The 60948-nt window shown below is 43.5% G+C and overlaps 2 protein-coding genes across 2 annotated transcripts; both read right to left on the reverse strand.

The window, feature by feature from the left end:
- Positions 1-15204: 15204 nt before the first annotated feature.
- Positions 15205-30364, reverse strand: LOC115132084 (uncharacterized). The gene is made up of 5 exons (XM_029664323.2): positions 29999-30364; positions 27570-27885; positions 23110-23239; positions 19173-19314; positions 15205-16437 (listed from the first exon to the last, which is right to left on the reverse strand). The coding sequence occupies exons 2-5, from the start codon at positions 27874-27876 to the stop codon at positions 16324-16326; spliced, it is 693 nt and encodes a 230-aa protein (XP_029520183.1). The 5' UTR covers positions 27877-27885; positions 29999-30364; the 3' UTR covers positions 15205-16323.
- A 72-nt stretch (positions 30365-30436) lies between these two features.
- Positions 30437-60394, reverse strand: efhd2 (EF-hand domain family, member D2). The gene is made up of 4 exons (XM_029664321.2): positions 59818-60394; positions 34243-34390; positions 33806-33940; positions 30437-33522 (listed from the first exon to the last, which is right to left on the reverse strand). Exons 1-4 carry the CDS (start codon positions 60111-60113, stop codon positions 33391-33393), a joined length of 711 nt encoding a protein of 236 aa, XP_029520181.1. The 5' UTR covers positions 60114-60394; the 3' UTR covers positions 30437-33390.
- Between the last annotated feature and the right edge of the window lie 554 nt (positions 60395-60948).

The following is a 60948-nucleotide window of genomic DNA, read 5'->3' on the forward strand; positions in this document are numbered from 1 at the left end:
GCTGGGACCCCTGTCACCATCTGATCCTTCTAAAACATGATGATAGTATAGTATAGGTGTTGGGTACTGACTGCACTAGAGGGCTGCATTCCCGTGGGATGCCTGCGACCTGCGGGTCCCGACAGAGATCATTTTTCATGATGCTGGAGTGGGATGTCAGACAGATGACTTTGGGTTGAAAATATTTTTGTTGTCCCACAGACTATTTGGAAACGGTCCTCTTTCTGCTTTGTATGCGTTAGCCTACCTATTGTATTAAAAACACATATTTTTCGCATTATACACACACAGAATTCGCTGCTTCAACTACAGTAGCCTACCTCTCCTAGTTGGGCGTTATCAGCTCTCTAAAGCAGATGACAGCTACCAAGAAACCACAGAGAACAATGACTGCAGTCCAAACAATTAAAAGACACACCCTATCCCCTCAGCCCTCAAATTAAGTGGATACTTCTGGTGACGTATCATTACGTCTGACGAGTATACACTTGTAGGGCAAGGGGCGAGGGAGGGAGGAGGGAGGACAAGGTCCCTGTAACACCTAAAGATTTTGCAATTGTTTCAGATGCCATTCCCTCAGGTGTTGCTTTATTATTCAGGAACGTGTCAAGACCTGACCCTCAGAGCCTACCTTCCGTTGACCCTGTTGACTCATCAGTAGGAAAGATTTTTTTCTCTTTTGGTCCAGTCAACAACATAGAGATACGAACCTTGTTTCAGCAGGATGTTTCATCTTTACCTTATGTCATGCCTTATTGGAATGGATTTATTGATCATATTTATTGGAAAAAAGTTTGGATGTTGCCACACACATACCTACTTGTTAACAAAATTAAGGAAGTTTCCTTTAAAATTATTCATAAATATTATCCTGCCAACCACTATATGAAGAAGTTTAAGGAAAACATCAACTCAAATTGCTCCTTTTGTAATGACCACCCGGAAACAGTGTTGCATCTTTTTTTGGTATTGCATTCATGTAAGAAAACTGTGGCAAGACATCAGTAGATTTATAATTGAACACATTTATGAAGATCTTACACTATTGTGGAGAGATGTACTGCTTGGATTCTTTACCTACGATAGAAATAAGCTGAAACATTATGTAATTAATTTCCTTATTCTTTTGGCCAAATTTCATATTCACAATGTAAATTTACAAACAAAAAAAACACATTTTCTTACCTTACAAAAATAAATTGAGCTGTATTTTAAGACAATTAAATACCCTACTAACAAAAAAGCTGTTAGAATTATAAGTGTATGTGTAAGTGCTGTGTAACTGGCAGCAGGGAAGTCAGGCGCAGGAGAGCAGAAATGGGTAACAGCCGGAGCATTTTAATGATGCAAAAAACAAACGGCACCCAAAACAGCAAAATACGGGTTGGAACAACCCGTCGCCAACCAGACAGAAATGCACAAAACACTTACAACAAAAAATTCCACACACAGACATGGGGGGAACAGAGGGTTATATACACATCAAATAATGACGGAATGTAAACCAGGTGTGTGGGAAAACAAGACAAAACAAAAAGAAAATGAAAGGTGGATCGGCGATGGCTAGAAGATCAGTGATGTCGACCGCCGAACGCCGCCCGAACAAGGAGAGGAGACAGTACCACCCCCCCCTTGACGTGCGGCTCCAGCAGCGCGCCGACCCCGGCCTCGGGGACGACCCGGAGGGCAAGGCGCAGGATGATCCGGACAGAGACGGTGGAACTCCCGCAGCATTGAAGGGTCCAACACGTCCTCCACCGGAACCCAGCATCTCTCCTCCGGACCGTACCCCTCCCACTCCACGAGGTACTGAAGGCACCTCGCCCGATGCTTGGGAAACCAGTATGGAGCGATTTGCGTATGCCGGGACCCCCTCGAAAGGGGGCGGAGGAACCTCCCGCACCTCAGACTCCTGGAGCGGACCAGCCACCACCAGCCTGAGGAAAGACACATGAAACGAGGGGTTAATAGAGTAATTGGGGGGGGGTAGCTGTAACCTGTCACACACCTCAGTCTCCTTAGGACTTTGAACGACACCACAAACTGTGGGCCCAGCTTCCGGCAGGGCAGGCGAAGGGGCAGGTTTCGGGCCGATAGCCAGACCCGGTCCCCCAGTGCGAACACCGGTGCCTCACTATGGTGACGGTCTGCGCTGACTTTCTGGCGCAGCGCGGCACGCTGAAGGTGAATATGGGCGGCGTCCCATGTCTCTTCCACGCGCCGGAACCAGTTGTCCACCGCAGGATCCTCGGTCTGACGCCAAGGAGCCAGAACCGACTGATTCCCCAGTACGCACTGGAAGGGGGAGAGGTTAGCAGAGGAGTGGCGAAGCGAGTTCTGGGCCATCTCTGCCCAGGGCATGAACACCGCCCACTCTCCCAGCCGGTCCTGGTAATAAGACCACAGAAACCTACCCACATCCTGGTTAACTCTCTCCACCTGCCCTTACTCTCGGGGTGATCGAGACCCCCAGACGTTCCATGAACGCTCTCCAGACCCTCGACGTGAACTGGGGACCTCGGTCAAACACTATATCCTCAGGCACCCAGTAGTGCCGGAAGACGTGAGTGAACAAGGCCTCCTTTGTAGGGCCGTAGGGAGACTGGGCAGAGGAAGGAGACGGTAGGACTTGGAGAAACGGCCCACACCGACCAGGATCGTGGTGTTCGCCTGTGAGGGAGGGAGATCTGTGAGAAAATCTATCGACAGGTGAGACCATGGCCATTGTGGAACAGGTAAGGGGTGTAACTTACCTCTGGGCAGGTGCCTAGGAGCCTTACACTGGGCGCACACCGAGCAGGAGGAAACATAAACCCTCACGTCCTTGGCCAAGGTGGGCCACCAGTACTTCCCACTCAAACAGCGCACTATCAGACCGATACCTGGATGACCAGAGGAGGATGACGTGTGAGCCCAATAGATCAGCCGGTCACGGACAGCAGACAGAACGTACAGACGCCCAGAGGGACACTGGAGGGGAGCGGGCTCTACACGTAACGCCTGCTCAATGTTTGCGTCCAGCTCCCATACTACCGGCGCCACCAGGCAGGAGGCCGGGAGTATGGGAGTGGGATCCATGGGCCGCTCCTCTGTGTCGTACAGCCGGGACAGTGCGTCTGCCTTGACATTCTGGGAACCTGGTCTGTACGAAAGGGTGAAAACAAAACGGGTAAAAAACATGGCCCACCTTGCCTGGCAAGGATTCAGTCTCCTTGCTGCCTGGATGTACTCCAGATTGCGGTGGTCAGTCCAGATGAGAAAGGGTGTTTAGCCACCTCAAGCCAATGTCTCCACGCCTTCAAAGCCTTGACGACAGCCAACAGCTCCCGGTCCCCCACGTCATAGTTTCGCTCCAGCGGCGGAGCTTTGGTGGCGTACCCGAGCGCTGAGAGAGCATGGCTCCTATCCCAGCCTCGGACGCGTCCACCTCCACTATGAACACCAAAGAGGGATCCAGCCAACTTGACACAATTGACACAAACTTGACACAATTTCTATCACCCATTGCTCTTATCGACGCCATTTTCGGTCACAACTTGCAGACTTGTTTACGTGTTGCTGTGCGTTTTGTTGCCAACCTTACTTTGCTACCTGACAACTGTACGGTTTTTACTTTTTAATTACCTTTTATATTTTTGGTTTTTCCCTCAACTTTTTCACTCCGGACGCTTTATCTGGACATGGTTCGTCAGGACCTCCAACAGCCAAAGCTAAGTAGTAACATTAACATGATGCCTTCTAATTGCAGTCGCTGTACTCATAATATACAGGAGAACGATCGCCTTACGGCGAGGATAGCTGTGCTACAAGCCCAGCTTCAGACGCAATCGTTAGGCAAGGGTCATTTCAGTGTAGGAAAGGATGAAACAGCGTCTGTGCCACCAGTAAGTACAGATAGTAACGTTAGTATAAATCCCCTCGCACGGTAACAGCAGCCGGACAACTTTCTCACGGTTTCTGGAGGGAAATGCTGTAGGAATGCTCAACCGGTGTCGCTCATTCAGCCGACAGAATCTTTCAACCGGTTTTCCCCAAGGAGTCGGAGTCAGAGGCCGAGCCTTCTCTTGTCTCTACTCCTCCCGTTATGGGGTCTGAGATGCCGAAGCTTCCCATCATTAGCTCTGACAAATTGAAAACTCTAGTCATTAGCGACTCCATTACCCGCAGTATTAGACTTAAAACGAATCATCCAGCGATCATACACTGTTTACCAGGGGGCAGGGCTACCGACGTTAAGGCTAATCTGAAGATGGTGCTGGCTAAAGCTAAAACTGGCGAGTGTAGAGGGTATAGAGACATTGTTATCCACGTCGGCACCAACGATGTTAGGATGAAACAGTCAGAGATCACCAAGCGCAACATAGCTTCAGCGTGTAAATCAGCTAGAAAGATGTGTCAGCATCGAGTAATTGTCTCTGGCCCCCTCCCAGTTAGGGGGAGTGATGAGCTCTACAACAGAGTCTCACAACTCAATCGCTGGTTGAAAACTGTTTTCTGCCCCTCCCAAAAGATAGAATTTGTAGATAATTGGGTCTCTTTCGGGGACTCACCCACAAACAGGACCAAGCCTGACCTGCTGAGGAGTGACAGGCTCCATGCTAGCTGGAGGGGTGCTCTCATCTTATCTACCAACATAGACAGGGCTCTAACTCCTCTAGCTCCACAATGAAATAGGGTGCAGTCCAGGCAGCAGGCTGTTAGCCAGCCTGCCAGCATAGTGGAGTCTGCCACCAGCACAGTCAGCGTAGTCAGCTCAGCTATCCCCATTGAGACCATGTCTGTGCCTCGACCTAGGTTGGGCAAAACTAAACATGGCGGTGTTCGCCTTAGCAATCTCACTAGGATAAAGACCTCCTCCAGTCGGCTCCTGGCTGACTGGCCGCTCAGGACAGACGGGGGACTCTGGCCGCTCAGGACAGACGGGGGACTCTGGCCGCTCAGGACAGACGGGGGACTCTGGCCGCTCAGGACAGACGGGGGACTCTGGCCGCTCAGGACAGACGGGGGACTCTGGCCGCTCAGGACAGACGGGGGACTCTGGCCGCTCAGGACAGACGGGGGACTCTGGCCGCTCAGGACAGACGGGGGACTCTGGCCGCTCAGGACAGACGGGGGACTCTGGCCGCTCAGGACAGACGGGGACTCTGGCCGCTCAGGACAGACGGGGACTCTGGCCGCTCAGGACAGACGGGGGACTCTGGCCGCTCAGGACAGACGGGGGACTCTGGCCGCTCAGGACAGACGGGGACTCTGGCCGCTCAGGACAGACGGGGGACTCTGGCGGCTCAGGACAGACGGGGACTCTGGCGGCTCAGGACAGACGGGGACTCTGGCGGCTCAGGACAGACGGGGGACTCTGGCGGCTCAGGACAGACGGGGGACTCTGGCGGCTCAGGACAGACGGGGGACTCTGGCGGCTCAGGACAGACAGGGGACTCTGGCGGCTCAGGACAGACGGGGGACTCTGGCGGCTCAGGACAGATGGGGGACTCTGGCGGCGCTGGGCAGGAGGAAGGCTCTGGCGGCGCTGGACAGGCGGGAGCATCTGTAGGGATGAGACGGAGCGACAGCCTGGTGCGGGGGGCTACCACCTGAGGGCCGGTGCGTGGAGGTGGCACTGGATAGACCAGACCGTGGAGGTGGCACTGGATAGACCGGACCGTGCAGGCGCACTGGAGCTCTTGAGCACCGAGCCTGCCCAACCTTACCTGGTTGAATGCTCCCGGTAGCCACTGGAGACCAGATGCGTAAAGCCGGCTTCATGACACCTGGCTCGATGCCCACTCTAGCCCAGCCGATACGAGGAGCTGGAATGTACCGCACCGGGCTATGCACACGCATTGGGGAGACTGTGCGCTCCACCGCATAACACGGTGCCGGCCCGGTCCCTCTCTCTCTCCGGTAAGCACGGGAACCACACTCCCTGTATGCCCCCCCCCCCACCCCCAAGACATTTTTGGGGCTGCCTCTCGGGCTTCCAGCCACGCTGCCGTGCTGCCTCCTCATTCCGGCGCCTCTCTGCTTTTGCTGCCTCCAGCTCTGCTTTAGGGCGGCGATATTCCCCTGGGCACAGGGTTCTTTGCCGTCCAGAATCTCCTCCCAAGTCCATGAGTCCTGCGTTCTTTGCCGCTGCTGCTGGCCGTTACCACACTGCTTGGTCCATTGTTGGTGGGTTATTCTGTCACGACCGTCGTCGTGATGAGACCAAAGACGAAAAAACACGAAGTACACTAAACAAACAAAATAACAAGACGACCGTGACTGCTATCAAAACTGAGTACAAACATACATCACATAGACAATAATCCACAAACCACAATACAAAACAGGCTACCTAAATATGGTTCCCAATCAGAGACGAAACGACAAACACCTGCCACTGATTGAGAACCATATCAGGCCAAAACACATAGAAACAGACTAATTAGACATGCAACATAGAATGCCCACTCATATCACACCCAAACAAAACATAGAAACAAACAACTCAAATAATGGTCAGTGTGACACGCAAATTAAATTATGGGGAGTTTTAGGCCCCAGAGTGAACTGGGGCTGTGGTTCAAACTCATAAAAGACACACCCTTGTCCACTTACCCTCACCTTCTGCCCTTGGGGGAAATCTCCATCGTCATCTTGGAGGGCGGTCTAAATGATTAGCCAAGCAAGGGAATTTTGCATCAGCCCTCGTTTTTAGTCAAGTTTGCGAGTGTACAATTATGTTCACTCCGGGGCCTGAAACTCCCCCATAATTCAATTTACGATGATTGTACATCCGCAAAGAAAAGTCTGCGACAACTTAAAAACAACATCAATGGAGAAGTCAACATAGAAGTGTAAGTAAAAACGAATGCAATTAAATTAGAAAATGCGCTACTAATGCACATGACAGCACAAACATAAATCATAAAAAGTAAATATGTTTTTGTTTGGTTAGCTTTTGGAAATTGTAGAAATAAAACATGAACCTTCTTCAGAAGTTCCAACTAGGCAGACTAATGTTAGTTAGCTAATTAATTTACTAGCTATTATACAGTAGGCATGTATTATTAATGATATATTTCATATGAGTAGACACTCATAATTGACTATAGCGCATATAAAGCACTCACAAGCGTGACTGAAAACACAATCATCGCGGAATGAGCTAGTGACGAATTTCTGGCCAAGGTCCATTTAAAAATAATTCCTTCCTCCCTCACCCCTTGCCCTGCAAGTGTATACTCGTCAGACGTCACGATACGTTAATTTGAGGGCTGAGGGTATAGGGTGTGTCTTTTAAGTGTTTGACTGCCGCCATAATTGTACACTCACAAACTCGACTAAAAATGAGGGCTGAGGAGCTTACGTTGCAAACTTCCCTTGCTTGGCTAATCATTTGGACCGCCCACCAAGATGGCGACGGGGATTCCCCCAAGGGCATAAGGCGAGGGTAAGTGGACGAGGGTGTGTCTTTTAAGTGTTTGGCCTGTAACCAATGAGCCAGATATTTCACCGGATGTGAATCATTCGTTTGGCTTTTCCACTAACCAGGGATGCCATGTCTGTTTTTTTCTGGACAAATTGGGCAACATTAAAAACGATGTCGCGGGTGAAAATGTATTAGTCGCATGTTGCTGTTTTTTGGGCAACTTCTAAATTTCACCGTGGCCGCCATGACATTTCTCAACAACAAAATATATATTTCACTGTGACCTGCTGCTGACTATCAGGCGGTTAACAGATTGTTACTGAGTGAGTGAGAGTGGTGGGGTAGGCAGCTGAGTCATGGAGACAGAGCAGCATGCGAGCACATCTTGACAACTTTTTACCAGTTGTAGGCTATTTAGAAAGGCTAGGTGTCTCCATAATGGCCTATTTCCAACCCATTTTCCATAAAACACATGAGAACTGATATAACGGCAACAAAGCAGAGGAAACGGACTTCAGGCACACAAGAGGCTTTAGATAAATTCGCTCAGAGGTGGTTTAAAGTAAACTGCATTCTAATGTCAACCTTTTTCTCCCCAATTTTGGTATCCAATTGTTTTTAGTAGCTACTATCTTGTCTCATCGCTACAACTCCCGTACGGGCTCGGGAGAGACGAAGGTTGAAAGTCATGCGTCCTCCGATACACAACCCAACCACACTGCTTCAGAGCAGCGCCATCCAACCCGGAAGCCAGCAGCACCAATGTGTCGGAGGAAACACTGTCACCTGGCAACCTTGGTTAGCTCGCACTGCGCCCGGCCCGCCACAGGAGTCGCTGGTGCGCATTGAGACAAGGATATCCCTACCGGCCAAGCCCTCCCTAACGATGCTAGGCCAATTGTGCGTCGCCCCACGGACCTCCCGGTCGCGGCCGGTTATGACAGAGCCTGGGCGCGAACCCAGAGTCTCTGGTGGCACAGCTGGCGCTGCAGTACAGCGCCCTTAACCACTGCACCACCCGGGAGGCTAATGTCAACTTTTCTTATGGAAAACCGTATCAAGGGAAGGTTTTTAAGCATGCTCAGTTCTTGGGTCTCCAGCACTGCTGCTGTGCGAGTGGACATTTGAAATGGACGTTAAGGAACTCCCTCATGTGCTTCTCTTATGGGAGAAAGTCTACAATGAAACTGACATTAAATGTGGAGAATGATACATTTGCATCTGTTGGCCATCAAGTAGGCTATTACATTCTATGCCATTGTAGGCTACCATGTGATACAATACATATGTAAAAATTATACCACTGGAGTCATTGCAAATCAATTTGTGCCACTTGTGTAGCCTACCTGGAGCTGGCAAACGGATTTAATAAATAGCCTAGAACTTCAGTTTGTTGTAGTTTGCCATTATTAAGTTATCAATTGTGATCAAGATCACCGCTGTATCGGAAATGTAACATTCTCCACATTTAATGTCAGTTTCATTGTGTACTTTTCCCTGAAATTAGATGTTGGCCTATCAGGGTCTATAGGCTACCTGCATCTATACTAGAGGTCGACGATTATGATTTTTCAACGCCGATACCGATACCGATTATTGGAGGACCAAAAAAGCCGATTCGATTAATCGGCCGATTTTTATTTATTTATTCATGTAACGGCGTTCTTCTATCTAACAAGGATCGGACCAAAATGCAGCGTGATGATTCATGATATAATTTTAATGAAGGAAAAAACAATACAAGCGGAAACTACAAAATAATGAAAAGTGAAAACCGAAACAGCCCATTCTGGTGCAAACACAAAGACAGGAACAATCACCCACAAAATACACAGTGAAACCCAGGCTACCTAAATATGGTTCCCAATCAGAGACAACGAAAATCACCTGACTCTGATCGAGAACCGCCTCAGGCAGCCACGCCTATGCTAGACACACCCCTAATCAGCCACAATCCCAATGCCTACAAAAACCCCAATACGACAACACAATAAACCCATGTCACACCCTGGCCTGAACAAATAATTAAAGAAAACACAAAATACTAAGACCAAGGCGTGACAATTCATTTGTAATAATGACAATTACAACAATACTGTATGAACACTTATTTTAACTTAATATAATACATCAATAAAATAAATTTAGCCTCAAGTAAATAATGAAACATATTCAATTTGGTTTAAATAATGCAAAAACAAAGTGTTGTAGAAGAAAGTAAAAGTGCAATATGTGCAAAGTCATGCATTGAAAGGCATGTGGCACTTAACATCCTTCCTCTTGGCAGATCTCTATAGGTGACCAGCAGTGGTGGTCGGTGTCATTTAAGATGAGGGAGGGCAATTATTGTTATTATGAGCACAAACTTATTTCTATTATAGCATATTGGATGGCTGTCATTCATATTCCATTCACCTGGTTCAATGTAACATCGATAGGTTTAGGCTACTACATGATATTCAAATTTTCCCTATACCCATCATGAGGTTGCTACAACCTAGCCTATGAATGAAAGGCTACTGTAGACCTTCATTGCAAAACAGTGTGTTTTAATCAATTATTTGGTGACGTGAATATATATGTATTTAACTTTTTAAATGTTCCACAATTTTTATGAAAATCACTGAGGATGGGACCCACTTCCTCCTCTGAGGAGCTAGTTGATAGGCGAAAAAACTTGACAGGTGAAAAGCAACATGGTGAAAACCTACCCAGGCCCTGTCACTAATGTGATCAACCAGGCCAGGAGAAGGGCTGGGTGTATTCAGTCGGAAGCAAACGGAAGCCAACGAAACGGGAAAGGTCCTACGAGAAATGATTGTTTCCGTTGTAAAAAGTTACAGGTTTTGCTATGGTGTGCTAGAGAGGAAGGGAGCTGGGAGACATTAAAGTGAGAAGACAACACTAACAAGATGCACAAAGCTAGTTGGACACAAAGCAAGACAAGGAACACACACAGGTAGTGAAAAAGAAGACACAATGTCATCAGTTGAAGATGTATTTACTAAAATGAAAAGGAAACATCCTATTTTCCTGGAATAATGCTGGTGACACACACAGCTAACATGAAAAGCTAACATCAATGCTAAGCCTGCAAGACAAAAGTGTCGTCATAGAGCAGGGTTCCCCAACTGGAGGCGCGTGTGTGATTTTATTTGGGCACCCCAAGTTTTCTGAGCAAAAAAAAAACACACACCCATTTATTTTATTTTATTATTGGACATAAAAGACTGTTAAAACACCAAGAAATCAGCTCCAAGTGATTTTCATTCAGGAAATCTGTTCCCAAGTATTCCCACTCATAATAGACACATCTGACCATATACAAATGTAAGCAAGGTTTGAAATGATTATGTTTTAGTCAAATATTTTATCTGTTTGGGCTTCTTGTGGTTATTTTGCAGTCTACAAATTATTTGCAATTCTGTTCTGGCCCCCCGACCATCCGCTCAAGAAAATATCTGCATGCGGTTTAGTCTAGTTGATGATCCCTGTCAGAGAATAGTGGACATGTGTGTAGACATACCACAGTGTGTATGTGTCGTCATTTGCACTCCTTCAGGAAAAGTATGGTGTAGGACTAGTTAAACAAAACATCTGATTGTCCCCTCTCTCTCTCTTTCTCTCTCACACACACACACACACACACACACACACACACACACACACACAGAAATAGAAAAGATATTACTGAGGTGAGATGTTCCAATTCTATCCTGCAACATTCCATTTTTCAGGCCCTTTTTTTCCCAGTTAACCCCCACACACACTATTTGTTTAGTGGTTGCTGTATATTATCTTTATGTTTTATCAAATCAAATGTATTTATAAAGCCCTCCTTACATCAGCTGATATCAGAAACCCAGTCTTCTTCTGGCTGTGCCGGGAGGAGATTATAACAGAACATGGCCAAGATGTTCAAATGTTCATAGATGACCAGCAGGGTCAAATAATAATCACAGTGTATGTTGAGGGTGCAACAGGTCAGCACCTCAGGAGTAAATGTCAGTTGGCTTTTCATAGCCGATCATTCAGAGTATCTATAAAGCTCCTGCTGTCTCTAGAGAGTTGAAAACAGCAGATATGGGATAGGTAGCACGTCCAGTGAACAGGTCAGGGTTCCATAGCCGCAGGCCCTGACCCTAGCCCCCCGACACATAAACTACTGCAGCATAAATACTGGAGGCTGAGACAGGAGGGGTCGGGAGACCTCCTGTGTTTAGGTCTGATTGCTTTAGTAAACTGCTAAACATTTTAGCAAGCACACTCATTATGAAAAATGTAGGCTGATCTATGCCTATGACAAATAAACCGTGCCTCAAACTCAGCCAGGACATACTTTCAATGGTGCTATCCCAATTCTGATACTGTTGTAATTCATTCAGGTGCAATGCCGACCGGGACTCAAACCCTGGTCCCTGTGTCTGCCATTCCAAAACCTTAGCTATTATACCAGGAGTTAAGCCAACCTTATTAAGAGACTAAAATCTCATTGGGGGGGGTCAATTTTTTCCCCTGCTCGCTTGCCTCAATTTTCAGTTAGTAAATCAACTTTGTATTGCTTTAGTGTATATAACAAGTTGGTTACGGTGGTAACATTTACTGTATATAACATGTTTTTGACATGGTGGTAACATGTACATAACACCTTGGTCACAGTTGAGACGCGTAGACCAGTGGCCGTCAGTGCCATTTAAGATGAGGAAGGACGATTTATGACCAGTCAAAAAAAACATAGTTGTCACCGTATTAGCTAAAGTAACGTCATAATAAGAATAGCTAATAGAATTAATGTGTTAGTAAACCCACTACAATCATGGAGTAAAGTTACAGTGTAGTCAGTAAGCAGTTACATGGGTGGGCCCTGGTGGCAACAAATTATTAAAACCAAAAGCTTACATTAACTTGGAAGAGTTCCAGTGTTGTGTTGGAAAGTCATAGTCAGCTAGCTAATATAACATCCCTCTGTTTGAGCAGGGTGTTTCAGTAGGCTAAACTAACTAGCTGCATTTGCTAGCTAAGTAAGTGAAACTGAAAGGGAGAAAACAATGACAATCTCTCTCTTCTTCTCTCTTGCTTCTCCTTCATTTTGGAAGAAATTAGTTTGTTAAACTGTTCAACTACTGTCTTTCTCTCTCTTTGAGTCAACTATTCACCACATTTTATGCACTGCAGTGCTAGCTAGCTGTAGCTTATTCGTTCAGTGCTACATACATTTTCTGATCCTTAGATTGAGTGGACAAAATGTCAGTTTAGGCTGCAAGAGCTCTGATAGGTTGGAGGACTTCCTCCGGAAGTTGTCATAATTTCTGTGTAACTCTATGGAAGGGGATGAGAACCATGAGCCTTCCAGGTTTTGTATTGAAGTCAATGTGCCCAGAGGACGGAAGCTAGCTGTCCTCCAGCTACACCATGGTGCTACCCTACCGAGTGCTGTAGATGCTACTGTAGACCTTCTTTGCAAAATAGTATGTTTTAATCAATTATTTGGTGACGTGATTATATTTAGTATACTTTTATATAAAAAGGGCAAGTTTTTAAAAATGTTTTACAATTTCAATTTTTATGAAATTCATTGAGGAGGATGGTCCTCCCCTATCTCCTCTGAGGAGCCTCCGCTGAGTGAGAGAGACTACATAACTTCCAGATTATCTCCTTGCTGAGGGTGGCGATAATGCACTGCGTCTCGTGGGGTGTCGAAAACATCGGGAAAAGGGGACATAAAGAAAAAATGTCAATGCAGCTACAAATTCAATGTTTTACACTGTATTGTATCATATTTGATGAGTTACTAACCTGTCAGTCCACAGACTGTAGTCTCCACAACTGGATGCTCATATCACACTGGTACAGGATGTCCATGCACCTGATGGCCTGAGGGATGCCCTCCTGCGAGACATTTGGTCAGTGGTAGGTATTTTTCAATGCTGTATCACCATCTTTATCTGGACAGAAAACACCTTGGACAATGTGACAAGTGGTCCCTCAACACCCAATCCTCATGCCTCATTGTGTGTTCTTGTTTCCCAATCAACAATCTCTTTCCCACCGGAAAATGGCAGCTGCAGAGCCGAGTGTCGTCACTGGGTTTCAGGTCTGCCCATCTGAAAGACAAAAAAAAAGATTTGGGGCACTGGCCAGCAGACCAGGATTTCTACTAGCCCGGGTAACATTCAGGTCCTAAATCAGCGGCATACAATGTTTGTAAAGGCAAAATGTCACTGCTGTGTCAGGCTAGTTTGGCACATTTTCTTCTAGGCATTTCCCAGCTGTGTCAGGCTAGTTCGGGCTAGCTTAATGTCCATCCCTGGGGACATCGACAGTATGTATAGGTGTACGGTCACAAGGTGTCAGTATGTATGATAAACAGAGTAGCAGCACCGTAAATTAAGATTGTGTGTGTGTGAGTGTATATAGACTCAGTATAAATGTGTGTTCATGTTATGTGTGTGTTGGAGTGTCAGTGAGTGTGTAGAGTCCTGTGTGTGTGCATAAAAAAAAGGGTCAGCTCAGTCCATGTAGCCGTTTTGTTAGCTATTTAGCAGTCTTATGGCTTCAGGATAGAAACGATTCAGGAGGCTGCTGATGACAGATTTTATGCACCGGTACAGCTTGCCGTGCAGAGGCAGAGGGAGCGGTCTATGGCGTAGATGGCTGGAGTCTTTAATGATTTACCAGGGTTACAACACTGCCTGATATAAAGATACTGGATGTCAGGGCGCTCGGCACCTAGTAATGTACTGAAATGTCCGCACCACCCTCTGTAGCGCCATGCGATAGAGGGCAGTGCTGTTGCCATACCAAGCAGTGATGCAGCCCGTCAAGATGCTCTCAATAGCGCAGCTGTAGAACCTTTGAGGATTTGAGGGCGCATGCCAAACTTTTTCAACTATTTTAAGTCCATAGTGATATTGACCCCGAGGAAGCTTTCGACCCCCTCCACTGCAGCCCCGTCGATGTGGACGTGCCTGCGCCCTGGAATACCGTCCGGCCCCGTGGCCTTGCGAGTGTTGATCTGATTAAATCCCTTACTTACGTTGGCCTTGGAGAGGGAGATTGATCACCCAGTCCTCTAGTTCAGTGGGGGCCCTCACGCATGGTATGATGTTGTTATTGTCGAAACGTGCATAAAATGCATTGAGTTCGTCTGACAGAGGCATCATTAGGCAGATCACGGCTGTGTCTTCCTTTGTAATCCGTAATAGACTGTAGCCCCTGCCACATGCAACGGGCATTGGAGCCTGTTTAATAGGATTCCACTTTATTTCTATTGTCCGTTTGTTTGATGACTCTGCTGAGGCCGTAGGGCGACTTCTTGTACTTGTTCCTGTCCTCAGCCGTAGCCTCAGGGTTGTCTACCCTATAATAACATGTTCAGGTACTGTAGACATTGGATCGAACCCAGGTTGTGCCTTTAGCTTTCGAGAAAATGAAAGCTGCAATATGTAAATTTTTCGGCGCTCAACCAAATTCACATAGAAATGTGAGTTATAGATCTGTCATTCGCCTTGAAAGAAACTCCAAGAAGCGGTAGATATGTTCTATGTCTGTTTTTTCAATTCTTCCCATTCTTAAGTTTAATTTGTGTGTTTTTTTACTTTCGGTACACCAGCTTCAGCTGAAAATACAATATTTTTTGTTATGGAAGAGATATATCACAAAGTGTTAGATGGTACAATGATTATTTAAGCTATACTTGCTTGTTTTGTCACATAAGTTAAAATTAGTCGAACTACTAGAATTGCATCTTTAAGGAAGAATTTTTCACCTCTCTCCTTGGGTGCGTTCAAACAGATCACTTTTGTCAAGGTGGTCATCATTGGCCACTTAAAACTGCAATATTTAAAGTTTTGGGCGACCCAACAAAATTTACATAGATAGGCTACTCAATGCATCAAGGAGCTTAGTTCCTATAGGCTATATTTCAATGACTTCTAACTAATACAAACGTGTATCTTTATTTATTTAGCTTACAAGGTATGTCTATTGTCTACAGTATCAAATGCCTACACACTGTATACTGTAAGTGCAATGATTTAGAAACATCATCTGCATAACTACAGGGCCTTTCAAAAGCATTAAAAATACCGTTAGGTACTGTAGAATAAGTGAACACAGTAAATTATTAATGGGAATAAAGAAACACAAAATATACCATTATTTAGAGTTAGATGAAACATTTTAGGAACATAAGTTACTTCATTAATTGACATGCATGATATAGCACCGGCCGTGCTTTACAACAATATGTTAAAAATTATTATTTAATTTGTCAAGTTTTTCAAACCCAATATTTTCATTTGTCTGACATAGGAAAAAGTAACAACCCAAGTTTTTCCCCTATCTGACTGAAAGAGACTGATAGAGACGCATGCCTAAACTCACAATACTGACATTGGCTAATTTGAGCTCCACAGCAAAAAGGCAAGAAAATGGTACTGTATACATGATCAAACTCAAAGGACAACATCTACAAGTGTCTTTTTTATACTGCATTTTTCTCCATTCTAAAGTACAGTTTTATATTCGCAATTGACTGAATACTGTCTTGAGTCCTAACATCCCAACCATAGATCCACACCCTTTCGACTGATCCATTGAACAGCAATATTGTTTTTTTTATTCCCCCACAACTAGTTCAAATGAGAACATTTGTCGATGTTTCTCCTTGGCTTAAAATATTTCCATGTTCAAGGTATCCTTATGCCTTCAAATCGAACCAGTGATATTGTTTGAGTTTCTGACTCTGCACACAAACGCAGTATTGTCAATGTGCGGGACAGTGTAAGGAAGCCATTTTGGAGAAGTTGGGAGAGAGTCAATGCTGATTTATGTCCTTTCCCAGGCAACATACAGTACAACAGTCTACTCCGTGTCAGTCAGTCTTTTCCAAGCCCATCCACGCAACTAACTCAAGAGTTTGTGGCCTTGTGGAAAGCCTGGATCTTTTTCAGGTTCTGTCGGACTCGGACAAACTCCAACAGCTGGGCCTCCTCCTGTACTTTCTCCCCTTCGTGCTTCTCCCTCTGTCAGACAGGAGAAATGGAAACAACACCGCTATAGCATATCAATTCAAACTTTAAAGTTGTCCATAGCATTTTACTGAACGATAGAGACAATATGCATTTTGTGTCGGTTTTGTTGAATGAAATATGTTAGACATGAGTTGGGAGCTGTGTCAGGGTCGTGTTCATCAGGGCACACAACGGAAAACATTTTACAAACCAATAACCAACAACTAGCCTACTGATTTAGCTGCACTAGTTATGTCTAGGGGTCTTAGGCATGGTCTGCATGGTCTGTAACCTGATTTGATGTGTGCATAAAGGTGAGAAGTAAGCATATGCTACCAGGTGTAGTGCAGTGGAGGCTGCTGAGGGAAGGACGGCTCATAAGAATGCCTGGAACGCAAATGGAATGGCATTAAACAACATGGAAACGTATTTAGCTCCAGACATTACCATGTGCCTGTCCTCCCCAATTAAGGTGCCACCAATCTCCTGTGGCTGAATGCATGTACCCGGTTGACAACAACCTTACCTTAGGTCCAGGGCCAGCTCAGTCATGACTCCCATGGTCGGCCAGTCCAAGAGGAGTATTATGTGTTACCCTGTGCTCTGACCTCTTTCTCCCCTCTCTCTCCAGATGAAATCTCGCGTCTTGTGACGGCCGGCCGCCCTACAACCTGCCCGCTTGACCCTATCCCCTCCTCTCTTCTCCAGACCATTTCCGGAGACCTCCTCCCTTACCTCACCTCGCTCATCAACTCATCCCTGACCGCTGGCTACGTCCCTTCCGTCTTCAAGAGAGCGAGAGTTGCACCCCTTCTGAAAAAACCTACACTCGATCCCTCCGATGTCAACAACTACAGACCAGTATCCCTTCTTTCTTTTCTCTCCAAAACTCTTGAACGTGCCGTCCTTGGCCAGCTCTCCCGCTATCTCTCTCAGAATGACCTTCTTGATCCAAATCAGTCAGGTTTCAAGACTAGTCATTCAACTGAGACTGCTCTTCTCTGTATCACGGAGGCGCTCCGCACTGCTAAAGCTAACTCTCTCTCCTCTGCTCTCATCCTTCTAGACCTATCGGCTGCCTTCGATACTGTGAACCATCAGATCCTCCTCTCCACCCTCTCCGAGTTGGGCATCTCCCGGCGCGGCCCACGCTTGGATTGCGTCCTACCTGACAGGTCGCTCCTACCAGGTGGTGTGGCGAGAATCCGTCTCCACACCACGTGCTCTCACCACTGGTGTCCCCCAGGGCTCTGTTCTAGGCCCTCTCCTATTCTCGCTATACACCAAGTCACTTGGCTCTGTCATAACCTCACATGGTCTCTCCTATCATTGCTATGCAGACGACACACAATTAATCTTCTCCTTTCCCCCTTCTGATGACCAGGTGGCGAATCGCATCTCTGCATGTCTGGCAGACATATCCGTGTGGATGACGGATCACCACCTCAAGCTGAACCTCGGCAAGACGGAGCTGCTCTTCCTCCCGGGAAGGACTGCCCGTTCCATGATCTCGCCATCACGGTTGACAACTCCATTGTGTCCTCCTCCCAGAGCGCTAAGAACCTTGGCGTGATCCTGGACAACACCCTGTCGTTCTCAACTAACATCAAGGCGGTGGCCCGTTCCTGTAGGTTCATGCTCTACAACATCCGCAGAGTACGACCCTGCCTCACACAGGAAGCGGCGCAGGTCCTAATCCAGGCACTTGTCATCTCCCGTCTGGATTACTGCAACTCGCTGTTGGCTGGGCTCCCTGCCTGTGCCATTAAACCCCTACAACTCATCCAGAACGCCGCAGCCCGTCTGGTGTTCAACCTTCCCAAGTTCTCTCACGTCACCCCGCTCCTCCGCTCCCTCCACTGGCTTCCAGTTGAAGCTCGCATCCGCTACAAGACCATGGTGCTTGCCTACGGAGCTGTGAGGGGAACGGCACCTCAGTACCTCCAGGCTCTGATCAGGCCCTACACCCAAACAAGGGCACTGCGTTCATCCACCTCTGGCCTGCTCGCCTCCCTACCACTGAGGAAGTACAGTTCCCGCTCAGCCCAGTCAAAACTGTTCGCTGCTCTGGCCCCCCAATGGTGGAACAAACTCCCTCACGACGCCAGGACAGCGGAGTCAATCACCACCTTCCGGAGACACCTGAAACCCCACCTCTTTAAGGAATACCTAGGATAGGATAAAGTAATCCCTCTCACCCCCCCTCCCCCTGAAAAGATTTAGATGCACTACTGTTCCACTGGAGGTCATAAGGTGAATGCACCAATTTGTAAGTCGCTCTGGATAAGAGCGTCTGCTAAATGACTTAAATGTAAATGTAAATGTATAAAAAGTAAAAAATACTAGAGGCATGCCGAAAATGAAAGGTAATGGAAAACAAATAGAGAAAGGCTGAGAGGCATCCTGCCACCTCTCTTACACTGAATCACAATCACCTTGATTGGCCCAACCTGTTGTGTTTATGAAGGCTTCCTGGCAGAGCACAGCCCTTGACCTGGTTGGTGCTCGGATGGAGTGTGGCAGTGTATACTGGTAGTGCATTGCCTGCCTGTGTGCTAACACTAAACTACCCCCCGCCCATACCATAACAAATGGAACATTTGTGTTTCTTATTGGACAAGTACACATATAAGTACACATAGTCCCTCCCTGTTTCAGTCTGCTTTCTTCCGTCTGTTGCTCAATGAACATTACCCAGGTGTGGGCTGTGTGAGATGAGATAGGCTACCGTAGTGTTCCCCACTCACCTCAGTGTTTTTCTGCTGCCGTTTCAGAAGCACCTCCTCCAGGGGAGTCCTGGCCTGGTCTCCCTCCTCTTTCTGAGTCTGCTCCTTCTTACGCCTCTCAAGCACCTGCTGCAGCTCAGGCTTACTGCACAGGGCCTTACCCCTGGGCCCATAGACGGAGAGAGGGGGAGGGAGAGAGGAGGAGGGGGAGAGGGAGTGAAGGAGGTGGGGAGAGGGAAAAGGAGAGCATGAAGGACATGCTGTAGCTACAGTAGGACATAGAGTACCACAGGAAGAGTCATAATACCCATAAAACCTAGCGATCAAACAAGGAAATGGTGCCAATCGTTTTTCCACCATTATTTTTTCCCCATAGGGGATATTAGAAACACTTAAAATAAGGGTTGTGTTTTCTGTAGGCTTACCCTGAGTGACTTTTTAATAACCGTGTAAATCGCTCTAGGACAAGGTGACTTTTAGCAAAATATTTGCCTGTATTTACCCCCCAAAACTGAAATGCTAATTAGATGCTAATGTGGCTATCATACTGTAAATAACTGAAAATGCCATGATGATCTGGATGAGATTTCTGAATCGAGGCAAAGTTATTAAAAAAAACAACTCTGGATTAACTATCTAATTTAGCTAAATTTACAAATTAATAAATTGAAAAGATTTATTTAAATGGGCAATTCTGTGAACTGTCTTGTGCAAGTTTTGAAATGACACAATACCTCTTAGCAAAGGTGTCAGCTAGAGTTGATGTGCAGGAGCTTGCAGGGATTTGTAGTCTTGCATGATATCTACTTCGATGCTAATTAGCATTTTCGAATCTGAGAGTATATAGAGTCAAACATATTGATAAAGTCACCTTGTCCAAACGAGATTTAGATGGTTATCAAAACACCATGCCAGGGTAAGCTTACATGAAACAAAGCCCTTATTTTAAGTGTTTCTAAAACTCCCTATGGAAAAAATGAATCACAACTCCTACCAAAGGTGGCTCCCCTTCCCGTTCGGGTGGCGCTCGGCGGTAGTCGTCACCGGCCTACTAGCTGCCACTGATATTTTCCTCCCCTCCTTGTCTGTTTATTAGTTACACCTGTTATTAATTAGGTTTATTAGTTGGGCTTTATTAGCCAGCCGGCCCGCTTCTTGGGTGTGCGGGATTGTTTTATGTGTAGTCTTTGTACACGCATGTATGTCACGGTTGTTCGTGTAAGTGAGCTGTTTTTTGGGACTGTTTAATTCCCCTGTGTTTTGGGGCATTTGTTTTGAGTGGCGTCTGTTTTCACCTGGTCAGTGTATGAAGAAGTAGCCTACTCTGAACTCTCTGTCTCCTGCGTCTGACTCCTTCCTCCACTACATCCCGGGCATTACATCATCAAGTGCTTGACTTGAGGATTCGCTAGGTCTGTTGGCAATGGTGGAAAAAGTATCCAATGGTCATACAGTGCGGTGAACATGTATTTGTCCCCGTTCTGATTTTCTCTATTTTTGCATATTTATTACACTGAATGTTATCAGATCTTCAACTTAATATAAGATCAAGGGAACCAGGGTGAACACATATCAAAACATTTGCATACTTACATGTATTCCATTTATTGAATAAAGTTATGCAACACCGAATGCCCTTTGGGGTTTAAAAAGTAATTGCCCCCTTACACTCAATAACTGATTGTGTCACCTTTAGCTGCAATGACTGCAAACAAACGCTTCCTGTAGTTGTTGATCAGGCAGGACATGGGTCCCGTTATGTCTGGCGAAAACCAAACACTGTTTTCCGCAGTAAAAATCTAATACCAATGGTCAAGCATGGTGGTGATAGTGTGATGGTTTAGGGATGCTTTGCTGCCTCGGGACCTGGATGACTTGCAATCATTGAAGAAACTATGAATTCTGCTCTGTATCAGGAGAATGTCAGGCCATCCATGTGTGAGCTGAAGCTGAAGTGCAGCTGGGTCATGCAGCAAGAACATCATCCAAAGAAAACACACAAGCAAGTCTATATCAGAATGGCTGAAAAGCAACCCATTTTAAGTTTTGGAATGGCCTAGTCAAAGTTCAGACCTAAACCCGATTGAGATCTTGTGGCAGGACCTGAAATGAGCAGTTCATGCTCGAAAACCCTCAAATGTCGCTGGATTAAAGCAGTTCTGCATGGAATAATAATTCCTCCACAGCGATGTGAGAGACTGATCAACAACTACAGGAAGCATTTGGTTGCAGTCATGGCAGCTAAAGGTGGCACAACCAGTTGAGTTGTGCCAAGGGGCAATTACTTTTTTTTTTACACAGGAGCATTGGGTTTTGCGTAACTTTGTTGATAGAATAAATTAAAAAAATTATCAAAATGTTGTGTTAGTTGTTCACTCAGGTTCCCTTTATCAAATATTAGGTATTGGTTGAAGATTTAAAAACATTCAGTGTAAAACATATGCAAAAATAGAGACAATCAGAAAGGGGGCAAATACTTTTTACATCACTGCACGAGTAAAAGTAAAGATACCTTAATAGAACATGTAAAAGTGAAAGTCACCCAGTAAAATACTACTTGAGTAAAAGTCTAAAAGTTTTTTGTTTTAAATATACTTAAAGATGCACTATGCAGAAATCGCTCCGCCATTTCCAGGTTGCTAAAATTCGAATAGTTCCCCTAATTTCATTTTATGTGACAAAACAAGCAAATATAGTGGGTGAAAATATATTTTCCATAACCAAAAATATTGTATTTCCAGCTGTTTGAAGCTAGTGTACAAAACTGAAAGTAAAAGACACAAAAATGAAATTTAAGAACGGAAATCATAGAAATAGTGCACATAGAACATATATACAGTACCTCTTCTTAGACTTGCTTTCAATGAGAATGACAGATCTATAACATACATATATATATGTGAATTTGTTTGAGTCACCCAAAAACACATTGCAGCTTTAAGTATCAAAACTTAAAGTTCTAAAATTCCTTATATTAAGCGAACCAGACGGCACGATTTTGTAGTTTTCTTTTTTAATTTACGGATAGCCAGAGGCACACTCCAACACTCGAACATAATTTACAAAGGAAGCATTTGTGTTTAGTGGGTCCACAAGATCGGAAGCAGTAGGAATAAGTGTATGAATTGGACCATTTTCCTGTTCTGCTGAGCATTTGAAATGTAACGAGTACTTTTGGGTGTCAGGAAAAATGTATGGGAGTAAAAAGCACATCATTTCTTTAGGAATGTAGTGGATTAAAAGTCATTGTTGTAAAAAATATAAATAAAGTACTGATATCCCCAAAAACATAGTGGTACTTCAAAGTATTTTTACGAAGTTACTTTACACTACTGCCTATTGATGATGGAAAGACAGTGAAGAGGTTTGAGGTACACTCAGAAATAGGAACAAGAGTTTTCATGACCAAATAACCCAAACTTTTGATGCTTCAAATGTATGTAGCAAACAATTGTTTCTCATGGCGATTTAAGGTTTCACTTTCACAAATAATTTGCACCAATGGCACAGTGACTGATTCAAGCTTTACAGTATTTGATATCAAGATGCTCGCGGTGGGTGGGGTCAGGTCAGCCATTGTTTGAGACAATATCACTTTACTCTGGTTTGGGCTCCCCGTGGCCTAGAAAGAAACAGAGCACCATAGATAAAGGGTATACTATTGCAGTCTGTGAGATTCCGTCATTCATATTTGATGAATCAACCATGGGAGAAGGGATACTCAGGTGAAAGGTAGTTTAGATCTGCTTTCCAGAGGTTACCAAATAAGGCACCAAATGGAAGAAAATAGAGTGAAACAGGGAGGGACTATTACCTGAACTTGTCCAATAAGAAACACTTGTTTTCATTTTCTGTTCCAAAGCTTTTTGCTGTGTTTTGCTACAGTGTGCCCTAATGAGAGTTTGTATGTATAAGGAAGGAGCTTATGCACACCCCTCATCTCTATGGTGGTCCCTACTTTTTGTGGGCTAGCAGCAGTTCCTTATGCAGCTCATGATGGGTCCTGGAGGCTTTGATAGGGTTGGCCTGTGGCCCCGAGGGGCCCTCGGCCGAGCAGCTGCGGTTGAACTCTGCTTTGACGCCATTATCTGGAAAATACAGTACAGACAGTGTCAACATCCATTTCTGACTAAACAATGACCATCATGTGCCTGCTGAAGAGGCTGGTGGAATGGAATTAATGGATTGGAATCAAACACTTGGTTTCCATATTTTTGATACCGTTCCATTGATTCCATTCCAGCCATTACAATGAGCCTGTCTTCCTATAGCTCCTCCTACCAGCCTCCACTGGTGCCCTGTTATAGTATACCTGATGAGTATACATGTATTGTGTGAAGCAGAAACATTTCACTGATGTGTGATGTACAACCTGAGTATACCCGATACAGCTATGAGTTTGTAGAATCCAAATGGGACAGTGAAAAGTCCATGGAGAATAAGAGCACCTCCTCCCAGCTGTCCACTGCACTGAGGCTAGGAAACACTGTCACCACCAATAAATCTACGATAATCGATCATTTCAATAAGCATTTTTCTACGGCTGGCCATGCTTTCCACCTGGCTAACCTTACCCCGGCCAACAGCCCTGCACCCCCTGCAGCAACTTGCCCAAGTCCCCCCCCCACGCTTCTCCTTCACCCAAATCCAGACAGCTGATGTTCTGAAAGAGATGCAAAATCTGGATCCCTACAAATGAGCTGGACTAGACAATCTGGACCCTCTCTTTCTAAAATTATCTGCCAAAATTGTTGCAACCCCTATTACTAGCCTTTTCAAACTCTTTCGTATTGTCTGAGATCCCCAAAGATTGGAAAGCTGTCGCGGTCACCCCCCTCTTCAAAGGGGGAGACACTCTAGACCCAAACTGTTATAGACCTATATACAGTTGTGGCCAAAAGTTTTGAGAATGACACAAATATTAATTTTCACAAAGTCTGCAGCCTCAGTTTGTATGATGGCAATTTGCATATACTCCAGAATGTTATGAAGAGTGATCAGATGCATTGCAAAGTCCCTCTTTGCCATGCAAATGAACTGAATCCCCCAAAATAATTTCCACTGCATTTCAGCCCTGCCACAAAAGGACCAGCTGACATCATGTCGGTGATTCTCTCGTTAATACAGGTGTGAGTGTTGATGAGGACAAGGCTGGAGATCACTCTGTCATGCTGATTGAGTTTGAATAACAGACTGGAAGCTTCAAAAGGAGGGTGGTGCTTGGAATCATTGTTCTTCCTCTGTTTACCATGGTTACCTACAATGGAACAAGTGCCGTCATCATTGCTTTGCACAAAAAGGGCTTCACAGGCAAGGATATTGCTACCAGTAAGATTGCACCTAAATCAACCATTTATCGGCTCATCAAGAACTTCAAGGAGAGCCCCATATACTACCCACCACTGCGACCTGTATGTTCTCATTGGCTGGCCCTCGCTACATATTCGTCGCCAAACCTACTGGTTCCAGGTCATCTATAAGTCTTTGCTTGGTAAAGCCCCACCTTGTGTCAGCTCACTGGTCACCACAGCAACACCCACCCGTAGCATACGCTCCAGCAGGTATATTTCACTGGCCATCCCCAAAGCCAACACTTCCTTTGGCCACCTTTCCTTACATTTCTCTGCTGCCAATGACTGGAACAAATTGCAAAAATCACTGAAGCTGGAGAGCGGTTGTGAAGAAGGCTTCAGGGTACCCAAGAAAGTCCAGCAAGTGCCAGGACCGTCTCCTAAAGTTGATTCAGCTGCGGGATTGGGGCACCACCAGTACAGAGCTTGCTCAGGAATGGCAGCACGCAGTGAGGCGAAGACTTTTGGAGGATGGCCTGGTGTGAAGAAGGGCAGCAAAGAAGCCACTTCTCTCCAGGAAAAACATCAGGGACAGACTGATATTCGACAAAAGGTACAGGGATTGGACTGCTGAGGACTGGGGTAAAGTCATTTTCTCTGATTAATCCCCTTTCCGATTGTTTGGGGCATCCGGAGAAGACAAGGTGAGCGCTACCATCAGTCCTGTGTCATGCCAACAGTAAAGCATCCTGAGACCATTCATGTGTGGGGTTTCTTCTCAGCCAAGGGAGTGGGCTCACTGACAATTTTGCCTAAGAACACAGCAATGAATAAAGAATGGTACCAACACATCCTCCGAGAGCAACTTCTCCCAACCATCCAGGAACTGTTTGGTGACGAACAATGCCTTTTCCAGCATGATGGAGCACCTTGCCATAAGGCAAAAGTGATAACTAAGTGGCTCGGGGAACAAAACATTGATATTTTGGGTCCATGGCCAGGAAACACCCCAGACCTTAATCCCATTGAGAACTTTTGGTCGATCCTCAAAAGGCTGGTGGACAAACAAAACCCCACAAATTCTGACAAACTCCAAGCATTGATTATGCAAGAATGGGCTGCCATCAGTCAGGATGTGGCCCAAAAGTTAATTGACAGCATGCCAGGGCAGATTGCAGAGGTCTTGAAAAAGAAGGGTCAACACTGCAAATATTGACTCTTTGTATCAACTTCATGCAATTGTCGATAAAAGCCTTTGACACTTATGAAATGCTTGTAATTATACTTCAGTATCCCATAGTAACATCTGACCAAAAAAATCTAAAGACACTGAAGCAGCAAACTTTGTGGAAATTAATATTTGTGTCATTCTCAACTTTTGGCCACGACTGTACATCCTGCCCTGCCCTTCTAAAATCTGTGAAAGCCAAGTTAACAAACAGATCACCGACCATTTCGAATCCCACCGTACCTTCTCCACTATGCAATCTGGTTTCCGAGCTGGTCATGGGTGCACCTCAGCTACGCTCAAGGTCGTAAACGATATCATAACAGCCATCGATAAAAGACAGTACTGTGCAGCTGTCTTCATCGCCCTGGCCAAGGCTTTGGACTCTGTCAATCACCGCATTCTTTTCGGCAGACTCAATAGCCTTGGTTTCTCAAATAACTGCCTCGCCTGGTTCACCAACTACTTCTCAGATAGAGTTCAGTGTGTCAAATCGGAGGGCAGGTTGTCCGGACCTCTGGCAGTCTCTATGGGGGTGCCACAGGGTTAAATTCTCGGGCTGACTCTTTTCTCTGTATATATCAATGATGTCGCTCTTGCTGCTGGTGATTCTCTGATCTGATTTAAATGTAAATGTAATGTAAATGATCCACCTCTATGCAGACGACACCATTCTGTATACATCTGGCCCTTCTTTGGACACTGTGTTAACAAACCTCCAAACGAGCCATACAACACTCCTTCCGTGGCCTCCAACTGCTTTTAAATGCTAATAAAACTAAATGAATGCTCTTCAACCGATTGCTGCCCGCACCCGCCAGCCCGACTAGCATCACTACTCTGGACGGTTCTGACTTAGAATATCTGGACAACTACAAATACCTAGATGTCTGGTTACACTGTAAGCTCTCCTTCCAGACTCACATTAAAGATCTTCAATCCAAAAGTAAATCTAGAATCGGCTTCCTATTTCGCAACAAAGCCTACTTCATTCATGCTGCCAAATATATCCTTGTAAAACTGACTATCCTGCCGATCCTTGACTTCGGCTATATCATTTACAAAATATCCTCCAACACTCTACTCAGCAAATTGGATGTAGTCTATCACAGTGCCATTCGTTTTGTCACCAAAGCCCCATAAACTACCCACCACTGCGACCTGTATGTTCTCATTGGCTGGCCCTCGCTACATATTTGTCGCCAAACTTACTGGTTCCAGGTCATCTATAAGTCTTAGCTTGGTAAAGCCCCGCCTTGTGTCAGCTCACTGGTCACCACAGCAACACCCACCCGTAGCACATGCTCCAGCAGGTATATTTCACTGGCCATCCCCAAAGCCAACACTTCCTTTGGCCGCCTTTCCTTACATTTCTCTGCTGCCAATGACTGGAACGAATTGCAAAAATCACTGAAGCTGGAGACTTATATCTCCCCCTCTAACTTTAAGTATCAGCTGTCAGAGCAGCTTACTGATCACTGTACCTGTATACAGCCAATCTGTAAATAGCACACCCAACTAACTCATCCCCATATTGTTATTTATCTTCTTGCTCTTTTGCACCCCAGTATCTCTACTTGCACATCATCATCTGCACATCTATCACTCCAGTGTTAATGCTAAATTGTAATTATTTTGCCTATTTATTGCCTTACCTCCCTACTCTTCTACATTTGCACACACTGTACATATATTTTTTCAATTGTGTTATTGACTATGTTTGTTTACGTGTAACTCTGTGTTGTTGTTTTTGTTGCACTGCTTTACTTTATCTTTGCCAGGTCGCAGTTGTAAAGGAGAAATTGTTCTCAACTGGCCTACCTGGTTAAATAAAGGTGAAATAAAATATAACAAATGTATTAAAAAAAAGATGTAGAAATAGTATCGGGAAAAACTGACCTCTGTTGTTGTGGTAGTGGGTGTGTGAATGGACGTTGTGGTTAAGCGTTCTGGTCCTGAGGCCAAGGTTGGGCGTTCTCGGGAGGGCCGGGGGGTGGGGGGGCACGTTGGGGCTATTGCGGGGAGACGGGGCGCTGTTGGACATCTTGGCCAGGGGGCTGTGGGTCAGGTCAGCGGCTCTGGTGTAGCAGTGGGGGTCGGCGCTTGCAGGGTGGGGTGGGTCTGTGGACACTGCTCTCAGGGCGCACACAGGCTTGAGGGAGGACAGCACCTGAGATTTTGCTCGCAGCCACAGCTCCTGCTGCATGCTGGGACCCTGCGGGAGGTCCGTTTGGGGAGGGATGATGATAGGTGGTTGCAGAGAGGAGAGACAGATTGAAATGATAGAGGGGGAGAGGAGATAGGGTAACCCTAAAGCGGAAATCAATAATTCATTCAATCTAGTGGGCAAATGCATTACCCATTCAAATGGATGGTTAGGAAAGAAGGACAACATTGACACTGAAATGACTGTGATGAATGAGATATGACAATATTGGCATCAACTTGTTGAATCAACGTTGTTTCCACGTCATAAAAAATACAATAATAATCTGTGATGACGTTGAATCAACGTGGAAAACTGATTGGTTTTGCAAAAAGTCATAAAATAATGGATTTTTTTTTTTTTCACACAACTTTGCCTCTCTGAAGACATTTATATTGGGTCTGCTAATACAGGACTAGTAAAGGCCCAGTGCACTACTTTTGTGTTTTTTTTGTTACTAAATGTATTTGAGTGTTTACCAGAATTTGTAACCTCCGTCTGATAATTATCTGTACAAAACAGGTAATCTGATAATACTTTATGGATTATAAAAATACTTGAAATATGTTTTAGTTTATTTTAATATTTTGAAAATGGAACTTATTTCTATGTGAAAACTGAAATCCATTCCTTTTCCATTTTAGTAAATACTCTTATCCAGAGCAACTAACAGTAGTGAGTGCATACATTTTCATACTTTTACATACTGGTCCCACATGGGAATCAAATTCACAACCCTAACATTGCAAGTGCCATGCTCTACCAACTAAGCCATATCATCACATCATCACAAACCAGTGTACTCAATTACTGTATTGTGCATTTTTTTTCTTCGTTGTGATGGAAAGTCTACAGGTACAAACCTAGATGACCAGTATGTCCAGTACAGTAATGTACATTTACATTGGTTTGTAAGGAGGGTAAATTAATATCGCACATAAAGTGGTTGTTTTCCACATTATTTGATCAAGAAAAATATTTATTTTGATGTGGATTTTTTGTGTCTTTGCCCATAACTGCACCTTTTAATGTATATGTTTGAGCAGGGGCACAACTTTGGTTTTAGAAGTGGGGGGGACATAATATATTTTTTTATCCAGTCAGATAAACACTCCAAACAGCCTACACGATCGCTCGGAGGTGTCCGCATGGTCCTAAAGCATACCGTTGTCTCGTTTTGTATCACATTCCAATTATACAATTGGGGGGGATAAAAATGCAATTTCAGAATGTGGTCCCCAGTGAAAATTGCAGTCCTGTGTTTGAGGGCAGGGTGTTGTTCTTTCTGGATTCCATTAATGACAACAGAGAAAGGGGCAGGGCAACAGCTCGTACAATTCCAAATACTGAATCCTGCAAGATACTATTCTTAATTATACAACTACCTTTTTTGCCAAAGCAGATGCAGAATATTTTTTTGTTGTTGCCCGCCCTACAGATGTCTATATAAGCCACTAACAATAGTAAAGGCCCAGTGCACTACTTTGATTTTTTTAGGGGGTGCCTTACTTCCAGCAGATATGCATTTTCTGTTAATTTCACTTTTGTGAATCTAAACTTGACGTTGAAATGACATCTGTGCCCAGTGGGAGAAATCAAATCTATTGAGTCAGTGAGTGAGGATTTAGATCCATTTACACAACTATCAATTGTAAAAATACATAATATATATATACATATTCATATTCTAAGCCTGATCACAACTGGCTGCCAACATCAACATCTCAATTCAAACACAAGGACAGTTGACTATAGTACAATGTCAAACCTGCAAGAATTTTGTTGTATAGATTTAACAATTATAGGTATTTTGGTAAACATTCTGAACATAGCGACAGAGTAATCACTCAGTAAGTAAATGTATTTTGTATACAAAAAGGTAAAGGGGTTATGAAATAAACACTATACACAAACATGACTTTCAACCCATTGCAGGACTGCTTTTCCAACACTTTCTAGTTTTAACAATTTGTTGTATCCTTGGCCATTTTTAGCATTTGCTTGAATTTACAACAAACCTGGATTACACACCAATGACTTAACAAAGACGGACCATAACTTGTGCACAAGTTCCTATAACGAACTATTCTAGAAAGAGGCTGAATTGTTAATTCTCACCTACCTGAACTGTGCAACTGCTTCATGAAGAAGCTCTCGTCTGAAAACAGTAACCATCACCTCTACCTGATTGACAACGATACTGTTGTGTGCAGTCACCGGAGAGCAGTGAACATGCTACTCTCATTTCCCAAGCTGTCCTCAAAACTGCACATCCTCATTATCGACACACGAGGGCACAGTTTCACTCAAGCTATGGTTAGAATAAAACAATGACAGACAATTAAACATTTGGAAGGGTAAAGGCTGTGACATGACCAGTGTTAAGCATTTTTACAGTGGAAATGAAACATTTGTCCACTCTAAAATCCACTGTAACAGTGAAGATGGCAGATCACATGATGTCAAATTCAAAGGTGAGTTCAAGCTCACTGGACTAGAGAAGCAAGTCATACACTGATGAGAAACAAAGTGAAAGTAACACAAGTAACCAAGTTTCAAATTGTGTTTTTTTTGTGTTTTTTTTTTTATTGCCACAAGAATAATCATACATTTTAGTAAGAAAATGTAAAATAAAAAGGTGTATTATAGAACAGCCACATTTTATCAGCCTACAAGACAATTCAATAACTTTCATCACAACGTAAAACAGACAAATTTTGATGATGCCTGCAGGTAAAATGACAAAGGATCTGGAAAAATGGAACCTTGAAAAAAAGTAGAACAGATCAAAGCGACAGACAAAAACCTGGTGAAAAATATTCAAATAGCCAAACAACTCCAACTTTTGTCCACTTATTTCCTTATAATGATACCTTTTCAAACCGAGGCTGGGTCTTAACAGGAAGCCTTTAGAATGGACAATTAACATCAGAGACACAGAAGCAAGTAGATGTTTCCCAGTCCTATGGTTACATCACGCCTGCTGCATTGTCAGTACAGCCCAAAAAGAGAGGAGCTAACGTATGGTACATTGTAGCATTACTTTACTATAGTGTACCCTGAGCATCGCCAGTTCATCATGCTAAATCTCATTTCACATGGTCAATAGAATGATTTCTCAAGTGTTATAAAGACAACAGTGGAATGGTAGGTTGACAAAAAAACTACATTTGGCACAATTTCCCCTGGTAATGATGAAGACAGAAGAAATAAAGAGGAAAGAAAAAGAAGAGGAGGAATGACAAGAGAAAATGACAGAAACAAGTGTGGACTTCACGGTGTTTGTTCGCACTCGACACCCAATCTCTGCTCGCTGCCACTGCACCCTGGCCTGGTCCCAGAACTGTTTAAAGTGTATTAGCCAACTCTTTTTGTGAAGGTTAACCAATTTATGTCTGGGACCAGGCTTATTGCACCCCACTCTCACATCGTCAGAACAGGGTGAAGGTACATCCGAAGAGGAGTAGTGACGTAGTGTGAGAATGCATCATGGGATCACATCTGTAGTCTAGTTTTCACAGGACAAAATAGGACAGGGAGCATGGACAGACCTGCATGTCCAAATGGACTGTGGAAGAAACCTACAGGTTCTCACTATTGACATTTGACACAGAATCACTGTTCACAAACTAGGCTCCACATCAGAAAATAAACCTCTTCTTAAAATCACTCACAGAATTACAACTGGCCAATCGCCCATCACCAGGAAGTGTAGTAACCAGTGAACACACTTTTTTTTCCTTTTTTACCAGGAGACCCGCTTGTGTACAACACCCATAATGCAGAACATTTCACAGAACCCCTTCACCATACAAAACTAAAATCTTTTTTTTTTTTTTTAAATGTATATTGTCATGAAAAAATATTGTATTCTTTACATACAACCTCTGTTGTACTGTGATGTGCTGCCAGATATCACCCGTTGATACCCTTTAATAACACTACGTTGGAAGCTCGCAAACTTATGCTGAAAACTTACAACCATTTCCCTCATTTTATGTTAAACTCCCATTTGGGTCCTTTTTAAAAGTAGATGGTTGAGTTAAATGCATTACATTTCCTGGAAAGAATGATATGACCAAAGACTACTTTCTACCCCTGTCCAATAAATTGATGAATAAATTATTAGAATTTAGTCTGTTTAATAAAGCTACAGCTGCGTTTGCATTAAACAAGTTTTAATTTAAGCATATCAAAGCTCTGTAAGTCAACCCTTTGAAAAGGCCAAATTGATTGCATATCTCAAACTATGTTCCAAAACGATGATAGCCATTTACTATACTACAGAGCATTAGAATGCCACACTTTATATTGCAACCTCAGTCTATAGGTCAAAGGTGAAGGTATACATCACTAGACAGCATATTTTCACCTCAGAGTATTGCCATGTGCTCAAAGGGTTGGTGTCTAGTTGACAGCTTGTTGCTTTGAGCAAACATTTATTTGAAGTCAAGTGCATAAATTGACTTAGTTTCAAGCCATAAGCAAAGCTTTGACAATATGGGATTGTTGGATACTGACGAGTCACAAGCAAGGCTCATGCAGTAAAACCAAGCAGGGGCGAGTGGTCGACCATTGTTACAGAACACCAAGTCCTCTAGTAGCCCTGTATGTGTTGGTTATGCAAGAAATCTAGCTGTCAATTGTCCTCAAAAACCAGGCTAAACAGAAGAATCAACAAACATACACAGGGGTACCCCAGGACCAGGTAAATGGAAGAAAGGTTCTCCGCCACCATTTGCACCCCCCCCCCCCCCCCGATCTACTCTTCTAGAATGTGATTGAAGGTCTGGAAATAAGTGTGCACAGATTGCCTCACACCATAGGTCAGACACTTGTGCCTTTGAGAAGACTTCCTACAGGAAATGACATGTGTAGCTCAAAATCGTCACTGGTACCAAGTAACACAATGGATTGGATAAGACCTCTTCAGAACACAAGCTCACAATTCCGATTCACTGGAATCAATGGTAAGTAAATAACGTTTGGTTAAAATGCAATCCTAATTTTTCACAACATCACTAAAAATGCATTCCTAATTTTTAATTCACATTCCCTCAGTCACTACAGAAACCACAGAGCTAAAATCCAGACCTACGCTAGTAGCACATAATCGTATAATGTACAGGAGAGACATTGCATCACAGATCTATTCTCATCATGTATCCAATCCATTGCATCTTCATTTCTGGCATGGCTATGGCCTAAAATCAGTGCCGGACTTAGAGAGGAGCAACGGAATATTTGTCTACCCAACATGACAAGAAGAGTAAAACGGTCTCTGCACAAACCTGAATGTGTAGTTCTTTAGTTACTTGTCAGGTCAAATCAAATGGGGAATCAGCAGAATAGAACTGCTCCTCTCTCAGGGACAGGAACTAACCCTGGACAGACTACCAGCGCCTTGCATATGATGACCAGATTTCAAAATGGAGGCAGAAAAATCACCGGGACACTGAAAGGACAGACAGACAGACAGTGGAGGTGGGACAGTAGGGGCTGAGGAAGAGGTGGTCATTTGAAGGCCGACTGGAGGTTCTTGAAGGCGGCTTGCCTCTGCTTCTTCTCCTCCGCCTGCTTCTTCTTCTCCTCTTGCTCCTGCCGGATCTCCGCCTCAAATTGGCTGCCCGCGTTGACAGCCGCCACCTGTCGAAGGGAGAAGATGTCTTACCACTGCTCCATTGTTCTCCTACCCTTCATGTCATCTCATAGGCCTACAAACATCACTAATCAACAGACGTCTCAAGTCAGTTCAATAAAGTGGCTGTGATTTTCTTGATTATTTATTGAAAAGAATCAAAGTGAATAAAACGGCAGATAGAGGGAGAAACCGTGTAGAAGAGCCATGAGAATGGGATTTTCTCTCATGCTTGTGCTGAGGGCGGTGCACAACCAACCTCGGACACGGAGGATCAGAACTTGAACTCACTTTGGCTTCAAAGAAGGTCTTGGCTCCCTTCACTCCCTCAGTGGACACGTCAATCTCTGATAGCCGAGCCAGAACACTGAGACCGCTGTCCTCCGCTAGTTCCCCTGCTGCAGACTTCCTGAAGATCAGGAGGAACTGGAGAGAAGGAGAGGAAGAAAGGTCACTGGAGTCAGAATAGAATCCATACTCTTCTCTTTTTGTGATCACTGATCAATATTATATTTGATTGTATGTATGCATGTAAAAAAATAAAAAACATGCATACAGCAAATTGATTCCAGCAAAATGACCACATAAAAAAAACAATCACTAGACTTCATACAACCTGACAGCTTGCACCACTCACTCATCTTCCACACAAATACAAGTGTTACAAGTTATAAGATATAGTAGGAAGAGCGAGTGCTTGGTGCCATGCCGTTTCATTCTAGTCTCACCTCTCTGAAGCTCAGCTTGTTGTCCAGGTCCTCGTCCACCTCCTTAATCATGTTCTTCAGGCCCAGGTGGGTCTGTGGTGCCCCCAGCTTCTCCATCATTAGCTTCAGCTCCATCAGGTCTATGAAGCCGTCCTTCCCCGCGTCGTACCTGAACACATGCAGAGAGAAAGATGGGTTAGCCTTAGAGCAGTTAGCCCGGCGTAGATTAAATGTGTTCAAGGATTTGTATGATTTCAGCTAGTAGTTTAAGATAAAACGGGTCCCCGAAAATTGTGCACATCATTAATTTAATGTTACAGCCTTTTTTCCTTTTTGCAATTCATATTATATGTTACGGATTTCTAAGTACTTCACTTAATTGAAGCACATTAACACATTGAGTATTATGCACTGGAATAAGAGTGGTTGATTCCAAATTGCTGTCAATAGATTCAAATAGATATTCATGGTTTGCGCGTCATGCTACAGATGACCACTTGAGGGGGGTAGAGCGTAATAAAAAAAATAGAGCGCCTTTCATGTCAATCTGACTGCTTCCTTCCCCGGAGCAGTGCTAGCCTCTTCACTGTTTCTCTGAAGTTTCCTATTTGCCAAACAGTGTTAGCCAAGCGACATGATAATCATCCTTGGGTGAGTTGCATCTGTTGCGAGGCAGACAGTCTTAAAAGGGTCCTCTGCAGTTCAAACAAAGCAGTCGGTCCCGGTCGGCTAAACAGCTTAGGGATGGGCCTGGAGAAATGTAACCCGTTTCAAATTCAGACGTGGCTATGGATGCAAGGACTGACCATCCATGATATCAACATGATAGTTTGAACCATGTTTTGAAGCTATACAGTGTGTACAAACACTAGAGCTAGAGAGTTGAAAAACTCATGAGGTATTTAGAAAATTCTTCATTAATTAATTGAATTTTGAAGTCCAAAATTTGATGTAGCAAATGCAGAATGCTCCTTTAAAGAATGCATTTGACTTGGAAATCTTTTTTTTTGGGGGGGGGGGCTAACTGAATATCCTTAATCTATACTTAAATGTAATGTAAATGTATAACAAGAAAAAAAATGATCTACTGGCTCATATATGCAGATCTTGGCCACATTGTTAAAATCTTATTTCAACTTTGTGTTAACGGCCAGTGGTCAGCTGTGTCAGAGGAGTAGCCAACAGATCAGACCTGCTTGCTTCCAGCTGCACTAGGGTCGGACAACATTCCTTTGTGTAGTACGACACCGCGGAGCTGGGGCAAGATATGGCTCGGATAACATACCTCAATCCAGGGATAAGAAATGCGTTGTACACCGAATTGTCCCATTATCCTAACTGCTACACCGAGAAGATTTAATGACTGCCATTTCTGGCAGTCGTTCAATCTTCTCCAAAAAATAAAAAGGACATTGCATATCCTTTGGACCATGGTGCAGTTCTTAATTACACTTTGGATGGTGTATCAATACACCCAATCACTACAAATATTCAGGCACCCTTCCAAACTTATTTACAGGAGAGGAACGAAACCACTCAGGGATTTCATCATGAGGCCAATAGTGATTTTAAAACAGTTAGAGTTTAATGGTTGTGATATGACAAAACTGAGGATGGATCAACATTGTGGGTACTCCGCTATACTAACCTAAATGGCAGAGTGAAAGGAAGGAAGACTGTACGGAATTAAAATATTCTAAAACATGTATCCTGTTTACAATAAGGCACTAAAGTAAGATGGAAAAAATTTGGCAGAGAAATGAACTTTTTGTTCTGAATACAAAGCGTAGTTTGGGGCAAATCCAACAACACGTCACTGAGTACCACTTAATTTTCAAGCATGGTGGTGGCTGCATCATGTTATAGGTATGCTTGTCATCGGCAAGAACTAGGGAGTTTTGGGGGGGACAAAAAGAAACACAAATGGAGCTAAGCACATGCAACATTTTTGAGAAAAATTGTCTCAGTCTGCTTTCGAAACAGACACTTTCAGCAGGTCAATTACCTAAAACACAAGGCCAAATATACACTGGAGTTGCTTAACCAAGCCATTGAACGTTCCTGAGTGGCCTAGTTACAGTTGACTTAAATCTGCTTTAAAATATATAGCAACACCTGAAAATAGTTGTCTAGTAATGATCAACAACCAATTTGACAGAGCTTGAATAATTATTTTAAAGAAAGGGCAAATATTGTACAATCCGGGTGTGCAAAGCTCTTAGGAGACTTACCCAAAGAGAGAGACAGTTGTAAATTGCTGCCAAAGGTGACTAACAGGTGTTAAATACTTATCTAAATCAAGATAACACTATTTTCCATTAATATATACACTGCTCAAAAAAATAAAGGGAACACTTAAAACAACACAATGTAACTCCAAGTCAATCACACTACTGTGAAATCATACTGTCCACTTAGGAAGCAACACTGATTGACAATACATTTCACATGCTGTTGTGCAAATGGAATGGACAACAGGTGGAAATTATAGGCAATTAGCAAGACACCCCCAATAAAGGAGTGGTTCTGCAGGTGGTGACCACAGACCACTTCTCAGTTCCTATGCTTCCTGGCTGATGTTTTGGTCACTTTTGAAAGCTGGCGGTGCTTTCACTCTAGTGGTAGCATGAGACGGAGTCTACAACCCACACAAGTGGCTCAGGTAGTGCAGCTCATCCAGGATGGAACATCAATTCGAGCTGTGGCAAGAAGGTTTGCTGTGTCTGTCAGCGTAGTGTCCAGAGCAGGGAGGCGCTACCAGGAGACAGGCCAGTACATCAGGAGACGTGGAGGAGGCCGTAGGAGGGCAACAGCCCAGCAGCAGGACCACTACCTCCGCCTTTGTGCAAGGAGGAGCACTGCAAAATGACCTCCAGCAGGCCACAAATGTGCATGTGTCTGCTCAAATGGTCAGAAACAGACTCCATGAGGGTGGTATGAGGGCCTGACGTCCACAGGTGGGGGTTGTGCTTACAGCCCAACACTGTGCAGGTCGTTTGGCATTTGCCAGAGAACACCAAGGTTGGCAAATTCACCACTGGCACCCTGTGCTCTTCACAGATGAAAGCAGGTTCACACTGAGCACATGTGACAGTCTGGAGACGCTGTGGAGAATGTTCTGCTGCCTGCAACATCCTCCAGCATGACCGGTTTGGCGGTGGGTCAGTCATGGTGTGGGGTGGCATTTCTTTGGGGGGCCGAAACAGCACTCCATTTGCTCACCAGAGGTAGCCTGACTGCCATTAGGTACCGAGATGAGATCTTCAGACCCCTTGTGAGACCATATGCTGGTGCGGTTGGCCCTGGGTTCCTCCTAATGCAAGACAATGCTAGACCTCATGTGGCTGGAGTGTGTCAGCAGTTCCTGCAAGAGGAAGGCATTGATGCTATGGACTGGCCCGCCCGTTCCCCAGACCTGAATCCAATTGAGCACATCTGGGACATCATGTCTCACTCTATCCACCAACGCCACGTTGCACCACAGACTGTCCAGGAGTTGGCGGATGCTTTAGTCCAGGTCTGGGAGGAGATCCCTCAGGAGACCATCCGCCACCTCATCAGGAGCATGCCCAGGCGTTGTAGGGAGGTCATACAGGCACGTGGAGGCCACACACACTACTGAGCCTCATTTTTTAAGGATATTAAGGACATTACATCAAAGTTGGATCAGCCTGTAGTGTGGTTTTCCACTTTCATTTTGAGTGGGACTCCAAATCCAGACCTCCATGGGTTGATAAATTTGATTTCAATTGATAATTTGTGTGATTTTGTTGTCAGCACATTCATAAAGAAAAAAGTATTTAATAAACATATTTCATTCATTCAGATCTATGATTTGTTATTTTGGTGTTCCCTTTATTTTTTTCGAGCAGTGTATATTTTTAAAAGTTAAATATATATATATATATATAAAAAAAAGACTGACCTTGTATTTTGCATAGATCATTGTCAAAATGACAAATCAATTTGAATCTCACTTTGTAACAACAAAATGTGGAAAAAGTGTATGTATGTGCATGTATGCTTTCTGAAGGCACTGTACATGTAGTTCACTACTCCCAACACTGGTGTTAATATACACAGGAATGCGTTCTGACCCTAGTAAAGCTGTAAGCAAGCGAGTCAGATCTGCTGGCTACCTGAGGAGAGGCCTTTAAAGGACAGGGGGAGAGATAACGAATGGGAGAAATGGATAAAGAGAGAAATCAGAGCCCCAGCCATCTTGTCCACTCAGTCTAAGTCACTTACGTTTCCCAATAAGAAACCAAAAAACATCGCTCAACAGAAAAAGGGAACTAACAAATGGGTGGCTACTTGGAAGAATGTCAAATATAAAATGTAATTTTGATTTGTTTAACACTTTTTTGGTTACTACATGATTCCATGCGTGCTATTTCATAGTTTAAATGTCTTCACTATTATTCTACAATGTAGAAAATACTAATAAGAAAAGAAAAACCCTTGAATGAGTAGGTGTCCAAACTTTTGACTGGTACTGTACATTAACTGTTTCGACTGGGAAACATACGGTAAGCTTTACAGTCACCATACACACACTTTCAGTCTGATGTCCAGTGAGTTAAACCATGTTGAGTCACACTTTTACAGGAAGCGGTTTGACTAAGGAGGGGTGGGGGTGGTAATCTTACTCATACATATTTAAGTCATACCAAAGTTTCCCCACAAATAAGCCAGCCTAGACAGCAAAATCAACCTCTGTGCATCAGAAAGAGCACCTGCTACATTTCACGACTCCCCTGACCTTTTACCTTGTCTTATGTAGGCTATGCAATCTTTTCTTATCATACCCTGCTGGCCTCTGCTGTGAGTTGTTCAAGGCAAGTGCAATTGCACAATGAGGAAATGAACATTTGAGACATGCTGCCAACTAAGTGCATTCTAACTATATTTCAACTGTTAGATGATACACACACAGAAAGAGACAAAAGAGCTCAGACTAAACAAAAAAGGGGAGTTGGACAGAAGCTAGCTGTGTGTTTATCAGTACATAGAGGCTGGCACTGGCAGCCCCTCTGAGCCACCGGCCCGAGAGGGAGGGGGGAGGGGGGGGGGGCAGTGTAAACTGCTGGGGAAACTCTGGGTCCAAGCCAAGACAGGGTGGGGATTGGCTCTGTGTGTGTGTGTGTGTGTGTCACATTGCCCTGCGTAGGGCGCCTTCTTTCAGATGAGACATGAAAATGGGTGTCCTGAATCTGTTTTTTAAACATCCCATGGCACTAATTGTAAGAGTAGGGGTGGTAACCCCGGTGTCCTGTAGTGTTGTGCAGTTCACGAATGATTTGTTTTTTGAACGACTCTTTTTACGGATTCGGGAGTCATGATTTGTTTTTCCTGAGTTACTCGTTCGTTGCACCTGCTAGTGCTGGCTGTAATGAGTCCTACAGTATTAATGTCGCGGTCAAAACAACTGGGAAATCTCCTACTTCCGACTTTAGTACGTTCGAGAAAACTATCTCCGAGTAGAATTGAAAAAAAAATGTTTTTAAAAAAATCTATGAACGGTCATCCAACTCGAACCTCTTCGTAGAGCTTCGAATTTCCGAACTAAATATTACTGACGTCATGATTTGACCTCGTTCCCCCACCCCCAGAGTAACCAGTTGTCTTGAAAGCACCATAATACACGCACCTCTGGCTCAGTGGCTCCAGAGACGTGCGACGACCACCAACAGTGTCATATAAGCGCAAGAAAGCAGAGTGAAGGAGGAAGCACTTTGGCTAACGGATTGGCCTCCCGTTTCCCCTCAGTCATTATGTCTGAACCCACCTTCTCTACTCTCTCGCTCTGAGACGGGGTCGCCATGGCAACAGGCACCTTTTACTGAAGACCGCAGTAGTCTGGGGTGAGGCACCTCCAAGCAAGTCACGCTTTCTTTTCTCCTTCCTCCTCTTCGCGCTTTCTGGAGCGTTAGCGCCAACCCGCTAACTGCACATGACAGTCATTGACAGAATAGCATTTTATGTCTCTGGCTAACGGAGTCCTTCTTTTCCATCATTCTAGGGCTGTAGTGTAGATTACAATGAGAGTCGTGTCAGCAAATATTGATAGCCAATTAGATTCCCTCCAGAGGCATACATCCGGTGAAGTGGAGGAACGAGTGGCCTTACAGCAAAGATCCCCCCCCCCATATCTCTGCTAGTGTTCACAGCCAGGAATGAAGTCCTGGGCCCGTATTCACAATATGTCTGAGGAGTGCTGAGCTAGGATCAATTTAGCCTTATAATTTATAATGAATAAGGTGGGCTGGGGCTAGGGCTGTCACGAAATTGTGTCAGCTGGTGATTGTCACGCAAATAACTGTCGGTTTCACGGTAATTGACCGATAATTAACAAACACATTTAGTGTCTCCTGGCTTCCACACAGCCTACAAGCCACCGATGCAGACCTTTCGACCAACTACATTTGAAAAAGTCTAATAAATCCATGTAATATAGCCTAGATCTTCACAATAAATCCATTATTTATTTTAGATGGACTATTTGCTTCTTAACATGTTTCTTTAGACCTATTTCAGAAGAACATACTCTGAGTTGCCCTTACTTTAGGTCCTGATCTGGCTATGCCATTTGTCTGTGGCCTACACTAGTTAATTTAGCAGACAAGATTAGCTTAGAATTCCATGGCATTTTATATTAGGGTATGAAGAATACAATTGGACAAAGCTGAATAAAATAGAAAGGATAGTTTATCCAAACGACGAGGGAGTGCGCACGAGGCTATTCTGTGTTGAGCAGTTAAAGAAATAGGTACTCCTACATGCTTCATTTAGAGTTATAATTGCAACCGTAGTTCTTCAAAACGTTGGGCTATATCCAGGCTGTATCACATCCAGCCGTGATTGGGAGTCCCATAGGGAGGAGCACGATTGGCCCAGCGTCGTCAGTGTTTGGATTCATTGTAAATGAGAATTTGTTCTTAACTGACTTGCCTAGTTAAATAAATTTAAAAAGTTATTTAAAATGCACCCTAAAAAGAAGACCATACCTTTTGCAGCCCTTCTCCCTAAATGCTGCCCGCTCCGAAGCCCCTCTCGTCGAACTCACACGGCTCTCCATCACGTGATCGGGTCTTTCTCCGTGGCTACAAGTGAAGACCGACACGTTGGGGACGCAACATCGCTCGTCCTTATTCAATTTCGAGGTGCATATTGAAGATCTTGGAAGAAATGTCTACATTTACTTCTCGTCAGCCAACAAGATTAGTAGGCCTAACGAACTGCAAATGCACTAGCCTATGTCAATCTACTATCCCCTATAGTACAAACGTTGACCTATTCTAAGCGAGAAAATAAATATCCCCAACAGTCTGGGACAGTTGTGGGATGCATAGATCCCAAAGTAATACAACCACTAGGGTCAACAATTTTTTTTTACACAAATGAGGCTGATGCATCAGATCAGAACAATTATCTTAAAATCTTGATCATCCAATAGTTTACTTCTTCACAATTTAATGCCCAGCAATGCACACACGGCAATAGGCTTGATCAGGAAAACACCCTTCTCAAAAGTGACCACAAATGGAATAATTTTATTATAAAGTATATTTTTATGGTGAAAATGATCTTCCCCAAACTTGACTCACGCACTGCCAGTTAGGCACCCATCTACACCCATTGTAAAGCGGATTAATGTGCTTCATTTTAAGAAGTTATTTGGCCACATTAGTTAAAGAGCCAAACCTTAACCTCTTGGGGGCACTATTTTTATGTTTGGAAAAATAACATTCCCAAAGTAAACAGCCTATTTCTCATGACCAGATGCTAGAATGTGCATATAATTGACAGATTAGGATAGAAAACACAAAGGTTTCCAAAACTGTAAAAATATTGTCTGAGTATAACAGAACTGATATTGCAGGAAGTGCCTCTTATTTTGAAACCTCTGTGTTCCTATGCATGCCTATCCTCCAATTAAAGGGATATCAACCAGATTCCTTTTTCTGTGGCTTCCCTAAGGTGTCAGTCTTTAGACATAGTTTCAGGCTTTTATTTTGAAAAAATGAGCGTGAAGGATCACATTGCGTAAGTGGAGAGGTGGGGGCTCTCAGAGTGAGTTTTGCGCAATTGAGTAAACCGGCCATTGTTCCTCCCGCTGTTATGGAAAAACCTACACACTCGGTTGATATATTATCAAATATATATTTTAAAAAACTACCTGAGGAATGATTATAAAAAACGTTTGACATGTTTCTGTGGACATTATGAAGACTATTTGGAATTTCAGTCTGCGTTGTCGTGACCGCTCTTTCCTGTGGATTTCTGAACAAAACGCGACAAACAAACGTCGGTATTTTGGGTATAAAAATAATCTTTAAGGAACAAAAGGAACATTTGCTGTGTGAGTGAAAACATCCGAAGATCAAAGGTAAATGGTTCATTTGATTGCTTTTCTGATTTTTGTGACCAAGCTTCCTGATGCTAAGTGTACATAATGCTATGCTATCGATAAACTTACAAACGCTTGGATTGCTTTCGCTGTAAAGCATAATTTCAAAATCTGAGACAGGGTGATTAACAAAAAGGCTAAACTGTGTTTCGCAATATTGCACTTGTGATTTCATGAATATGAATATTTTCTAGTAATATTATTTGACTGTTGCGCTATGCTATTCAGCGATTGCTGGCGAAAATGATACCGCTACAGGGATGTGTGCGTCAAGAAGTTAACAAAACATATAGGCCTATGGGCTAGGCTACATGAGGTGTGCCACTGATTCAAAAAAGTAAAAAAATAAAGGCATTGTTTCTTGCCTTAAGCTGGGCATCATTCACAAGTGACAAAATATAATTCACAAGTGATAGGCTAATATTGTCACCCATCAGACTATTCCTAATTGAATCTTGTTTTCAGATATACTAAATAATAAATGTGTGAAATTCGTTTTGATTTAGAATGGACCATTATCAAGCACCTGTCTCAAAACAGGAACAGGGGAAGAAAAAGAAAAAACAATCTCTGCACTTAAATAGCAAAAGGAGGACGGTTTTCCTATGGTTCATTTTCATGTCAGCCAGGAAGGCTATACTCCTGTTGTAAAGACAAGCAATGTGTTTAATATTAGGAAAGTTGAGAAATAAATATTGTATAAATATTAGGCCGAGCCTACAGAAAGCCGATGGGATCCTCCTCTTTCTAATAGAGGACATCACACTGCAATTGCATAGCCTATAGAAATATTGCACAACATGAGCTCATGAAGTGTTTGATTAGATTTGCGATTACATTTGCATTGATGTCAGAGTGATTAGAGGGACAATAGAGTGCTGAGTACCAGGCAGTTAGCAAGTTCGGTAGGCTACTAATGACCATTAGCAGCATCAGAGCTTGGAGAAGCCTAATTACTGTGACTAAACGGTCAAGTGGAATTTGACTGCCTTTAGTGACTTATGACCGCCGGTGTGGTGGTAATACGGTCACCACAACAGCCCTAGCTGGGGCCTGATCTTTGATCAGCACTCCTACTCTTAGACACTTTTTGACTGGGCCCTGGCGTTAAGGTCCAACCAACGTTTTAACCCCGCATTCCATTGCAGCTCTGAACATTCGTGGCAAACGTCTTGAACATTACGGAAGTGATTTCAGCGACCAACGTCAGTGGCAGGACGTGCACAGCATGCAAACTCTTACCCCGGCCTAGATTCCATTCCTATTCTCATTAACAGGGTGTGTACCATGACAAGTTCCATTAAATAGCTGTGAGGCTGGCTAATGGGGTGTTTACTGCCATAGTTTACATTGATGAGGAAGTTGAAATGTGTCATTCTGTCGTAATAGTTTAGCTCCGGGCGACAGATGGAGGGAGAAGAGGAACCAGTCTGTTGTGACTGCAGGCAGAGATGAGAAGTTGGGGACTATGCAGATCGATACAAAGATAAAATAGATGATATCGGCCTCTTATTTCCTGTGACACCCCGCCCCTAACAGCTCGACTTTGATATTTTTCTCTCAGAGAATAAGACCATAATATTTTTACATGTATGCCTTTCCTTCTGAGAAAAGCACTTACACCATCTCTCTCTCTCGTAGGCAGGATTGTATTATGAACTGAAAATGATCTATTACTAGGTCAGGATGTGTGTAGCAGCATTGCACAGTACTGTAATTAGCATCCAGCTCAAAACGACTAGGTTGTGGGAGTTATACAATAGGCCTTGCACCAGTCAAGGAGGATAGCAATGAATGAAGGGAGTATTTGAACAGCAGTATACAGTAGATTCTCCTTGTCCAGATGTCCTATTATGGGGGGGAATTGGGGTTAATTCAAAGGCCACTCAGCTAACCGATCGCTGCAGCTGTACATAGTCTATTGGTAAATAGCCCACCCATTTTCACCTACCTCATTCCCATACTGTTTTTATACTGTTTTTTATTTATTTATTTACTTTTCTGCTCTTTTGCACACCAATATCTCTACCTGTACATGACCATCTGATCATTTATCACTCCAGTGTTAATCTGCAAAATTGTATTATTCGCCTAACTCCTCATGCCTTTTGCACACATTGTATATAGACTGCCCTTTTTTTTTTCTACTGTGTTATTGACTTGTTAATTGTTTACTCCATGTGTAACTCTGTGTTGTCTGTTCACACTGCTATGCTTTATCTTGGCCAGGTCGCAGTTGCAAATGAGAACTTGTTCTCAACTAGCCTACCTGGTTAAATAAAGGTGAAAAAAAAAAAAAAAAAAAAAAAAAAACTGTGGAATAACTACCTTATTGCCATGTGCTTTATTGAGGAGTAGGCAGCCACAGTCTGAGCTGCGGGCTGACTTCTAGAGCCCTGGGAAGCATAGTCTGTCAAATTTAATTTGAGCCGATGTGAAGACCAAGGGCATCGTCATTGCTCTGTCCGTACAGTGCGATGTAATAACTTTTATACACAAGGGAAGGTCCATTTGGATTAGAAGTTTTAGCTAATGGCAAGGACTTTAAAGTCGCTAGTACTGTTTTTGGGCCTGATTGTAGGGCTTTGAAAGTTGCTTAGGACTACATTGAGCTCACCGGACACTAGCCTTGGTTGTGCCATGTAGTTAGGAGTGTAAACAAAGATGTCCGCAGTTCACCTATAAATAATACTGCTATGAGCGAACATACATGTCACTGGTCATTTTAGGACATAATTGGATCACAAACAGCAGGGTAGGCTAGGTAATTGGGGAAACCTAAAAGATACCTGTTTATTCACTTGTTGCATCCTTCAAAAAAGGTACTGTTGTCTCGTTCGCCTATCCCTTATCGTTGCCCTTTAAGCCCGGTTACATAATACTCCCTCTTTATTTCCCCCTTTCATCCACGCAAGGCAAAATTGAGCCCATCTTTATGGCACAGGAAACTTTCAGCATATTCTGTTACTCCCCTAAGGGGTGGCCCTAGTGAAAGCTAAACACTTGCTTATTACGCTCATCTCTAGAGACCCATTGCCTGTACTCACGAGAAATTACTGTATAGGCCAACATTACAGGTTTTTAACGGAACTTCCTGGCCTACTGCTTTCCGTCAACTGAACAGACTTGTTCAGATTCTTAGCGTTCCATACATGTCCATGCTTGTCCTGCCTGTGTAAAACCTGCATCTAGCTAATTCTATGAAAGTATAGTAGACAGATATGGGTTTAGATTACGCCTAGTAAAAAGTAAAGCCATTTTTAAAACTGGGAGTAGGTTTGCTCTAAGAGTTTCTTTGCTGAACGAGGAGAGAGTAAAAGGTTGCTCGAGGTGTAAAAAATTCCCAGTGAAACTAGAGGACTTTCCCCAACTCCCCACGGGAAATGGACTTCCTTCCGTCAGCAGGAGTTATCCTCTGAACTGTAGCCCAAGTTATTTATCTTCCATGACAAGTGAATCAGTCAAAATCCATTGAATGAGAACTTATTGCTCCAACTAGAACTTTTGCCAATGCAAGCTGAGGAAACACCATGAAAAAAAGGTATGAGGTGTTTGAAGTATCATATGCTGATGATTTAAGCAATGAGCATCAACATTCAGTTGACCCACCGACAATGGCCTTTAAGACGTGTGAGCATTCTGGAAGGAATGAGCTACTTTGGACATGACTTGTCCTCCGCAAAAGAGGAAGTGCAAATAGACCCAACTTCCTTAAATCGCAGTGGTGTTTCTGTCAAATGTGGAACCAGGAGGTAAGAATATCCATATTTGGGCACGACCGACTTCCTCGTCTGCACTTACACATTTCAAAGGTTTAGTCAACGCCAGGGATTCAAAATGTCCACATCCACCATTACCTTTCAGAGCTAAAATGATGACTAACAGTTTACTACAGTAGGTAACTATACTGTAGATGCCTCCAGTCTAAATCTCAGCCTACACTCTTCTTATAGTTAGCTTTTAAAACACACAGTTTACAATACAGAAACCTGAATTGCAGTGCAGCTAACATGAGATAAAAACATGAACGTCGGTCTCCAACTTAACCAAAGAAAGTTGCACGCCAATGACTTGGAGCTGAACGTTTGCGCCAAAAAAATGTGAGGCTGAGACCACTGATGAGCTCATATGATTAAGGTATGTGAGAAGAATGAGAAGTAAATAAGGATGAACTGAACTGTCATTTACCATACGTGTGTTACACATTGACCCGTGAGAGGCCTGTACGTGTCGGTGAAAGTGAAACGCTTTGGCGTGAGCTTGACATACTTAACACCTCTACTCCAATGAGTTGTGACAAACAGGGAAGCAGTAATCTCTTTGGTAAATCCAGGAAAATCCACAGACTCTGGTGAATGTTAACAATGTGTTGTTTCAACTCTTAATGCACGTGTTGGTTTAGATAGAGCAAAAACAGGCAAATTACAATCATGTTTCTTGCACCAGACAATAGCGCATGGATGCCATAGGACAACCTATTCCTGGAATAGGATAATTCCTGGATAAAGCCATGTACAGCTACAATAAGTAAGGCGGCCAAGTATCATGTTTCGAGACTACACTCCAGCTACTGCCACCGATGACATTCCCTTCTGATAGAGATTACAAAAGCCTCCGTCCATCCATGAAATATGCCTGTTCCTGAAAGTAGAGAAGTAGTTGCCAAATGAGTCACAGTGAGGGTGAGTATGAATTAGGGCAAGTTGCACAACAATGCATTCAACCGAAATTTGTCTTCCGCATTCGAGCTGTGTAGGACAGAGAGCCCACAGTAAATCAACACAGCACACTCTCTTAGGAGAAGTGGGCTCAGGCCCTTAAGACAGAACAGAGCCAAAGAGTCAATCACAATTAACAACAAAAAAACGATGTTTGAAGGAGCAGAGGCTAAAAAAAAGATTTTAAAAGAGAAGACTGAGCAGATATGAAATTGTAATCTTGTAGTCTCCCATCTTGAGAGCACTCAAGACCATATAAAAATGGGTGAACGTCTGGATCTGGGCCTTGTTCGAATTCTTTTTAGTTTTTTTGAATTTTACCCCTTTTTCGTGGTATCCAATTTCGTAGTAGCTACTATCTTGTCTCATCGCTACAACTCCCGTACGGGCTCGGGAGAGACGAAGGTTGAAAGTCATGCGTCCTCCGATACACAACCCAACCAAGCCGCACTGCTTCTTAACACAGTGCGCATCCAACCCGGAAGCCAGCCGCACCAATGCGCCGGAGGAAACACCGTGCACCTAGCCACCTTGGCTAGCGCACACTGCGCCCAGCCCGCCACAGGAGTCGCTGGTGCGCGATGAGACAAGGACACCCCTACCGACCAAGCACTCCCTAACCCGGGCGACGCTAGGCCAATTGTGCGTCGCCCCACGGACCTCCCGGTCGCGGCCGGTTACGACAGAGCCTGGGCGCGAACACAGGGACTCTGATGGCACAGCTGGCGCTGCAGTACAGCGCCCTTAACCACTGCGCCACCCGGGAGGCCCCATCCTTGTTCGAATTCTAAATAAAAAAGTTGGACATTCTGGAGTAGAAATACTACTGGTTCTACAATCTACTTTTAAAAGTACAGTAGCACTTATGCTTGCAACTTGGCACAAAACCTGGAGAATGTTACAGACAAAAAAAAACTAAATAGAGGGATTAGTTGCTTGTAAGGTTGTGAGATAAGGGGCTTTCTAATTAAAACCGTCATAACACAGCAAATCAACTGGTCAGACAAAGACGAATGGCAATGAAGAAAACAATCTTCTCCATTCTTCTGCAAAACCACGGCCAAAATAATTACAAGCCGCTTACAACAACTACCGGGAGACATAACAATTCAGTTACAAGTTACCTTCAAAAACTTTAGTCCACCTTCCTATAAATTCAGTCTGATTAGGTGAAGATATGGATGTAGTGTCACACATTAGGAATGTGACAAAAATAGCTATTTCAACCACCTGAGGAACATTGCCAAGGTGTGTCCGTCTCTCTCGCAGGCTGATACAGAGAGACTCATCCATTTATTTAATACAAGCAGGCTTGACTACTGTAATGCTCTCCTGTCTGGCCTGCTACCCAAGAAAGCCATTGGTCAACTGCAAAACATACAGAATGCTACAGCGCGGGTACTGACCAAGACCAGATGGAGAGCACACATTACACCGGTTTTAAGGTCTCTGCACTGGTTGCCTGTTTCAGAATTATTTTTATTATTCTATTAATTTTTAAATCAATCCACAGTTGTGCACCCCAATACATGTCAGATACGCTTTTAGGTCCTTCGAGTGCTTTGCTTTTCCTTAGAGTGCTTTTTAGTCGTCCAGTTTGTCATTCTTTCATTGTTTTAATCTTACGTTTGTTGTGTAGTGAATATTTCAGCTTTTATTTTCATTGTTTATTTGCTTTTTTCCCTGTGAAGCACATTGCGTTGCACTCCATGTCAAATGTGCTGTAGAAATACAGCTTGAAGCGAGTCGTCTATGTACTTGCCTGCTAATAAATCATAACGAAGCCAAAGCAGTCTTGCATTTTCCATCTGAAACGGGCGTACGCTAACAATACTGCAGTCACAGTAAACCCATGTTTCCTGTGGCTAACCTACCTCAGTGTTATTCTGGAAATAACCAGTTAACCCACATACTCCAAATATAGTCTCAATTAGTCTCAACCACATGTAGCAAAACAGAATGCCATAAAAGGAATGAATTACGCTTCCAATGATATGAACTTCAATATAGTGTCTATATATATCCCATTTCTCTGGTTATATACCTATGGTTGCAAACCAACTATAAGCTCATGCAAAACCTTGGAATGCGCGAAACACCTAAACCAAAATACATTGCAGGCCTAGTTTAAAGGGTTGATTACACTTTCAAGTGATGAGCTTAGCTAGACCGTAAAGGACTACAACATTGAGTTGCTAGAACACAAACTCATTCAACTGAAACATACTGTGCAATTGAAACATAACCGTTACATAACTGCTTCACTACCCCTAAACCAGCAGTTACGGAGATCTACTTCATTCCAGGCCACTCCCTCCCTCTGTCTTCTCTCTGCCAATCTTCTTGAGTCCTTGGGGCTTAGTCCCAGTTATGTTGCTAGACAACAGCTAACCGGAGCAGGCTTGGGGAAAAGCCTCTCTCACGCCACACTACAATCCCAGTTATGACGGCACACAAACACACGGCATGTCTGATTGACTAAGCGTGTATGCGTGTTCGAGCCCTGTACGGGAATACATTTTTAAGTCCAAGCTCTACCCCCATGCCCACGACGTTCAGGCCCAATTGCTTCTACCAGATTTAAAGATGAACAGATTTTTTTTTAAAGGTGATTTTGATAACAAAATCTGACTAGTGTGCCGCCATCTTGATAACATGTCAATGACATCACTTGACTGGTTCTTCTGACAGGCAGCCCAGATTACAATGCACGCTAGTAGTTCTCATTGAGTATTTAATTCATGAAAACAAAACACAGGGTTTATTTGCGTCATTGTGCGGTGCCCGCGGATGCCAAGAAAGTCTCATACAGTATCCAGAGCCCTCAGGCTGAGGCAACTGGGCCAGGAGATCAAAATGACAACAGTGAGGCCTTGAGTGCTCCACATGACATCAGATCCTCCACAATGACATTATGAAGCGCATTAAGACGTGGTATGATCCACAAAACATTTACTGTAGCTGCGGCACAAGACGAGCTAAGACAAGTGGGGTTTTCGCCATATTGCTTTCACTTGGCCAGCTCTTTAAGAAGATCCACAAAGAGGGGAACTCAACAAGGGAATAGGGAAGTGATCAAGTTCTGGGATTTAATGTCAATGTTTGCTATATCGCAGAGACCCGCTTTCGAGTGTCAAGTGGGACTTCCGGCCAGATGCAAGCTGGGACGGTCATAGTATGCTTGGTCAGGGTCACGGGAAACTGGAGAGCCCGGTTTAGCTTTGGCCTCCACTCTTCGGCAGCATCTGCATCGAGTTAAACGAGAGAGTGCTTAGTCAGCCTCTAGTGTGACATGACGGATGAAATTGAGTTGGATAACAAACTGGGAAGTAGCGCAAGTGGCTTTTTTTGGTTGGAGTGGAGAGAGGACTTGTAGTACTCCAGATAACCTCACGTATTGTTTAGATGGGGTTCTCTATGGACCACATTAGTGCAGTCATAATGAAAACACTACTGTAGTAGCAAATCATTCTAAGATTAAAAAAAAAAAAAAAACTTCAACATCCATGAAATGGCTAATTGTAGATTTATGACAGTTCAACCCAAGAGGAAGAGTCACGCTCAAGATGAACTTTTACTCTTATGTTTCTCTGGCGATACAATATTTATTTAGCTACATTCGTCTTTGACTAGGCCTTTTCATCCATTTCCTGTCAATGCATAATAGGTTTGAGATCCAAATCGATCCAGAGTGTGCACACAGAACGAAAGCTCTCCAAATAGGATCATTTCTCAAAAGACCAGGGTCAGTTCTCTCAGGTAATAGATGGTTTAGGCCTTGGACACGGTTACCTAAAGGCTCTGTGAGATGGACGTACTTCACGCCTTGATTTAGTAGCCAAGCTAAAAACAAATGTGGAGGGAGGTTGATCATTAGCCAACTGAAAATATTAAGGCATTCCTACACCGATAATAGGGCTGCCTTCATAACACTGACTCAAGAGCATCACTACGGTGCGTTTAATCCAGTGTGCGCAGTGTAAGCACTGCACTGGTCCCAGGTGAGTTTGGCATCCACTTCATAAAAGGCTAATGATGGGATTAGAGTTGGGAACCTGACACGTCACCTGTTCTTATAGTCAACCTCTGCCTAGAGTTTCATACAGAATCGCCACCATGAATGTCAAAAGGCAGTACGAGAAAGAGGTTTCTGGCTCTGGTTCCCTTGGTGACAGATGTTCCATGTCACAGCTGGAAATCGGATACGGGACAATCCATTTAGGGCAAGGGAGAATGTGTTTGGGTAATACGCTGGGAATGGCACACTCCTCTCTGGTAACGCCACTACCGGCTCTCCCCTCTCCCCCGGATGTCAGGGGATTAATGACCAGGTGACTAATTGTGATGCTGTTAAGCACACCGATTGGATCAGCCCAACGTGGTTACAGATTGACATTATCTGAGTGGTTATTTTTAGCATGGTGCTGGGCTATGAAAGCGTAAATAACGTTGGCCTGTGGGATGGTATTGTGATGTTCAGGGCAGGACAGTTAGGAGCTGTGGGCATTGCACTTAGTTGCATCCTCTCTCGCAGGGCACTCGGAGGGGGGTATAGGAATGGCTAACCACCAAACCCTCTCCATTGCGTTTACATTGCCGTTGACAGGTTACACCATTAGTCTATGTGATGGTGAATAAGTGGGTCAGCTTTTAAAAAGAAAATATGCAATGCTGCCATGAACTAACTACCATGTTAAAAAGTAAAGGAAGAGTCAGGGATAAAAATAAACAGTGGTCATGGAGAAGTACTGAAAATAAATAGGCCTATATCCCTAGACTGAAAAATAAGACTTTTTGCTCCTCCGGATTGAAAAAGGGTATATAGTTCAACTCCCATTAGCCAGACAAAACGCTGTGCTCCTTAACATCAATGGAAGTCTGGCTGTGGCACTTCAGGGCAGCCTAACCCTAAATCCAATAACCTGCCAGCAAACCCCCTAACTGGGTTGTGTTCATTATGGCATGGAACCGACAAAGTCCTGGTAGTCCCTCCCCGTTTCAGTCTTATTTCAGTTTGATGCCCAATGAACACAACGCTCTATACTACGTACGTGGTTTGAGGAGTTAGCAAGGTAACTTTGGTCAACTCAGAGTTCAACTCGGGATAACCAGTACCATGAAAGTGGCTCACTTTTTAGCCAGGTAAACTTATATGGCAATGAATATTTTAGCCTGCCGCCGGAGCAGGTTAGTTCTAACTCAGGGCTAACATTTATCCTCCATTTATCCTGAATGAAATGTTTAAACTGCGAGTTGAGGACCAATGAAATCAGATTCCCTCCCTATCGCAGAGACCGCATCATCAGCCCCTTAACTTGAGGAAGACAGATTCAATATTTTATTAAATGAAATGTTTGTCAGTCATGTTACAAAAACCTATTCCATTACACATTTAGTCATTTGAAACTTCACGCAACGTAAAACTTAATACAACTATTTAAAATGTATTTTTCATTTTTTTAAAGATAGGACTGGGGGAAAAAGGTGCTTGTGCATTGCACACCAAAGATGGCACTTCAACAAGCCTATTTCACACCATAGCCTGCTGAATTTGTAAGATTACGTTTATCATTTTGATTTAGGCACAAATAGAAATGTGGCACTGACTTTCAGAATTGTCTCAGCGTTCAGCATTCGACTAGACACGTGCGACATGTACGAGCAGTTACAGGCCTGCTAGAGTTAGCGGTATAGTACGGACAAGCAATAGTCACCATCGTAGAAACGGATGAAGCCTGAGCAGGAATGTGAAGAGAACTGAAGCGGGCTAACCTTAGAAAACCCTGAGTAGATCTAGATCTGATCATAGCATACCCCTCAGGTAGGCTGTGAGTGAAGATGAGCTACATGGAGTAGGGAGGGAATTTGGTGAAGGGGTAATATAATGAAACAGTATTGAGTTAATCTCTGTGTGTGTGTGGGGGGGGGGGGGGGGGGGCACTTCATTACGGGGGAATAGAACCAGCAGGCTCTCCCCCGAAAAGACAATAAGCTCCCCTTGTCTCATATGTGGCCACAGCAGGTGGTACAGGACGAAACCCTATTAGACGAGCAAGAAGGTAACGCCAGCTTGACGCTTATGATGGAGTCCTGAGGCACAAAATGAAATGGCGATCACATGCCAATGCAATGGATCATTAAGCAAGCAGCTTTCGTCCTCAGGCATTCGTTTTGATTTGACAGCAGCCTGTCATGTGTCAATTGATTTTCTTTTTAAAAAGTAGACAGGCTTGGGAGGTTGCCTGTGGGTTCTATTGCTCCCCACTGGAAAAGGCCTGTAGGTGAATAAGTAGAAAGCTCTTCGGTTTGGCCAAATCCTGTAGGGTCTAGCAGTGAGCCAGTTGAGATCAAGCTACAGAGGTTTGATAGCTAACTACACCCTCATCTTATGGTTTGCACAATACATTGAGCTACAGCCTACAGAAACTTCTGTTACTCATTGCCGAGGACACAAAGGCATGACTCATCGTGCAGTGCCCTTTTCAGCAGTGCCTTCTATGCGTGTATATTGCTACAGCATTCTGACAGATCTACCCATACCACCCACTGTTTCAGTACATTTGCTGCTCTACTGGTATAAACAGACAGTCTGCCAGCCAGTATTTTTCCTGTCTGTCCATCGTTATCTGCTTACTCTCTGCTAGACAGGGAAGGGGGTTTAATACAATCTATCAATCTAGCGACCAGCCCAGCGTCACCTCCATAATCCCTACCAGATATGTGGACAGAACAGCAGCTCAGGGGTGTATTAAGGGACGTGTAATACTCTGAATGTCTCATATAAACATACCTTCAGAGCTGAAACGATTCACTATTCTGACAATTTATGTTCTACACAGTACATTGCCACCTGAACATTCTGTATGCTAACGTTATGTCTATCTGAACAGACCCCGGGTCTCTGAGGCTGGTCCGGTGCTGTTTGGCTATACTTTGTCCACTGGTAGCCGATTACCTGGATTGGTTGCTGGGCTGTAGCAAAGTAATTATCACTGCGAAATAAGATTGAATTGGTGCAACATAAGCTAGCCCAACAGTAGTAGGCTAAAAGGAAATGTAAGCCTATAGCAACATTGTGGTCGATGCAATGTGTGCCTGTACAATGAACTGGTATTGTAGGCCAGTTAAAAACGGCCTACTTGACAACACAATTAAGGTAAAAGCCTGGAGGCTCATTGATAAAACATTAAATGTAATTAAAAAAAATGTAAAAAGTCACTGGTGATCAAAAATTCATCAAGTGAGAGTCAATAATGAATATGATTCAAAACGAAGGATATTAATTGTGTTTCAGGATGATACCAATTATGTTGTCACACTTAAAAGCACGGGAAATATAATTGCAGGTGTCAACTCCACCAACTCCACCATGGATTTGCCAAGACATTTTACGTGACAGACATGAAAGGAGAACTGCTATAAAAATCACCTGCCACACAACGCTGTAGGCCATATAGAAAAACAGGAACTCAATTGAAGCCGTGAGTTGCATATAAAGTACCAGTCAAAAGTTGACACACCTACTCATTCAAAGGTTTCTTTAATTGTACTATTTTCTACATGGTATAATAGTGACGACATCAAAACTATGAAATAACACATGGAATCATGTAGTAACCAAAAAGTGTTATTTTATACTTGAGATTCTTCAAAGTAGCTAACCTTTGCCTTAATGACAGCTTTGCATGCACTTCACATTCTCTCAACCAGCTTCACCTGGAATGCTTTTCCAACAGTCTTGAAGGAGTTCCCACATATGCTGAGCACTTGTTGGCTGGTTTTCCTTCACTCTGCAGTCCAACTCCTCCCAAACCATCTCAATTGGGTTGAAGTCTGGTGATTGTGGAGGCCAGGTCATCTGATGCAGCACTCAATCACTCTCCTTGGTCAAATAGCCCTTACACAGCCTGGAGGTGTGTTGGGTCATTGTCTTGTTGAAAAACAAATGATAGTGGGACTAAGCCCAAACCAGATGGGACGGTGTATAGCTGCAGAATGCTGTGGTAGACATGCTGGTTAAGTGTACCTTGAATTCTAAATAAATCACCAGCAGTGTCACCAGCAAAGCACCCCCACACCTTCTCCATGCTTCACGGTGGGAACCACACATGTGGAGATCGGTTCACCTACTCTGCATCTCACAAAGACACACCGGTTGGAAACAAAAATCTCAATTTGGACTCAAGACCAAAGGACAGATTTCCACCAGTCTAATATCCATGGCTCGTGTTTCTTAGCCCAAGCAAGTCTCTTATTATTAGTGTCCTTTAGTAGTGGTTTCTTTGCAGCAATTCGACCATGAAGGCCTGATTCACGCAGTCTCCTCTGAACAGTTGATGTATCTGTTACTTGGAACACTGTGAAACATTTATTTGGGCTGGTAACTAATTAACTGATCCTCTACAGCAGAGGTAACTCTGGGTCTTTCTTTCCTGTGGCGGTCCTTATGAGAGCCAGTTTCGTCATATCTCTTGATGTTTTTTGCGACTGCACATGAAGAAACTTTCAAATGTTTCTGTATTGGCTGATCTTCATGTCTTAAAGTAATGTACTGTCATTTCTCTATGCCTATTTGAGCTGTTCTTACCATAATATGGACTTGGTCTTTTACCAAATAGGGCTATCTTCTGTATACCACCCCTACCTTGTCACAACACACCTGTTAATTGAAATGCATTCCAGGTGACTAACTCATGAAGCTGGTTGAGAGAATGCAAGAGTGTCAAGGCAAAGGCGAGACTGTCAAGGGAAAGGATGGCTACTTTGAAGAATCTAAAATATATTTTGATTTGTTTATTACATGTGCTATTTCATAGTTGATATCGTCACCATTATTCTACAATGTAGAAAATAGTACAAATAAAAGAAAAACCCTGGAATGAGTAGGTTTTCAAACTTTTGACTGGTACTGTACATGTTCCTATTCCTAACACTATCCTTATCCCATCAAAGGTGTATTGTCAATCAGATCATAATAAGTAGTGAAAAACAGACGGTTTATTTATTATCTGAAATGTCAGCTGTTTGGCTACCACAAGAGAAGGCTTGGAAATGGTGACTGATGACAAATCAACAAAATGGTTCTCAATAGGGTCTTGCAATATAGTTAGGCCTATGTGATATTGTAACTACCAAGCAACAAAGACATTCATGTCGTTCTGGTTCAGGCATCACCATGTATCACCATGCTTGAGGCAACAATGTAAATTCCTGCACTATCAAAATAGTAACCATGTGTAATGAAGTCAGAGTTGATGTGTTAAAAGCTTTATATTTCAAAAAGGTCCTATTAAGTTATAATCAAAAAGGTACAAGTGTTTTATCAGACTTTTAAAGTCAAGCTCAATGAAGTGGAATGCAGCCAAATAGGGTTGCCAAAGCTTAAAACGTAGTCGAGGGTGAATATAACCTACAGGACTGTATACAGCAACTAATGACAGTGACCGCATATAGAGCACATAAGAAGAATCAGGTAGACATTGCATTGATTGGACTGAAAATATGGAGTACGTAATGAGTAGCCTACACTGAGTATCAAAGTCGTAAGTGTGACCTCTTTTAATAAAAAAATGAAATAAAATGTAAAAAAAGTGCTCAGGGCAGGATGCCAGGACTGAGTGGGAGTGTGCACCCAATGCTATCCTATGGATTCCCATACCGTGTCCCCTGTAATACAATTTCCTTCTGCTGTCTAAAATACAGACAAGCCATAAGGTACAGTAGCAATGCTATGGGCTCAATTATTTGCAAATAGCTTTAAGTATCCAGAGTCTTAGACTTTAGTTTTGATTTACAGACCAATTTGTCTGAAATGTAAACAAATAGGTGCTGGCCCAGAGCCATTGTAACTTAAGTCCTGACAGATCTGGTCAAGCACTGCTTAACCACCCCCACACACAGTTATTTTAATGTTTTGAATAAGAACTTAATGCCACTGACAGACCTGTGAATTTGTTTAGCTGATTCAGCAGTAAGCACCATGGCAACTATGCATGAGGGAATTTCCATATTAAAGAACCAATGAGCACCAATGTGAAGTTTATAGTATCAAATGAACGCTAACACTACTTTATGTTTTATTAAGGCATATAAACATGTTTCAACCATTTCTTATCCTAAATATTTGGAATAAGGAAAACTTTGATTTCTGGTAAAACATGGAAAAGGGGTCTTGATAACACCTACAAGAAAACGTCTTAAGGAATTAGAATTTAAACCCTGACAACTAGTAAACATTTAATTTGGGGGAAATTATTTGCCTTCTGTAAGTTTAAGAAATATTGCCTGGTGTCTCGTCATTCTGTTACCATAAATCAACAATTTCTCTCCCTCATGAGGGAGGGTTATAAAAGTTTACAGAATTAACAAGTAAAAGGAAGACCTAGCATTTAGTTTGTGTTTTCACGGATCATATTGTTTAGGAATCCATAGTAGTCACAAACCACAGTAGATTACTGTATAGTAAAAAAAAAGTCGAGTATAGTTCAGATGAGTACAGTATAAAGTAATATACTCCACGATACGTTTCATTACTGCGCTCTACTGGGCTGTACTGTGACACCCACACTTGTGAAACAGAGGTCTATGATTGGTACAGATTTGGTCCATTCCGGACCAACCAAATTTGGTCTTGTTTTGGGGGCAGAGCTCATTAGAATAACAGTAGAATAATACCCAAACATGCAAAGGAGGATATTACATGTTTCTACCTTTGTGTACCTATTCAGGATACATCACCATGAAGAGAATGCATTTCTGTAGAGTACAGATCAAGGACTCATGTTATTATGTTGCAGTCATTAAGTCAAGGTGTCATAATAGCTGACACCCCATTCTGTCTGCAGACATATTTTTAAATCTTAATTCCGAGTAGATATTTAAGAGTTTTGGAAGAAGAAAAAAAAGTGGCCACAAACTGAGGGACATTTTACTGTCATTCTGTTACCAAACTCTGATTCTGCACTGTTCCTCAAGTAAATTAGTTTTAGTAAAATTTCAGTGGTATTTGTTCAAAGTAGACTTCTGCATATCAGTGTATGGTTTGTTCAAAACTTTGAACAAACCATGTTTGGCATAAATTGAAATGTGAAACAAAGTCTTAGTGTAATTCCGTTCCTGTGGAATTGCCCATGGTCCGGTCCACTGTATTTTCCACAATAGGCCTAATAAAGATTCCTGGGATAATCCATTTGTAATCATGTCAAAAGGCAGGAGTGGCAGCATTCAGTGAGGAGACCGATATTTCAGGTCCGATCTGACACTCACATATCTCTTGACCAAGTTCCATTCTTGGAATGAGTTCTTCATTCATCGCTGCTCATTTAACAAAGGGGCTGTTGTTTGTGTGGCCATGGGGAAGCAGAACTAAGTAGTGTGGGACAGTTCCTCTCCCAAAGTTCCCCCTGACCAGTGCACCACCAATCCCTCTCCCAGACTCCCTAGTCTTTGTAAAGGACAATCTGTCATCGGGTTGGCACTGGGAAGTGGGAACCTTCGCCTGAACAAGGGACTTTGGGCACCAACCCCAGAATGGCTTTAACCAAAATCCCCCTAGCCCGCCCTCCCCAATTTCAGCTTTCAACTCCCGGTAGGACATTTGTGTGGTTTTCTATTGGAATTAGTCAGACATAATTGGCTCGGCCACAACAGTACCCAGTGAAACAGTGCCGAGGGGAAGGACTGCATGTTTGTCAGCTCCATAGTGCTTTGTGGCAATCCCTTACTTACCCTTGTGACATAAGAGGTATAGTATAAGTGCATCAGTAACCTTGTATCATAAAAGGCATGTATATGATAATGTACAAAGTTATGGTGTACATTGGTCTGATAAAAAGGTTTCAGATGGCATATTTATACAGGTTTTTCACACTAAAGTACATGCATGAACCAAAGTACGCCGATAGTGGAGATTAAATTAGTTAGCATGAAAAATACTGATACCATCACAATGCCATCCTATACTATGGGTTTAGGCTGTCATGCTACAACACTCACAAATTGGAGTGGAGAGAGAGCGAGAGAATGGGTGGGGCAGTACTGACACAGCTCTATGAATTCATGAAAAACTTGATCACATACACTTGTTCAGAGAGTCATAGCTTGAGCTGTTCTAGAGTTTGTTAAATATAGAGGTTATCTTGTGAACCAATCAAATTTGATTACATTAAATAAAGACATTCAAGGGGAATTATCAATTGAACAGTGCATTGCTCAACAAGTATCAATCAACACCTCATACCTGATTGAGAAAATAACCGAGTTTGAGACACTGCACTTCTGACATTCTACTAAACCAAAGCCAACTAGTTAGTCAAGGGATGGGCAACTTCAGTCCTCGGGAGCCTGAGTGTGACACCACTCTGCCCCCCAAGGACTGGAGAAGCCCATCCCCGAGCTAGTCGTTTGAAATTCTAGGGCAGGTTGTAAAATGAAGAAAGTAATGCTGATATTTTGACAACATGAACTCACTGTTTGAACATTTTCTCCATATCTTTGATTTGTTTCCTGGAGAATTCCTTGAACTCAGTGTAGGGGTTGAAGACCTTCATGCTCGGCTGATGGTGTTCACCCACTCCGTCGTTCAACTCCCCCCGCCGCATGAGTTTAGCGCCCAACTCAGAGTCTGCGTTCGCTGTGGCTGCCTTCTCCTCACCCGCACCGTTTTCATGTCCCTGACCACCCTCATCAACGGCCACCGGTTCCTCGGCACCGTCTTCTATCTGCAGCCGACGGCTGAGCTTTGACGACAGCTCGTCTGTGGCCATTTTAATGTGTTTCAAACGCTGCTGTATCTAACGTTAACTACAAAACAGATGAGACACCGAGAGCGCATACACCACGGCAATATCTGCGGTCCATAGGCATGCGCCGGTCTCCTGCGTGTTTACTCCTGTGTAGACAGTCGGAATGATTCTGGAATGCTAATTACCCTGGAAAATATCAGAATCCTCTTCCAGCAAGCAAGGACAGTGTGCGATTGTACAGCGTCAGCGAGGCGCACGAATATCGCAATCGAGTGACTATATCCACTGAAGTACGCTGACAGCTAACTACGTAGGTTGGCTTTCAATCCCGTCACCACGCCTTTTAAAGGGACGCATGACAAGAATTTCCAACGTCACCAAACGTAGATTATAGCACATTTATTGCATATTCCTGACATATGTGTCAAAAGCGCTTCACCTTTTTCCCACAGTGTGCTATGATGACCGCGCACCTACAAATAAAATTCCATGACCCCAAAAAATATAAATATAGTCCACGCATTGGATTAAGACCATATCCCCATCCTTTACAATAATAATATTTTGTGTCAGGAAGATACAGAATGGTTCACTTCAGACCGCCTACTTTACTCACAAAGTGTGTCCTAAATGAAGTTATACCTGCCCCAAACAGGTGTTTAATATGGGAACTTTGTCTGACGCTTTACATGCAGGTTATATAGGTTATACATTTGAATTGTGTCATGGAATCACATCACCAGATTACTCTACTCTGCCTACTCTATTCATAAATGGCCAGCCAAAATGATCACTTAGTTTGAATACACTCACTTTTAGTAGTATACAAAACTCTCTGACCATAAACGTTCAACGC

This window comes from Oncorhynchus nerka, linkage group LG7 (assembly GCF_034236695.1).
Source record: "Oncorhynchus nerka isolate Pitt River linkage group LG7, Oner_Uvic_2.0, whole genome shotgun sequence".
Taxonomy (NCBI): Eukaryota; Metazoa; Chordata; class Actinopteri; order Salmoniformes; family Salmonidae; genus Oncorhynchus; species Oncorhynchus nerka.

Bases quoted from the DNA above. Each gene is read 5' to 3' on its own strand.
- efhd2 (XM_029664321.2), bottom strand. From the start codon at position 60,113: ATGGCCACAGACGAGCTGTCGTCAAAGCTCAGCCGTCGGCTGCAGATA. The intron at 33,941-34,242 runs GTGAGACTAGAA...CCTTCTCTCCAG, and splicing joins ACAAGCTGAGCTTCAGAGAG to TTCCTCCTGATCTTCAGGAA. The intron at 33,523-33,805 runs GTGAGTTCAAGT...TCCCTTCGACAG, and splicing joins AGACCTTCTTTGAAGCCAAA to GTGGCGGCTGTCAACGCGGG.
- LOC115132084 (XM_029664323.2), bottom strand. From the start codon at position 27,876: ATGCAGCAGGAGCTGTGGCTGCGAGCAAAATCTCAGGTGCTGTCCTCC. The intron at 23,240-27,569 runs GTCAGTTTTTCC...TGTATTTTCCAG, and splicing joins CCACTACCACAACAACAGAG to ATAATGGCGTCAAAGCAGAG. The intron at 19,315-23,109 runs GTAGGGACCACC...CTATGGGCCCAG, and splicing joins CTGCTGCTAGCCCACAAAAA to GGGTAAGGCCCTGTGCAGTA.